At 37.5% G+C, this 67,849-nt stretch overlaps 4 protein-coding genes across 6 annotated transcripts; all 4 read left to right on the forward strand.

The window, feature by feature from the left end:
* The first annotated feature begins 964 nt into the window (after positions 1-964).
* On the forward strand, positions 965-3,900 carry LOC132633543 (ethylene-responsive transcription factor RAP2-12-like). 2 transcript variants are annotated; one of them, XM_060350031.1, is made up of 3 exons: positions 965-1,335; positions 2,698-3,625; positions 3,715-3,900. In XM_060350031.1, the coding sequence occupies exons 1-2, from the start codon at positions 1,089-1,091 to the stop codon at positions 3,579-3,581; spliced, it is 1,131 nt and encodes a 376-aa protein (XP_060206014.1). In that variant the 5' UTR covers positions 965-1,088; the 3' UTR covers positions 3,582-3,625; positions 3,715-3,900. The 2 variants fall into 2 exon arrangements, with proteins under 2 accessions (XP_060206014.1, XP_060206012.1); XM_060350029.1 differs by having other exon boundaries at positions 2,698-3,900.
* Positions 3,901-33,631: 29,731 nt separating this feature from the next.
* Positions 33,632-34,814, forward strand: LOC132634392 (uncharacterized). The gene is made up of 3 exons (XM_060350650.1): positions 33,632-34,208; positions 34,379-34,471; positions 34,616-34,814. Exons 1-3 carry the CDS (start codon positions 33,678-33,680, stop codon positions 34,679-34,681), a joined length of 690 nt encoding a protein of 229 aa, XP_060206633.1. The 5' UTR covers positions 33,632-33,677; the 3' UTR covers positions 34,682-34,814.
* Positions 34,815-35,747: 933 nt separating this feature from the next.
* LOC132633544 (GDSL esterase/lipase 5-like) lies at positions 35,748-40,969 on the forward strand. 2 transcript variants are annotated; one of them, XM_060350033.1, is made up of 5 exons: positions 35,748-36,331; positions 36,780-36,907; positions 38,578-38,793; positions 39,387-39,642; positions 40,224-40,969. In XM_060350033.1, exons 1-5 carry the CDS (start codon positions 36,046-36,048, stop codon positions 40,457-40,459), a joined length of 1,122 nt encoding a protein of 373 aa, XP_060206016.1. In that variant the 5' UTR covers positions 35,748-36,045; the 3' UTR covers positions 40,460-40,969. The 2 variants fall into 2 exon arrangements, with proteins under 2 accessions (XP_060206016.1, XP_060206015.1); XM_060350032.1 differs by having other exon boundaries at positions 35,753-36,331; positions 38,563-38,793; positions 40,224-40,966.
* Positions 40,970-48,963: 7,994 nt separating this feature from the next.
* LOC132633545 (phosphoinositide phosphatase SAC2-like) lies at positions 48,964-57,956 on the forward strand. Its single transcript, XM_060350034.1, has 16 exons — positions 48,964-49,600; positions 50,254-50,458; positions 50,550-50,715; positions 51,278-51,500; positions 51,749-51,825; positions 52,117-52,304; positions 52,378-52,475; positions 52,573-52,706; positions 52,812-52,940; positions 53,289-53,610; positions 53,930-54,051; positions 54,154-54,267; positions 54,854-55,030; positions 55,584-55,760; positions 56,665-56,773; positions 57,470-57,956. The coding sequence occupies exons 1-16, from the start codon at positions 49,505-49,507 to the stop codon at positions 57,587-57,589; spliced, it is 2,457 nt and encodes an 818-aa protein (XP_060206017.1). The 5' UTR covers positions 48,964-49,504; the 3' UTR covers positions 57,590-57,956.
* The last annotated feature ends 9,893 nt before the right edge of the window (positions 57,957-67,849 follow it).

The raw sequence follows: 67,849 nt of genomic DNA on the forward strand, positions 1-67,849 counted from the left end.
CATTTTATTTTCCCAGTGAACCTGCCCAATGCAAATTCAAATTATTTTTTAAATCATTTTGTAGTGTTTGATTAAAATTAAAATTACTTTCTAAAATAATACTAGTCAACAATGACAACATATCCAGTGTGATCTCGCACAAGTGAGGCCTGAAAAGAATGAGGTATTCGCAGACCTTATGCCTACTTTTGTGGGGTATAGAGAGACTGTTTCTGAACAACTCTCAGCTTAAGAAAAAATATATTTCGAAATCAGTTTAGAAAGAAAAATATGCGAATAAAAATTATGATAAAAATGTCGACAAAAAGAGATGTATAAAAATTAAATATATATAGATAACCAAGGTAAACGAAGCATTAGTAGTGATAATATGAAGAATATGACACTGCTATAATAATAATAATATTGGAACCATGCACAATTAGAATTAGTGGCGGAGCCAGGATTTTCGTCGAGGGGGTTCAAAATATAAAAAAGTAAACATACGAAGAAGCCTAAGGGGGTTCAACCTCTACTATATATACATAAAAAATAATTTTAATCTTATAAAAACAGTGATTTTTTTTTCCGCCGAGGGGGTTCGGATGAACACCCTCGGCATAGTGTGGCTCCGCCACTGATTAGAACTATGCTAAACAAAGGCCATGCTCTTCCTTGGAAAAAGAGAAATCGCTCGACTGTCTAGTGACCGTCTATCTTAATTCTAGAAAATATTTATTTTTCTTTAAACACAAGATAAATATTTTATAATAAGAATTTAGTTTCAAATATATTTCCCATACGGGGAAAAAAAATAACACACACCTTAAAAAGAATAATAAGAGGCGTATTTTGTAATGACATTATTAACCCTCAGCATAAAAGGGCAATTTCGGTAAGTACCGCCCGTCCAAGGGGCATCAACGTAAAAACATTGCCGTCTTTCCGCATCCTTCTCGGGCCTTTATAAAATGGAGTTAGCATCTCTTGGAAACGCAGCCAAATATATCTTACAACTATACATTTCCCCTCAAATCATCAAAACCAAGAAAACGAATCTTTGCAAAATCTTTTTCCTACTTTCTACTGAGAGAAGATAAACATAAATCATGTGTGGTGGTGCTATAATTTCCGATTACATAGCCCCGAACCGGACTTGTCGGCGGCTCACTGCTGAGTTGTTATGGGGTCGAGCCGATCTGAGTAAGAAGAAGAAAAATCCGAGTAATTATCACTCCAAACACTGCCGATCTGAAGGAGTTGATGACTTCGAGGCTGATTTTCAGGACTTTAAGGAATTGTCCGATGATGACGATGTCAAGCCCTTTGCCTTCTCTGCGTCCAAACACTCTACTGGTAATCTTTTTTCTCTTTCCTCTGTGATTTTTTATTTTCCTTTGTTTTATCTTTTGTGAGTTTTGCGCTAAGAGAATACGCCATGTATATTTAATTACTCCATCCGTCACCGAGTTTAAGAAAAAAAAGACACTTTTTGAATCCTATGAGAAATCATTTCATTTGACTCTAAAATTGGAATTTTAGGGTTAAATTGCTGCTAAATATAGAGAAGTGTCATTTGGTTACCTATTAAAAAAAATTAATAGAAAAGTGTCATACATTTTTGGGACGGAAAAAGGAATGTGTGTCGTATAAATTGGGACCTCCTATTGGGATGGAGGAGGTACTTGATTTATATCGACTATTCTCGCTATAACTGGCCTGGATTGAGATTTTGTTTCTGCTAGTGAAGTTATTGTTATAGTACCGTTTGAATTTATTCAAGTGGACAAAAGGAGGTAACTTTTTGGTTATAAGGAAAATGTGCGAGGAGGCATAAAAGTTGCTATTTTTTTTCTTGATTAGCTAAAAAAAAGATGTGTGGCATGTAATTAAAAAGAGGAAGGATCCAAGATGGTATTTTAGCTAAAAGAATGATTAGTGCAAAAAAAAAAAAAATTGGTATCTGTATAGGCATTCATGTTTTGAGAAGCCTTGATTATACCTCTTAGTTTAGGGCTTGTTGACACCAGAACAGGAAATCAATCTTGATTGCCCTTTTAGCCTCACCTTTATTATTCAAGTCTTGTCACCTAGATGTATCGAATTAGACATAGTTGCATTGAGTTGGGAAACTTCGTGAATGGAATACTTTTTAAGCTAAATAGGAGGAGGTTATAAAAAAATCAAGCACAATTGTTGTTCTGTTGTCGGTTTGGATCAATATTTCCCATCTTGATCCAATTTGCTTGCTAAATGGTACAGAAAAATCTAAACGAAGATCACCTTTATGATGATTTTAGCTATAACTCGTAGATCTAGGGTTCTCAGTACCGTAGTTTTTAATCTGGGGAGGAGGAAAGCTTTAACATATGGGTCCAAACCCGGTAGTTATAGCCTAAACCCTGTGTATGTGTTAATAAATTCACTAAGTGTGTATAAAAATTAATTTAGAATCTAGCTACTAACACTTGATATAGCTGTCCTAAAATCCAGAACCTATAAAGTTCAAATCTTTGGATCCACCTTTGTTTGTAATCATGATACCAAGAGAGATTTTGGAAAGGCTTGATTTTGTGTAAGATCTAGCACCAGTGTTATCAGAGGCTTCTTACTTTTTATGATTATCTATATAGCTTACTATTTGATGGATTTATCGTTATTACTTTATGATGGAATTATGAATGACTGAAATATTTAAATTCATTTTGTTATCTGAAGGCTCCAAATCTGTGAAAACTGTTGATTCAGACAAGGATGCTGATATATCCTCTAAGAGAAAGAGGAAGAATCAGTATAGGGGGATCAGACAGAGACCTTGGGGTAAGTGGGCAGCTGAAATACGTGACCCAAGGAAAGGGGTTCGTGTCTGGTTGGGAACCTTCAATACTGCAGAAGAAGCTGCCAGAGCTTATGATATTGAGGCTAGGAGGATCAGAGGCAAGAAAGCTAAAGTGAACTTTCCTGATGAAGCTCCAGCGCCTGCATCAAGACACACTGTTAAGGTGAATCCTCAGAAGGTCCTTCCTAAGGAGAGCCTGGACTCTGTTCAGCCCGACACAACTATCATGAACAACGTTGAGGATGGTGGCTATTATGATTCTTTTGCATTTTTTGAAGAGAAACCCTCGACAAAGCAGTATGGATACGAGGATATGAGCAGTGGAGATTCAGGATTCGGCTCATTTGCCCCCTCAGCTGGTGCTGATATCTACTTCAGCTCTGATGTAGGAAGTAACTCTTTTGAGTGCTCTGATTTTGGTTGGGGAGAGCCATGCTCCAGGACCCCGGAGATATCATCTGTTCGGTCAGCTGCTGTTGAAACTAATGAAGCTCAATTTGTTGAAGATGCCAATCCCCAGAAAAAACTGAAATCTTCCACCAACAATCCTGTTGCTGATGATGGAAACACCGTGAACAACCTATCTGAAGAGCTTTCAGCGTTTGAATCCCAGATGAAATTCCTTCAACTCCCATATATGGAGGGAAACTGGGATGCATCAGTTGATACTTTCCTGAACACAAGTGCAACTCAGGATGCTGAAAATGCTATGGACTTATGGTCCTTTGATGATGTTCCTTCTTTAATGGGAGGCGTCTTTTAAGTAAACATGCCTTCCTTGCCTAGTTTTTGTAAATAAGGCTTCATGTGAGTGAACTTTGCTATTTTATTGCCTCCCAAGAAAGGCCCTTTATTGATATGTTAATTAAATCTCTGTTGTAACTTGGTTCTTTTAGGTGTGTGGTGGTGGATGAACGATGATCCACAGACAACGATGATTAAGCCATGGATTGTACGCTCAATATGTATTTGGTGATAGAGCGGTACATAGGTAATTAGGTTTTAATTAACTACTCAAGATGTTAAATCGAAGTTTTAAATTTGGAATTTTGGACTTGTATGAATGATGACAATTGATGAGACCTCGATGATTGCTATTACTTACTTTTGTTGGTGTTTACAAGTTGCTTCTTCACATGGACTATTCTTTCAATTCACTCATTTGCATATGCACTAAAAATAATACTGCAACGTGGCAGACCTGTTGGGGGACTTATGTGAGTGCATTGGTGAATCAGCCTTGGCATTTTCTATGGCCTTGTTGTTCGTGTAGAGGCGTCATAAGCGTCTGTTGGGACTCACTTTTCGACATATTACTAACTGTTTTGCGACCTATCATTTTTGTTCGAATAAATTGTATTTCCTTTCGCAAGGAAATGCATGGCGTCCGGCGTGTAGATCTTGTTCTGTTTAAGATTAATCCGTTATATTTTTTTTTTTTTTAAAAAAGAAGTTTTGCAGTTTGGGGAAAATGGATCCGGAGTACGTTAAGATCACATTTCGATTTGTAGAGTGTTCTAGTTCAGTTGAATGTACATGCTGGAATCTATGTGAATATCGCTATGACAGTCCCATCTCTAGTTCTTTTACCATTGTGTAAAAATTATGTCTTACTTTGGTGGCATTAGAAGAAAATTTTATTGAGAAATGAAGTGAGTTGCGTATATCATTTTTGTATAATACAAAATGTAGTCTGAAGGGGATGAACGCAAGTTAGGATCGAATAGAATAAAGGAGTAAATTCAGTCGGCAAGTAAATCAAAGTCTTCTTTAGCTTTTATTTTTGTGGTCCGAGCAGTCCTTGATCATGTTGTATAAGGTAAAAATCAGATATATGCTAAACCGGTGAGACCGAGGGAAGAAAGGAACAAGCACGAGCACGAAGGCTTTCTTTCGGGACTGGAGGAGTGCTTGAACCGAAGAAAGCGAAGAAAATCGATTGGTCCGGTTTCTCCATAGCCGATGTGTTCGCAGCCGTTGGGCCGGTTGATCGTGGCCGTTGGTCCGGGTTGTCGTGGCCGTTGGTCCGGGTGATCCGTTACACAAATGTCACGCGTCAAGACCGTTCTGCCACCTTGTACTGTCAATCGTACAGATGTCAGACCGTACGATCAACCTTATCCATTTTAGGGTTTTTCTTTATTCAAAAGGGCTTTATGTTGTATGAAGCCCATGAGGTAAAACTATAAATAGGGGTCATTATCCAATTTTTAGGGGTGGACTTCTTAAGTTCTAGAATATTTGTAACAGCAAAGAATATTTCTCTCCCTCTTAATATCTAATTTTGGTCCGAATTTATTGTGTTCTTCTTTGGATTTGCTCAATCAAACAATACTCATATATTACTAGATATATATATATCTATAGTAAATCATCGATTATTATTAGCTTCTTCATAGCATACCCTTATATATCTTTTTTCTACCAAATAAACTAAAGCTTAACCACATATCCTATACCTCATTTACAAATTCAATTGATTATCCAAATTCGGGGTAAACAAATGTATCTTCTGGAACATGCCCCTCCATTCTCATTGCGTAAAAATATTGAACGCTTCATCAATTGGTTACTACGCCAGCAAGGCAGAACATGCCACAAATATTGGTATAATTTCATAACAATCCAAGAATTATTCATTTTATTATTATAATTTTGTTTGCAAACCAAATGTCAATGGGTGCATTATTAAAGAACAGAAAGAAAAAGCCAAGTTGGCTATTCTCTCAGGAGGTTATGAAAACAAGGTAGGTTAGGTAGAGACATGACTGGTGTGGAGGAGAGCTATTGGTGGGTAGGTGACTGACGCGTTATTGAGGTGAAATCATAGGTAGCGTGGGTGAGGCTTAAATAAATCAATTTCCATTTCTTTACAATTATTTGGTATCAAAATTTACTGACTCAGATTAATGTGAATTCATATATCGCGTATGACTTATAAAAAAATAGAATATTTCCTACAAAGAAAATCTTCATTTTTTAAATTCAAACTCAAAATCCGATTAAAATAAAAGTGGAGAAAACCTATCTTCTTCGTGGTCATTGTTTTATGATTGTGAACGTGAAAGAGTTGTGTGATAGTGTCTACTGGTAGAAGTGGGGTCTAGTCTGCTCTGGATGTCACCAGATACTTTTGGAGATATGTGATTGCCCGTGATATATTACAGTACTATTAGGAGAAACATCTAAGCACGAGGGCCAGGATAGAGTTTGTTTTACGTTGTACCAACTTAAAGTTGGGAGTCGTACTAGTAAAATTAATTAAACCCAACCCCTACCCCCTCCATCTCTCAAAATAGTTAAAAAGGTAGGCAAAGGCACGTGTACTTGGCACAACAAGAACTGATCGTTAAGCTTGCTTTGTCGTGTCACCTCTGTACAAGGTAATGGAATCAAAATGATCGATCTTACTTCATCATAAGGCAAAAGAAAGAAAGAAAGTACTACATATTTAACCAACTTAAAATACCCTCTATTGTTTTTGTTGACATTTATTTGGAGCATATAAGCTAAATGACAACAAACTTGAGAATCCCAAACCTATGACATTTTACGAATTACATGTAGATTTGACCTTAATAAAACGTGTGATTTAAATGATGACAGGAATCAGGGTCAAGGGGACGTGCTATCTTGGTATATGCCTATTTAAGGCAGTGCCATATATTATTTGGGATAAGTCAATCTTATGGAGTCGCATATGTCTTTAAGAAGATAAAACGTGCTCCTTAGGTCCTTGTAACTAATGACACTGGCCGAAAATGCTTCAAAAAGTGAGAAAACGTTTCATCACCGTTAAAATTTTAAATTACAGTAATTTTTTAAGTTCGACAGGTGAAACTTCATTGAAATAACAATTTTTCAATTACACTGGCTGAAAAATTGATATTTTGTACACCTTATACCAAATTAAGCCCCCCACTAAACTAACGGGAAAAAATAATTAAATGGTGACCTCAAAGAAGACCATTTGTGCAAACGCCAACACTTTGCACATGAGAGCCCACCTAAGCCCAACTCAAGTGTTTCTGATCCTAGCCGAAGTGCCCAACCCGTACCTTAGCTATGAGCAAACGTGGCGGAGAAAGAACTAGTCATATGTAAAGTTTCACTTTGAGGAGAAAGTCCAGAATAAAGCAATCAGAGAAACAGAGAAGAAGAAAGCTGTCACGACCCGACTAGGGGGCCACGACGAGCACCCGGTGCTACCCCACCCGGGCACCCCCTTATCATGCATATCATAACATCTAGGTGAACCATAATTCATTTCATGCATTTTAAATCATTAATCAAGCTAGTCCCATTGGACGACCATCATCAATTAACATATCATGGGCATCTATGCCATGTCAAATATACAAGGCCGACGAGGCCAACAAAAGATATACAAAACATAGGCCGACATGGCCAAACATCTCTACCCACATACACATGACTACGAGCCTCTAAGAGTATGACATATCATGAGCGGGACAGGACCCCGCTATGCCCATAGTTATATACACAAAAGAATGAGTACCCAAAAGATATGGCTCCGAAGGAAATGGAGCTCTCTATGAAATCTTCAAATAGGCAGCTATGGGTCAAGTCTGTCTCCCTGTGCACCTGCGGGCATGACGCAGCGTCCACAAACAAAAGGACGTCAGTACGAAGAATGTACTGAGTATGTAAAGCATGATTAACATTGATATACAACATAATGAACAATATATGGAATAGCATAGGAGGGGAGACAATAATATCATCATCATCATGTCGCTTACTTACTCACATCGTCATCCGTGCCCCACAATAAAACTCGTACCATGCTTGTGCTCATATTAGTGTACATATCCTCATTCGTATTCTTATACATAGTCTCATCACATTCTTTTACATAATATATATACATACATAACCATTTCGTATACATGGCATTTACACAGCGTACCCGACCTCATTGGATCAGTATTTCATATACATACTTGGCCAACCAAGGCTCAATGTTACTCATACCTGGCCCTACCAAGGCTTCAGGGTTATCCGTACCATCTGCAGATGTGTGCGCGCGTTTCGTAATCGTATACATATTCTATACATATTCATACACATATATTCTACCCGGCGTTATAAGCTCGGGGTTTCATTATAGCCCTTCATAGGCACGTATGAGTATAACAGCCCATAGGCACCTTTAGCATCATTATTATCACCATCATCATTACTATCATTATCGTTATTGTTACTTCTATATCGTAGTCTTACTCGTCACCTGAGGTGCGTAGCGCATTCGTAGTACCAATCAAGGATAGTGAGCTTATGAGCTCGGAATGTGAAACATTTGTAGTCAACATACTCATATAGAGGGATTAGGAGTTTGGCCAAAGAACCATGCCTTATGAAAGAAGGGTTAGCCTTACATACCTCTTTGTCGAATTATTCTACACTTGCACGTACTCCTTCGATGCTCACGTTTCTACCTTCATTAAGGCCATACTATCATTAGTATCGATAACTAGTGCACATGGCTAGAACTAGAGAAAATTGGACAGCATCTCCTTTATCTATACAACATTTGTCCATATCATAATTCAACCCCAAACGTCAACAACACATTTATAATATCATTTCCATGGCCATTAATCATCTACATTATCCACATTCTCAATTCACTTCCATTTGTCCCTATTTATGGTCACAACACCCAACTTCGTTCATCCATATACAATGTTTATTTCATGATCTTAACGTCATTTATAACACACTCATATCACAATACAACAACAATCATGATTCAATTCAAACTATGTCTCAAAAACGTCACTATTCATCATTCATGTCCTAGTGGACCATGTTTTCTACAATCCATGCATTTTAATTCTCCAATACCGTAAACATCATATAAAAAAATCATGAATCTTACCTTAGAAGTTGTAGGGACAAGCTTTTGTTGATAATACTCCACTTTGAGTAAAACCCTAGTTTTTCTCCATTTGGGTTTCTTGACTTTAGATGATCCTTGATGGGTTTCTACCTTGGATTTACTTGTTTAATGTGGTTGATGGATTAATACCCTTGAAAACTTGTACAAAAGTTGTAGAGAGATGTTTTAGAGAGAGAGAGGAAATGTGGAAATGACTTTCATGAACTTGGTCTTTATTTATTAAATCATCACCGAACTGTCGGGTTCCATTATACGGTCCATTATACGGTCCGTATAATGGTTATACGGTCCGTATAATAGACCGTGAAATGGGTCTGCCCAGCACCCCTTCACTGTGACTACTTGACGGTCCGTTATACGGTCCGTAAAACAGTTTTACGGTCCGTATAACTGACCGTAAAACGTTACCAGTGAGCAACCTTTCACTGTGACCATTCGACGGTTCGTTATACGGTCCGTATAAATTTTATACGGTCCGTATAACTGACCGTAAAATTCCACCAGCAACCAACCTTCACTGTGATGGTTTTACGGTCCACTATACGGTCCGTATAACATTATACGGTCCGTATAATGAGCCGTAGAACTCATCAGTCACTGAACTTAGTTTCGCCACTTCGTTTGATCTCCGATCCTCATGGAACCTTCTTAACACTTGTTTAACACTTCAATACTAATCTAAGGGACGTTATAACTCTTTCCCAAAATGCCCTTAAGTCATCATTAACCCGATACTCGTATTTCGCTAGTTCATTCACTTGCGTACCAATGGAAGATTTTTTCGAGGTGTAACATTCTCCCCCCTTAAGAACATTCGTCCTCGAATGTCGAGAACACCCGGGATTTATAAAAATTTCGCCAGAGTTTCCCCTATAACATGGCACTAACAACCTGTCACAACAACCCATAATATCGATGCCACACAGGGCCACATCATAACGACATGAAAATTTTGGCCACATACGACCCAGAAGCATAAAAGGAAAACATCCATACCTTATGATTTTGACGTCTCATCTTGGACTTCTCCCAAGGGCTGAAATAAATGCGGGTACTTGGATTGCATATTTTCTTCCGCTTCCCATGTCATTTCCTCTCGATTATTATTTTTCCACAAAACTTTAACTGAGGCCACTTCTTTGTTTCTAAGCCTCCGTACTTGCCTATCTAATATGGCAATGGGTATTTCATCATAAGTTAACTTTTCTGTCACTTGAATATCATTCACTGGGACGACCCTCGTAGGATCTCCAACACACTTCCGAAGCATCGAGACATGGAAAACCGGGTGAACTGACTCCAAGTCTGGAGGTAAGTCTAATTCATAGGCCACTTTGCCTATCTTTCGCACAATTTCATAAGGCCCTATATACCGGGGACTAAGCTTCCCCTTTTTGCCAAATCTCATAACGCCCTTCATCGGCGACACTTTCAAAAACACCCAATCCTTAACTTGAAACTCTAAGTCCCTTCGACGGTTATCCGCATAAGACTTTTGGCGACTTTGAGCCGCCAACAACCGATCTTGTATGAGCTTGACTTTCTCTATGGCTTGTTGGACCAATTCGGGCCCCATTAACTTGGCCTCTCCCGTTTCAAACCACCCAATCGGGGATCTACACTTTCGCCCATATAAAGCTTCATATGGTGCCATTAGGATGCTGGAGTGATAACTATTATTGTAAGCAAACTCAATGAGTGGCAAATGGTCATCCCAATTTCCCCCAAAATCTATCATGCATGCCCGTAACATATCTTCAAGAGTCTAGATAGTGCGTTCAGCTTGCCCATCGGTCTGTGGGTGAAATGCCGTGCTAAGGCGCACTTGGGTCCCTAGACCCTCTTGAAAGGACTCCCAAAATTTGGCCGTAAACTGAGTTCATCTATCGGAGATAATAGACCTGGGACACCATGGAGTCTCACTATTTCTTTAACATAAAGCCTTGTATAATCTTCTGCCACATAGGTCGTCCTGACCGGTAAGAAATGAGCTGATTTAGTGAGTCTATCCACAATCACCCATATGGAATCATACTTGCGTCGAGAACGAGGTAGCCCTGTAATGAAATCCATATTAATCACTTCCCACTTCCAAGTTGGGATTTCTATAGCTTGCAATAAGCCACCCGGCTTTTGGTGTTCTATTTTTACTTGTTGGCAATTGGAACATTGGGCTACAAACTCCGCTACATCTTTCTTCATCCCATTCCACCAATATATAGACTTAAGATCATGATACATCTTCGTCGTTCCAGGGTGAACGGAGTAACGGGAATAATGAGCCTCTCTCAAAATCTGGTGGCGTAAGTCTGCCACATTGGGGACACATAGCTTGCCTCGGCATCGGAGGGCTCCGTCTCCCGAAATATCAAATGGTGACCCCTCTTTCTGAGCGAGCGTATCTCTGTACTGCATTAGCCTGGAATCCTCACCTTGCCGCTCTTTTACTTCCGCTACTAGCGACGGAACTGCCGAATTCTGAATAGTAGCTCTGCTGCTACCTGAGTCTACTACTCGGACCCCTAGGCTGGCTAGCTGCTGAAGCTCACGGGTCATTTCTCCCTTTTCTTGTCGCACATCGCATAAGCTTCCCATAGACCTGCGGCTAAGAGCATCGGCCACAACATTTGCCTTTCCGGGGTGGTACAGGATTTTGACGTCATAGTCTTTTAGCAACTCTAGCCATCGTCGTTGCCGCAAATTTAACTCTTTCTGCTTGAAGATGTACTGGAGACTCTTATGATCTGTATAAATATCCACGTGGACACCATATAAGTAATGTCTCCATATCTTTAAAGCATGGACCACCGCGGCCAATTCTAAGTCATGGGTAGGATAATTCTGTTCATGTTTCCGTAATTGTCTAGAAGCATACGCGATCACCTTACCATTTTGCATCAATACACAGCCTAGCCCGACACCTGAAGCATCACAATAAACAACATATCCTTCCACTCCCTCTGGAAGTGTCAAGACTGGGGCAGAAGTCAATCTGTCTTTCAACTTTTGGAAACTACGTTCACAAGCATCTGTCCATTGAAACTTAGCTGACTTCTGAGTCAACTTTGTGAGCGGTGCAGAAATAGAAGAGAAACCCTCAACAAATCTTCTGTAATACCCGGCTAAGCCCAAAAAGCTACGAACCTCTGTAGGGGTTGTGGGCCTTGGCCAAGTTTTCACTGCCTCGATCTTTTGACTATCCACTCGGATACCATCAGCTGCAACAATATGGCCCAGGAATGATACCGAGTTCAACCAAAACTCACATTTGGAGAATTTTGCAAACAACTCTCGAGCTCGAAGAACTCCAAGGACGGTTCGCAAATGCTCCGCATGCTCAGCCTCGGATCTAGAGTACACTAGGATATCGTCGATGAATACAATCACGAATAGATCCAGAAAAGGCCTGAATACATTGTTCATTAAGTCCATAAACACTGCCGGTGCATTAGTTAGCCCAAACGACATTACTCGGAACTCGAAATGGCCATATCTTGTTCGGAAAGCTGTCTTAGGGATATCTTTCTCCCTAACTCTTACTTGGTGATACCCGGACCTCAAATCAATCTTTGAAAACCATTTGGCACCATGCAATTGATCAAATAAATCATCAATCCTCGGGAGGGGATACTTGTTCTTAATTGTCACTTTATTCAATTGCCGATAATCAATGCACATTCTCAAGGAGCCATCCTTCTTCCGGACGAACAATACGGGTGCTCCCCACGGGGATGAACTAGGCCGAATGAAGCCTTTTTCAAGCAAGTCTTTCAATTGCTCCTTCAACTCTTTCAACTCTGCGGGTGCCATCCTATAGGGAGGAATAGATATGGGATTAGTGTCTGGCAACACATCAATCGCGAAATCTATCTCTCGCTCGGGAGGAAGGCCTGGAAGCTCTTCCGGGAACACATCCGGAAATTCATTCACTACCGGAACTGATTGAAGAGTCGGCGACTCAACTTCTACATCTCGAACTCGCACTAGGTGATAAATACACCCTTTAGTGATCATCTTCCTCGCTTTTAGATAGGAAATAAACCTACCCTTTGGTGACGCCGTATTCCCTTTCCATTCTAAGACTGGTTCGCCCGGGAACTGGAAACGAACCATCTTCGTTCTACAATCAACATTGGCGTAGCAAGAAGCCAACCAATCCATGCCCATAATAACATCAAAATCTACCATTTTTAGTTCATGCAAATCAGCTACTGTACGGCGGTCACATATCACCACTACGCAATCTCTATACACTCGGCTAGCTATCACCGATTCGCCAACGGGCGTAGACACCTCAAAAGGCTTAATAGACTCCGGCTCAATTATAAATCGACCCGCAATATATGGAGTAACATAAGACAATGTGGAGCCCGGATCAATCAAAGCATATACATCATGAGAGAATACCGATAATATACCTGTGACCACATCAGGAGAAGACTCAAGATCTTGGCGTCCAGCCAAAGCATAAATACGGTGCTGAGGACCGCTGGAACTGGGAGCTCTGCCTCTACCTCTACCATGGCCAACCTGCGCATGTGAACCTGGCCCCATAGGGCGTGCAGATGCTGAAGACCCGGCTATCGACCCTGATGGCTGGGCCCTACCTCTACCCTGTACTGAGGGGCAATCACGCATAATGTGGCCTGGTCGACCACAAGAATAGCAAGCATCTGAACCTGATCGGCACTGACCCCAATGCAACTTCCCACACTGGGAACATCGTTGCACGGGTGGTCTAGACTGGCCTGAATCATCTCTATACTGAGGCCCTGAATAACTCGGGCTCGGCCCTGAATGAGCAGATCTATCCAATCTCTGGCCTGAAAACCGTGGGAGCGCACTGGTCATAGAGTAGCCTGCATGCCTAGGGGGCTGCTGCCGGTGCCCACCTCTGGACTCACTCATCGGCCCCGAAGATCTAGCCCTCTTGCTATGTCCCCTATCCTGTTCACGTTCATTCCTCCGCTGCTGTAGGTGTTCCTCCAATTCCTGAGCATGCGCCTGAATACGCGCAATATCCATGCCATCCTGAAGAGATGCAGTCAAGCATTTATCCATCAAATGTGGCCCTAGGCCCTTCACAAACCGGTGCACCCGATCGCCCATATCCGCTACCATGGCCGAAGCATACCTAGCCAAGGAATTGAAGCGGAGACTATACTCTGTAGCACTCATGCTACCTTGCCTCAGATTCAAGAATTTATCGGCCCTAGCTCGCCGAACTTCTGGAGGCATGTAGTGACGGAGAAAAGCATCGACAAACTCTTGCCATACCGGCGGAGGTGCATTGGCTCCCCGCGAAGCCATCCAAACCGTGTACCACTGGATTGAGACATCCCTCAATCTGTATGACGCTAGCTCCACCGATTCGGTGTCTGAAGCATGTATCAATCGGAGCGTCCTTAGCATACCATCAACAAAATCCTGGGGATCCTCCTCCAGTTTCGACCCAAAGAATTCCGGGGGTTTCAAAGCAATGAAGTCACGGGCCCTTGCGCTAACAGTCCTGTCACCTTGCCCCGCGCTTGGCCTCTGAGTCTGGGCCGCAACCAACTGAGTCAACAAATTAATGGCCTCTCTTACGTCTTGGCCTGAAGCATTCGGCGGAGGAGCTGGAGCTGGGGCTGAGGCTCCCACGTGTTCCTCAGTAATAGGCACTGTCTGGGAGGACTGAGATTGAGCCGCACTCTGGGACTCATCTTCCTCTACTACTGGTGGCGGTGCTCTTTCAGCCCGCTTTTCTGCCACCGTCTTGCCCCTTTGGGCTGCTGTAACCTTTTTCTTTTTAGGCATCTCTGAAATACACAACACACGATTTAAGAACAAGAATTTCTTACATCATAGCTTTATCGCACGATTCTTATGAAGAAAGAAGGTCATATATTCCTAAGATGTCCGCAGCTTCTCGTTTATAAGTGTGGCGCGCAACACACCCATAACCAAGACTCTACTAGACACGACTCGTAGACACATCCTAGGACTCAACTGCTCTGATACCACTTTTGTCACGACCCGACTAGGGGGCCACGACGAGCACCCGATGCTACCCCACCCGGGCACCCCCTTATCATGCATATCATAACATCTAGGTGAACCATAATTCATTTCATGCATTTTAAATCATTAATCAAGCTAGTCCCATTGGACGACCATCATCAATTAACATATCATGGGCATCTATGCCATGTCAAATATACAAGGCCGACGAGGCCAACAAAAGATATACAAAACATAGGCCGACATGGCCAAACATCTCTACCCACATACACATGACTACGAGCCTCTAAGAGTATGGCATATCATGAGCGGGACAGGACCCCGCTATGCCCATAGTTATATACACAAAAGAATGAGTACCCAAAAGATATGGCTCCGAAGGAAATGGAGCTCTCTATGAAATCTTCAAATAGGCAGCTATGGGTCAAGTCTGTCTCCCTGTGCACCTGCGGGCATGACGCAGCGTCCACAAACAAAAGGACGTCAGTACGAAGAATGTACTGAGTATGTAAAGCATGATTAACATTGATATACAACATAATGAACAATATATGGAATAGCATAGGAGGGGAGACAATAATATCATCATCATCATGTCGCTTACTTACTCACATCGTCATCCGTGCCCCACAATAAAACTCGTACCATGCTTGTGCTCATATTAGTGTACATATCCTCATTCGTATTCTTATACATAGTCTCATCACATTCTTTTACATAATATATATACATACATAACCATTTCGTATACATGGCATTTACACAGCGTACCCGACCTCATTGGATCAGTATTTCATATACATACTTGGCCAACCAAGGCTCAATGTTACTCATACCTGGCCCTACCAAGGCTTCAGGGTTATCCGTACCATCTGCAGATGTGTGCGCGCGTTTCGTAATCGTATACATATTCTATACATATTCATACACATATATTCTACCCGGCGTTATAAGCTCGGGGTTTCATTATAGCCCTTCATAGGCACGTATGAGTATAACAGCCCATAGGCACCTTTAGCATCATTATTATCACCATCATCATTACTATCATTATCGTTATTGTTACTTCTATATCGTAGTCTTACTCGTCACCTGAGGTGCGTAGCGCATTCGTAGTACCAATCAAGGATAGTGAGCTTATGAGCTCGGAATGTGAAACATTTGTAGTCAACATACTCATATAGAGGGATTAGGAGTTTGGCCAAAGAACCATGCCTTATGAAAGAAGGGTTAGCCTTACATACCTCTTTGTCGAATTATTCTACACTTGCACGTACTCCTTCGATGCTCACGTTTCTACCTTCATTAAGGCCATACTATCATTAGTATCGATAACTAGTGCACATGGCTAGAACTAGAGAAAATTGGACAGCATCTCCTTTATCTATACAACATTTGTCCATATCATAATTCAACCCCAAACGTCAACAACACATTTATAATATCATTTCCATGGCCATTAATCATCTACATTATCCACATTCTCAATTCACTTCCATTTGTCCCTATTTATGGTCACAACACCCAACTTCGTTCATCCATATACAATGTTTATTTCATGATCTTAACGTCATTTATAACACACTCATATCACAATACAACAACAATCATGATTCAATTCAAACTATGTCTCAAAAACGTCACTATTCATCATTCATGTCCTAGTGGACCATGTTTTCTACAATCCATGCATTTTAATTCTCCAATACCGTAAACATCATATAAAAAAATCATGAATCTTACCTTAGAAGTTGTAGGGACAAGCTTTTGTTGATAATACTCCACTTTGAGTAAAACCCTAGTTTTTCTCCATTTGGGTTTCTTGACTTTAGATGATCCTTGATGGGTTTCTACCTTGGATTTACTTGTTTAATGTGGTTGATGGATTAATACCCTTGAAAACTTGTACAAAAGTTGTAGAGAGATGTTTTAGAGAGAGAGAGGAAATGTGGAAATGACTTTCATGAACTTGGTCTTTATTTATTAAATCATCACCGAACTGTCGGGTTCCATTATACGGTCCATTATACGGTCCGTATAATGGTTATACGGTCCGTATAATAGACCGTGAAATGGGTCTGCCCAGCACCCCTTCACTGTGACTACTTGACGGTCCGTTATACGGTCCGTAAAACAGTTTTACGGTCCGTATAACTGACCGTAAAACGTTACCAGTGAGCAACCTTTCACTGTGACCATTCGACGGTTCGTTATACGGTCCGTATAAATTTTATACGGTCCGTATAACTGACCGTAAAATTCCACCAGCAACCAACCTTCACTGTGATGGTTTTACGGTCCACTATACGGTCCGTATAACATTATACGGTCCGTATAATGAGCCGTAGAACTCATCAGTCACTGAACTTAGTTTCGCCACTTCGTTTGATCTCCGATCCTCATGGAACCTTCTTAACACTTGTTTAACACTTCAATACTAATCTAAGGGACGTTATAACTCTTTCCCAAAATGCCCTTAAGTCATCATTAACCCGATACTCGTATTTCGCTAGTTCATTCACTTGCGTACCAACGGAAGATTTTTCCGAGGTGTAACAAAAGCAAGTGCATAATTCTTTTTAAGTTCAAGAAAGGAATATAGGATCAGAAAGACACTGTTAGAAAGAAAAACATCACATTCCTCCTTCCAATTGAAGGCTTCACTAATATTATAAACTCAAATTACATAACCCCATTTAAGAGCTAGCAAACTAATTAAGCCATACCAAAGTTCCAAAAATGATTTGCTTCATTTCATGTCATGGATATTTCATATTACTTTCACTCATTTTCCTTCAAAAAATGTCTCTTCTTTCTTTTTAATAGAGGATACCTAGGGGTATTTATGTAATATGTAAATATTATTCCTATATATATATATATGAGGTCATGGCACCCATAGGGTGTGCGTAGTATTATTATTTCACATGGTATCAAGAGCCACGTTATTCTAGGGTTAAATTTTCTTTTCTTTTCTTCTTATTTCCGCAGCCCTAGCCACCTGCTTCCGCCCAATTTCATGGCTTCTTCTGGACCTTCTTCTTCCACGGTCTCCACCACTGCTGAGTCTGTCTTGTCCACGCCTCTTTCTTCACCTTTGTCGTCGGTGACGCTGCCTGCTCATGGCGCCACCATGTCGCTGCCCTTTACGATTGGCAGCCCTCGTGTCTCTTCGTTTCCTCTGCGACCAGGTAACAGAGAGCAATCCTCAACAAATTTTTCGTGGACTCCAACACGGTCTGTGGCTCCTTCTCCTCTCTTCCAGACCAGCCAGTTTGAGCGTGGTAATTCTTATGGGGGTTCGACGTTTGCTGCTCATCCAGGTTTCGTCTCCCAGCCACCCCCGTCTTCTTGCCTTGCCTCTCTCGCTGCTAGTCTCGAGCCATCTAAATTTAATGTCAAGAATTTTGTTACTACTATTCTCACTGTTGTTGAGGATTATTTACCATGGCGTACACAATTTGAATCGTTTCTTATTGCTCATGGTCTGCTTGGCATGATTGATGGTTCCATTCCGAAGCCTCCTATTTATATATTGGACGTTCATCATCGTGAGATTGGCAATACTGATTATCATCATTGGATACGCATTGATCAAATTGTTCGTGTGTATCTTTTTGCTACGTTGTCTAAAGAGACGTTAGTGGATGTACATGATCTTAAACATTCGCTAATGATTTGGGAGAGATTACAGTCTCGGTTTATGAATGCAAGTATGGCTCGGTCTATGGAGTTGAAACGTATGTTGTCTCATGTCAAGAAAGGAGAGACTCAGTCTATGGAGGCGTATCTTCGTCAGATTAAACTAATAGCTGATTCTCTTGCTGCTATCAATTCTCCTGTGTCGAATAAAGATTTGATTGAATACACCGTATTGGGTCTTGGTGAGGATTATGAATCCTTCATTACTGGAGTTACTCATTTTTCCGGGGCGACGTCTTTTGATGAGCTACGCTCAATGCTACTAGTTCAAGAACAACGAGTGAATTTCAAGAAGAACAGGGAACATGGGCTGGTGACTCATCAAGCGTTTTCTGCAAGTACTTTGTCTGCTCCTTCCAACACCACCTTCTCTACTTCTAACAACCATCAGCAACAAAAACAATACAATAAAACTAATGGTAAAGGACGAGGGGGTTGGCGTGGAGGCTGTGGAGGCCGCGGGCGTGGTCGCGGTCACAGTGGCCAGCAACACGGGCAGCAGCAAGGGGGTGTCTCGGGGTCACAGCAAAATGCACCAACTCAGAATACTCAAGGAGGTATGGCAGTTTATAATTCAGATTTAGCATCTAAGAGTATTTTGGCCCTTACTTCCTGTGGTACTAACCATATTTTTGCAGGTAATTCTAATGTTGAGGGGGTGTTTGGGACTAATACTCCTCATGTAGTTTGTCAAATATGTTATCATCCAGGTCACTCAGCAATTTCTTGTCCATCCCGTTATATGCTCAGACATCATCTACGTCAGCTTTTGCTGCACTTCCTACGGGCGAGAATGAGACCACTACTTGGTTTCCTGATTCCGGAGCATCTTCCCACATGACCCATGATCAAGGTATTTTAACGAATAAATCTCTTTACTCTGGCCAAGTTCAAATTCAGGTTGCAAATGGTACTAAAGTCCCTATTAAATATATTGGTGATGCCTCTTTAAACTTCAACAATAAATCTTTGAAGTTAAACTCTGTTTATCATGTTCCCCAACTTAAATTTAATTTAATGTCGGTTCAAAAATTGTGCAAAGATAATAATTGTACTGTGAGTTTTAACGAGCATTATGTTTTTGTTAAGGACAACCACTCGGGGGAGGTGCTACTCAAGGCTACTAGTCAGGGGAGTGTATACCCGATCACCATCACCAATCGTTCTACTCCGCAAATAGCTCTTTTGACAACCTCCATTCCTGGTCCAACCTGGCATCGTCGACTTGGTCACTGTGGAGATAGAGTTCTAGACACACTTAGGAAAAATAAGGCTATTGTTTGTGCAACTAGTTTTATTCATGACTGTGTTCCATGTCGGTTAGGAAAATCTCATCGTCTTCCGTTTAAAGATGTCATTCATTCGTGTGATAAACCTTTGCAAATTGTTCATTCTGATTTATGGCAATCTACTATTGCATCACATCTTGGATACAAATATTATGTTTGTTTTGTGGATGATTATTCTCGCTACTCTTGGATTTATCCTTTAAAACGAAAGTCCGATGTTTATCAAAATTTTGTTTTCTTTCAAAAGTTAGTTGAGAATTTATTTGATACAAAAATAAAACATTTTCAAAGTGATGGAGGGCGTGAGTTTGATAATGGTCTTTTAATTAACCATTTTTTACATAATGGTATTTCTTTTCAAAAATCATGCCCGGACACCCAGGCACAAAATGGAGTAGCCGAACGAAAGCATCGACATATCATTGAGTTGGCCCGAACAATGCTCATTGCAGCCTCACTACCTGCTCAATTATGGGTCGATGCTGCTTATACGGCCACTTATATAATAAATTGATTGCCCACTCCAGTTTTGCATGGTGTATCACCTTATGAGACATTATTTAAACGGGTTCCAGATTATAATTTCCTACGCGTCTTTGGCAGTCAGTGTTTTCCTAATTTTCCTGCTAAACCATCAAACAAGTTAGCTCCTCGGTCATTGTCATGTGTTTTCATTGGCTATGCTCCCGGTTATAAGGGTTATAGGTGTTTGGATCCAATTACGTGTCGGGTATATGTGAGCCGGGATGTTGGATTTCATGAGTCCGTCTATCCATATCGCACCTTAGTGTCGAGTCAACCATCCAGAGTCATTGGGACTAGTGATTCGGACCCTTCCCTTTTATCTTTCTCCCAATCCTCGACCAATGTGGCTCCCACCATTTCCTTCGGTGACCACTCTGTTTCAGATCACACCCGTCCGTCTAACCCATCCCCTAGTTCACCATCGTCGTCCAGCTCATCTTGTGGTCATCTTAGTCCACCACCAATTTCTACTCCACTGCAGCAGCCACCTCCTCAGTCTCCTCAGGCGTTGTCACATCCTAGTCCACCTGTGCAGCCCAGTCCACAAGTCCCACCTAGCCAATACCTTGCTGGGTCGTCTTCCCCGTTTGTGTCTTCTTCCGAGCCCCAAGTTCAGTAGCCCATTTCGGTTCCTTCTGATACCGTCGACCAACAGCCTGTCACCTCTCCTTTGGGTGGCATCTTTGTTCCACCATCTTCTACCAATGTTCATGTAATGCGGACCCGAGCTAAAGATGGAATTTTCAAACCAAATACTCTATTTAATCTTAACACTATTGAGTATGAAAAAGAACCGACTTGTTTCTCCCAAGCTAATAAGGTGCCAAAGTGGCGCCAAGCCATGGCCGAGGAGTTTAATGCAATGCTCACTAATCATACTTAGGACTTAGTACCATTTAATTCTAATAAAAACTTGGTTAGTACAAAATGGGTTTATACGCTAAAATGCGATGAGCATGGTAATGTGGTTCGGCCTAAGGCTCGTCTGGTTGCTCGTGGAATGCATCAACAACCTGGTGTAGATTACACTGAGACTTTGAGCCCTGCTGTGAAATCAACTACTGTTCGGTTGGTTTTAACTCTTGCTATTTCTTTTGGTTGGATTATTCGGCAATTGGATGTTAAGAATGCCTTCTTACATGGGACACTGTTAGAGGAAGTGTATATGGAACAACCTAAGGGGTTTGTTCACCCTGATTTTCCTGATCATGTTTGTCGTCTCCGAAAGTCTATCTATGGTCTTAAACAAGCTCCAAGAGCTTGGTATCACGGTTTAGTAGTTTCTTGTTGCAGCAGGGGTTCTTTTGTGCACAATCCGATAATTCTCTCTTCATTTTTCGTAAGGGCAAATTCATTGTTTATCTTCTTTTATATGTTGATGATATCATTCTTACGGGCAATTCTACTCCTTTAATTACCAAGTTCATTTCCGTTTTGGCCAAGGAGTTTGCTATGAAAGATTTGGGGAATTTGCATTTTTTTTTCTTGGGGTGCAAGCCGTGCGTAAGTCTCATGGCTTATTTTTATGTCAACACAAGTATGTTAAGGATCTTCTTCGTAAATTCAACCTTCATACGGCTAAGCCAGTACACACTCCTCTTCCTAGTCGTACTACTTTGTCTCTCACCGATGGTGAGTTATTGTCTGATCCTAGTGAGTACTGTAGTATGGTAGGGGCCTTGCAATACTTGACCATGACTAGACCTAATATTACATATGCTGTGCACTTGGTTTCTCAGTTTATGCATGCTCCTCGTACATCTCACTTGTTGGCTGTTAAGCGTGTCTACAGGTACTTGGTTGGTACAGCAGATTTTGGTTTGTGGTTACGTCCTTGCACGCAATCTTCAATTATGGTAGCTCACTCAGATACCGATTGGGCTGGCTGTCCCGATAGTTGCAGGTCTACCACGGGTTATGCTATCTTTTATGGGGACTGCCTCATTTCTTGGCCTGCAAAGAAACAACCCACGGTGTCCAAGTCGTCCACCGAGGCAGAGTACCGGGCAGTTGCCTACACGGTCCAAGACACTCTTTGGATCCGTTCTCTGTTAGCAGAGTTGGGTTTGATGATATGTTCTCCTGTTACACTTTATTGTGATAATGTTTCAGCGACGTATTTAGCAGTGAATCCAGTTCAACATGATCGTAGTAAGCATATTCGAATTGATTATCATTTTGTACGAGAGCGTGCTGCTCATGGTGATCTGGTAGTTCGCTATGTACCAACTCAGCACCAGTTGGCTGATATCTTCACGAAGAACTTATCCAGTCAACGCTTTGAATATTTACGGTCCAACCTGCGCGTGGTTTCCCCCGCACAGTTTGAGGGGGTGTAATAGAGGATACATAGGGGTATTTATGTAATATGTAAATATTATTCCTATATATATATATATGAGGTCATGGCACCCATAGGGTGTGCGTAGTATTATTATTTCACACTTTTCACCCTCATTTTCTTGATAGCCCTTGTGGTAGTGGCGATTCCTTCTATGCTCTTCTTAATCTTGAAGCCCCAAAAGCCTGTTTTCTCTCTTCAAATATTAAAGGTACAATCTTACAAGTTGAACCTCTCGAATTCGGGCTCTGACCCACTATTTTCATCTGTCGTCTGTCTGACATTGATTGCGCAAAATCCTAACAAGGTTGGCATAAGATATAGACCGACGCGGTTTCATGTATTTAATGGAGGAGTAGTGATCGGACTGATTCAAGTTCCTGCATTTTATCAACCTCCACATAGCAATAACTTAACCTTGGAGGCTCGTGCAATTTTTTACTGCGTGAATGTCACACAAATTTTGTCTAATATGTCATTGCAACAAAAAAGTTCCACGAAAAGTGTTATATTGGCAAGCATGTTGGGTGATGTTGCAGCTCAAGTAAAACTTCTCAATGTCAACTTGCCCAAGGTTAAGGTCTGTACTTTTTCCAGTACTATCATTTTATTTGTGGTACACATAGTTATCTTTTAGACGATTTGATAAAGTAAAAAAAACTAAAAAATTATGCTATAAGTTATGTACAGATTTTCTAGTTAGTATGTATAATTGTATTTCTTCTTTCGATTTTTTGAAGCTCGCGGTGGAGTGGGACATAAACATTGACCAAAACCATATTAAACTCAGTAACCAATTAGTCTACAGCTTGAAAGCAGCAAAATATAATACGGTATGGACGATTATCCTGAATATCATTTACCTGTTCATGATTCGAACTATTACAATATGTAATACTTTATATTGAAACGCACGTACTGTTTATAACGTTAATAACAAGTTTTTTTTTTCTATTTTATTCGTTCTGCCTCTGCAGATATCTCTTCCAATGAACATCAAGGGAACTTTCTCCAACAAGTGCTCTGCCTCTATTTACATCTAGAGCACAGAAGATATATATATATATACACACACTCTGAATGACATTGAACTGTAAATTCTACTTACATATTCACTCATGAATTCATTAATTATTTTGTAATACCTTAGTTCTGTGTAAATTAAATACAGTTTTGGATGAATAGTGTAATCTTATGTGTTACCAAGTAATAGATCTATTATCTATGCATAGACAGGTAGAATAGAATGTACAGGTTTGACAAAATTCAGTAGCTTTGGACCAAATTTTATATTTATCTTAAAAATTCATTTAATATGTGCAAATTAATAATTTTGAACCCAATAACTCAAGAGGGATAAAATCCAGAATCCATAAACTTCAAATCGTGGATACGCTTATGTATATCTACGACATAGTGGTATTGTTGGATTTGCTACTTGAAGAATTTTGAGCAATATAAGTATGATCATTGTACGTACCACATACTCCTATTTGCTATTTGGTGGTGATTGAGGAATTAGGAAAACGTGCCGTTTCTAACATGTGAGAGATGTTTGAATAAGTCTGAATTAGACAGTCAAAATGCTACAACTGCAAATGATTTTGTTTAAGTTCCATGTCGGAGCTTTTTATAGCCTTTTGAAACCAAACCAAAAAGCATAAAAAGTATTTACACATGAACTGCTTTTCTGTGTCGTCAACAAAAATGTCTACTGTCGACGTTAATTAGTCCTCATACTGGTCAATCTACGGGGCATCGACGACTGTTTCATGTTGTTAGAATTTAAACATTCTTAACCACTTTAATCTCTCAAAGGACAAGCAATTAGTAGTTGGATTTTACAACTTTTTTCACATCGTTGAAGTCCGAAAATAAAGTCAACAAGGCATGGATGATGAAGCAAGTGGTGTTTAAACAATTATCAACGTGAATGAATTAATCATCCTAAACAATGAAGGATCGGACCACCGACCCATATGCAACGTTATAACCATGCAATTGTTTCATTATTTTTTATTTAAATTTATGAATGACTAACCATTCTGTGTTATCGTCGGATGGATGAAGTCTCTTTATCCTTAATTAGATGTTTTGGGTTCGTGTCCTTATAAAGTATTAAACAAAAAAGAACTGTAGTCACTCCCCCTCCCCCCCTCTTCTTAAATGGGCCTCCTATATATGCCTTCTTCTTCTTTTTTTGTGTGTGTACAAAACTTAAATGTCAACACCAAATTGGAAACTTGGCTGCTGGTTTTAGTCAAACAGTGGCATGCGTAGGTAATCATACAAACTCAGAAAAATGCATGCAGTTCTTTATCCTTCTAGCTAACTAGTACCTAGCATAAATTAATAAAGAGGTCCTACTTGTTTCATGATCAAGGGTTTATTCTTCTGTCTCCATAAAACAAGTCAGGAGAAATTAAATTTGCTAAAAACAATATGGCAAATAATCCCATGGGTGCCATAAGCAGCTATTTCACCACAGTCATGGTGGTTCTATATCTGAGAATTGGCGCAGCCTACAGCCTCCATATCAGTGAATGCAAAAAGCCAGAAAAGGGAGCTGCTCTCTTCATCTTTGGTGACTCCTATTTTGATGTGGGAAACAACAATTACATCAACACATCCACCCTTGACCAAGCCAATTTCTGGCCCTATGGACAATCTTACTTCAGGTCCCCTACTGGAAGATTTTCTGACGGCCGTTTGATTTCAGATTTTATTGGTAATTTTTTATCCTAATTAGCCTGTTAAGTGTCTCAAATTGGTTAGAGAATGAATTAATTGTTGTCTTCTTATATGATCAAATTTTAAGGCTTGAGCTTTCTAGATGCACTTACCAATGCCAATGCCAACTTTTCCAGGTGGGGATAACGGGTCTCTGCATCCCCTAAAGTTCTACTCACATTATATATAGGGAATCGCGTACCTGATTCTTCTCGGACCAAAACACCACTTACCGCTACCTCGGAGACGGCAAGGTAGAGAAAAAGTTGCTCGTCCGCTTTCGGTGTGTGCAGTAGCGGCGGGCTGGACAAGTACCTTTTTCAATTCTTGCAAAGCTCTTTGACACTCCGGTGTCCAAACGAAGTCATTCTTCTTTCTTAGTAAGGAGAAAAAGCGGTGACTCTTATCCGAGGACCTCGATATGAAATGACTCAGCGTCGCTATTCTTCCGGTGAGCCTCTGCACTCCTTTGACGTTATTTACCACCTCAATATCCTCGATGGCTTTGATCTTATCCGGGTTGATTTCAATCCCCTGGTTTGACACTATGAAACCCAAAAATTTACTAGACCGGACACCGAAGGCACATTTTTCCGGGTTAAGCTTCATGTTGTACTTGCGGAGTACATCGAAGGTTTCCTGCAAATGCTTTAAATGGTCCTCTGTTTCCAGGAACTTGACCACCCTATCGTCAATATAAACTTCTATTATTTTCCCTATTTGTTCTTCAAACATTCCATTAACTAGGCGTTGGTAAGTTGCACCGGCATTTTTTAATCCGAAAGGCATGACATTGTAACCATAAGTCCCATACCGGGTAATAAAGGATGTTTTCTCTTGATCCTCCGGGTGCATCCGGATTTGGTTATACCCGGAGTAAGCATTGCGAAAACTTAACATCTCATGCCCGACTATTGCATCGATCATTCTATCGATGTGAGGCAACGGAAATGAATCCTTCGGGCATGCTTTGTTTAGATCCTTATAATCTACGCACATTCGAAATTTATTACCATTTTTCGGCACCACTACTACGTTAGCTAGCTAGTCCGGGTACTTTACCTCCCGGATAGAGCCTATTTTCAAAGCTTCGTTACCTCATCCTTTACGAAGGCGTGTTTTGCCTCTGCCATGGGCCTTCTCTTCTGCTTCACTGGGGGGAACCTCCCGTCTAGGGTGATCTTGTGAGTTGTTACTTCCGGTGGCACAACTGTCATATCTATATGGGACCATGCGAAGCAATCGACATTAGCTCGAAGAAATTTAATTGACTTGTTCCTGAGCTCCGAGGTTAACCCCGTGCCCAGGTATACCTTTCTGTCCTGGTAGATATTCGAACAAGATGATTTGCTCGAACTCTTCTACTGTTGACTTGTGACTTGGTTGCAACCGAGTCATCCGGCAAGATGAATGATCTGGGTACACCGAAATCATCCTCTTCATACCCCGGGTCCAACCACTTCTGCTCCGTTAGTGTCCTTGCCCCCGGTTGAATCATCTTTTTTATCTAATTTTTTGGGAAGAGGTGACGCTTCCTCGACCGCGAACATCTCCCTTGCAGTGGGCTGTTCACCTCGGATGGTTTTTATCCCCTCCGGGGTCTTGAATTTCAGCAGCTGATGTAATGTTGATGGCACGGCCCTCATGCTATGTATCCAAGGTCTACCCAGCAATGCATTATGCTTCATATCTCCTTCTAATACATAGAACATCGTTTGCTGGATAGTGCCATCAATGTTGACCGACAAAGAGATCTCCCCCTTTATGGTTTCGCTCGGCATGTTGAACCCGCTGAGCACTCGGGCTACCGGTACGATATGATCGAGTAGCCTTAGTTGTTTAACCACTCTCCACCGGATAATGTTGGCCGAACTACATGGGTCAATGATACCTTCTGCATCTTCGTTGTTGAAAGAGATGGAACCCTCGAGTAAGTAATCCCGGCTGCGCTTCTTACGCACAATAGAAACCTTCGTCCGTTTCATCACCGGCCCTCGAGGGGTATCGGTACCCCCGATTATCATGTTGATTATATGCTGAGGTTCTACTGGTTCGGCCCGTTTATGAGATTACCTTTCCTTGTAGTGACCTTTAGCTCGTTCACTTAGCAATTCTCGGAGGTGGCCATTTTTCAGTAACCGAGCCATTTCCTCTCTTAGCTGGCGACAGTCCTCAGTTCTGTGTCCATGGGTTCCATGATATTCACACATCACGCTCGGGTCCCGTTGGCCTGGGTCTGACCTTAGTGGTCTCGGCCATCTTGCTTCTGTGATACGACTTGTTGTACCCTATTTTAACCGGAGTCAAAATAGTTTACAACATCCTGGTAATTCCGGGGTTATTTAAAGTTAGGGAGTCGCCACCTAATTATTTATGGTGAATTAGGACACTTAAAGTTGATTAAAGTAATTTTCTAAAGTTAACTCCGTTTAAGGTCTACTAACTTAAGATTCTAGGTAAGGGTTCAATTAGTCTAAAGGGAAGGTATTAGGCATCCTTTAAGACCCATTAACAATGGTTAACCGACTGGACTTCTGTTAATTAATTAAAATATTAGTCATAACTAGGAGAGTAGTGATAAAATAGATATTTAATGGAGCAAGCGTATGATAGTTATGGGAAATAGTATAAAGGGATTCAAGGTTCTGGACTAAAGGGGGGATGGTTCTTATCTGTATTCAAATCGAAAAGAGGAGCTAAATATGTTTCCGAACCGACGACGAGCTAGACCCAAAATCATTTATAAGTGAGACTTGTATTTGTCTAACATTCATTGAGCTCAACTAAATATATCCTTTAACCGAAAATTTATCAAGGATTACGGTGATTTGGGAATTTTAAAACTTTGAAATCAAACCCTTTTGAAGAAATATTTCTGGAAAAAGATTATACCTTAACTCAAAAGTAAACTCCAGGGCTTATTGCTATCGTTCGTAGCTAAACTTGAAAATTCTGGCAAGATTCTAATTGATTTTTAAATCTTTTCTTGCTATCGAGAATATAAACTGTTATTGCTAACTCTCTAGGAAAAGGCCCTAAGCCATAATAATTCTCGGGTCAACAATAAACATATGATGAAAACAAATTGCTAGTCACACAATAGGTAATCAAAACGTATACACAAAGCGTGGAAAACAATTTGGATCCATATCCAGACCCCGAAGAAGATTTTATCTTCAGAGTTTGTGATATGGGCGATATAAGGAAGATGGACCAGAATACGTGGGCGTCGTTCAATGATGGTGTAGTCGAGTCTCAAAAATGAGACTCTTAGGCTCCAGAGTACATGCGAAAGAAAAGAAAAGAAAAGTAGGAATTAGCAAAGGGAAATTTAATTATCAACAAACTATGGAAAGTAAAACACACAACATTATGTGCTTGCAATAAACAATACATAGGAGACACGGAAGACTAGTGATGAATCTAAAAAGAATTATTGGTAACCACAAACTTGCACAAAAAGACGTTTAAAAGGATAAAACCAACCAAGCCATTACACCAGGTCCCCCACTCAGATAAGTATTACCATGCACACTTTGACAGCTTATAATTTCTTTCGAAGTAAAACTTGTACCCTCCACGTAGGTAAGTATTAGCAATTTTCAAGTTTCTTTACCATCTAAACTTAGTTCTATCACTACACTTAGCAAAATACACACACTTTATCCATTGTTTTACTTCTGTTCACTCTTCATAGGACAATGTTATTTTGAACATGTAAATGATTAGAAATAATCCAACAAACAGGATTCCACTTAGCAAGGTCAGCTAATCAAACACCTCTTTCCATCTCTATTTCGACTTTCAAATTGGAAGTCACTCTCATTATTGATAAGGACGACATTCACAGAATATTTTGCAATCTCGACAGTGCAAGAGGTTGTGCATATTTCTGAATGCCCAGTTAAATACAACAACAACATATGTAGGAAAGAAGGACAATACCAAACAGTTTAGGACAGGGGCGATATACCAAGCAAGTTCAGTTAATTGTACTAATAGAAAAGGCCAAAAGTAAACTCAACAGCAACATCTATTACCCTATCATATAAATCCTTACAGCTGATTAATAAATGTCGTTACAAAAGAAATCAAACTCAAGTGATCAAGTAAACTGGATTTTGATCCTTTTACAAATGATAATACAAGTCTTTGAAACAAGTATAGCCAACATGAATCCTATCAACTTAAACAAATTCTAAGAGAATGTAGAAAATACAAGTCTTTGAAACAAGTGTTGCAGCAATGACATGGTAAATTAACCCAAGTCTCAAACTAGCCATTTCGACATTAATCCTATCAACTTAAACAAACAGCCATGACCTTATAGACCGACATAAATCTTAAACTAATCAGCCAGCATCATATATCAATTCAAACAAGCAGCTTATGACTTTGTCAACTAAAAGAGACTTCAATTAACCAAACATCAACTATAATAACACCAACTACTAACACCTTGGTAGGGTTAAGCAGGAATTAAAACATGCATAAACAGGCCTAAACTAATAATTAAACAACTAATCTGACCGCATAGGAAGAGCAATTAATTCAAACATGCATACACCCGTAATTCGGCACACACAACCATCGAGTAGGAAAAACACCAAAATAAGCTAAAAGGAAAGAAAGTCACCTCTTTCGGGTGCAGTGAACGAGGGTATGAGTCTCGGATCTACGTTTGAACACGACGAACTCAAACTCGAAAATTCTTTCAAATCGAAAGACTCGATATCAACAGGAACAGTATACTGTTGTTCGAAAAAGAGAAATTCTGTTTGTCTCAAGAATTTCAAATGTAAGTAAGGGTTCAGACCAAATTTAAAGAAAAAGATGCTTTGTCACAAAATGCTCGTGTATTCCAATCCCCTTTTTTTTATGAATCGAACCAGATACTTAAAAAAAAAACAGAGAGTAGGGATTCGTTTTTTCTCCCTTTTTTTTCGACTGAGGACTTAAACCATATTTATAGTTGATAAAGGCTAGGGTTTTCTATTTGGGCGGGATTTGAAGTTGAAATCCTTTCAAATCCGAGCGTTAGAGCTTGTACAAGATTGTTTGTTTGTGATCCTTTTTTGTGACCTTCTGAAAAGCAAAAGATTTCATGGAAATGGAAAGGCACGGTCTGAGTTGGAGAGAAAAGCTTGGTTTTTCGCTTAAAATAGACGAAGAGAGCAGCGTTGCACGAGAATGGAGTGGTAAGGTCTGTTCATGGTGAAAGAGGGACTGACCTTTGCTAAAAATGGAGGAGAGAGGAGGAGGGAAGAGAGAAAGAAGGAGGGGGCGGCGTGAAGGTTGAAGGGGATAAACTAATACGTATACTTTAGGTTTTGGGTGAGTGTTGAAGATAAGCGGACCGGGTCGGGTGGAAGGCGGGTGTGGGCCGGGTAACGGACTAGTGGGTTGGAAAATATGGGCTGGTCATGTAGTTGGGCTGACAGGGTCCGAATTTGGCTGAAATGTTAGCCTTTTCTCCTTCATTTTAATTATTCTTGGGCTTTTAACTTAATATCTAGTACAATATATATTATGTGAAGACAAATAGTAATTAGTATGTGGAAAGTAAAGGATTTAATAAAGTAAAATTAATTTAACGAGTACAAATCCTAAAATGAAACGATGACGAACCATTTAAAATTTGCGATAAGGTAATACTAGTAATGTTGATAGTAAAATAGTGAAAATGAAAGTAATGATATTAATAGTAGTAGCAAATAAAAATAATAGTGAAAATAAAGTGTTTCACTCGTCAATAAATCAGAAGCTCCAGGAAATAAATTGAAATAAAGGAGGGACAAAATTGGGTGTCAACACGGCCAATAGCCGAGACGAGGTCCGAAGTGTTGACGTTGAAGTTGTACTCCGATATCCTCGGCAAGTCTTTGTTGCTGGCCAAGCTTCCGGCATCGCTCCTAAATGAGAGACCTTTCGACGGGCGCTCGGCCCGTTTATCACCCCGACCGGAGAATTGACTCGGGCCAACCCTTGATTTTTCCAACTTGAAGCTTGGCCTTTCCGAATGAGAGTATGGCCGATACCTTTTCCTCGATGGTATGGACTCCGGCTCGTAATGTTTTCGCGATCTCTCCGAGCTTTTATTGATATTCACGGGCCCCGGGGGAAGCTCGAGTTGGTCATCCTCTACCCAAATCTTTGATTCGTATATGTTATGGACATCCGCCCAGGTCACAGCCTCGTATTCCAGCAAGTTTTCCTTAAGTTTGAACGAGGCCGTCGAGCTCCGAGGATTGATCCCTTTGGTGAAAGCTTGTGCAGCCTATTCCTCCAGAACCGGAGGGAGCTACATTTATTCCCTTTGGAATCGGTTGACAAATTCACGCAATAACTCGTCATCCCTTTGGGCTATACGGAAAATATCCGCCTTACGGGCCTGCACCTTTTTGGCACCGGCATGAGCTTTTATGAACGCATCGGCGAGCATTTCGAAAGAAGTGATTGAATGGTCGGGCAGATGGTCGTACAAATTCAATGCTCCCTTCGACAGAGTTTCTCCAAACTTTTTCAACAACACAGATTCAATTTCATCCTCTTCAACATCATTGCCTTTTATGGCACAGGTGTATGAAGTCACGTGTTCCTGAGGGTCCGTTGTGCCATCATATTTCTGGATATCCGGCATTTTAAACCTCTTTGGGACCAATTTCGGAGCCGCACTCAGAGGAAAAGGCCTCTGAATGTACCTCTTCGAATCCGGTCCTTTCAGAATAGGCGGAGCCCCTGGGATCTGGTCGACCCGAGATTTAAAGGATCGGTGGCCGGCGGGGCGGCTTTCTCCTGATTCACGGTGTTTTGTTGGTTGAGGCCCTCCCTCGAATTAACGGGGTTTGGGTCGACGGGATTTGTTGGTATTCCCCGTGGTCCACCATTTTCATTTTCGACCACAATCTCGTTATTGTTGACGTGACCAGATTGTCCACTGTTTGCCGTTTGGTCCGTTTTCACAGAGACGAACAAAAGATTTTTTAGATCCTAACGGGTAAGAGATAGAAACCAAGATCACAGATCACTATTATCCTAGCCCCACGGTGGGCGCCAAACTGTTTACCCCAAATTTAGGTAATCAATTGAATTTGTAAGTGAGGTATAGGATATGTGGGTGAACTTTAATCTATTTGGTTGGTAAGAAATGTATAGAGATTCGTTGCAATTGATATGTGTCTATATGTGTGATTGCTGTGAGCAAATGGATCGATATTGACGATTTATATTGAATATATATGTATTAAGTAGTATATAAATATTGGATGAGTAAATAAAGCTAAAGAAGAACACACAAATCCGGACCAATATCAGAGAGAGAGAGAGAGAGAGAGAGAGAGAGATTTTATATATTTTGCTGTTACAATGTTCTTGATATTGAAAGGCTAACCTTTGAAAGTAGGGAAATGCCTCATATTTATAGTTTTGCCTTATGGGCCTTCTATACAACATAAAGCCCTTTTGAATAAAGAAAACCCTAAAAGGATATGGTTGGGCCGTACGGTCTGACATCCGTACGATTAGCAGTACAATGTGGCAGAACGGTTTTGACGCGTGGCATATTGTGTAACTGATCACCCAGACTAACGGCCACGATCAACCGGACTAACGGCCACAATCAACTCGGACTAACGACCACGATCAACTCGGACTAACAGTCACGATCAACTCGGCTATGGAGAAACCGGACCAAACGATTTCCTTCGCTTTCTTCTGATCCACTTCTAGTGCGATACCTTCGGTCCGGGAGAAAGTCTTCATGCTCGTGCTTGTTTCTTTCTTCCCTCAATTCCCAGTCTCACCGGTCTAACATAAATCCGATTTTTACCGTATACAAACAATTTTTCAATTACACTGGCTGAAAAGTCGATATTTTGTACATCTTATCCCAAATTAAGTCCCCCACTAAACTAACGGGAAAAAATAATTAAATAGTGACCTCAAAGAAGACCATTTGTGCAAACGCCAATACTTTGCACATGAGAGCCCACCTAAGCCCAACTCAAGCGTTTCTGATCCTAGCCCAAGTGCCCAACCCGTACCTTAGCTATGAGTAAAGGTGGCGGAGAAAGAACTAGTCATATGTGAAGTTTCACTTTGAGGAGAAAGTCCAGAATAAAGCAATCAGAGAAACAAAGAGAAGAAGAAAGCAAGTGCATAATTCTTTTTAAGTTCAAGAAAGGAATATAGGATCAGAAAGACACTGTTAGAAAGAAAAACATCACATTCCTCCTTCCAATTGAAGGCTTCACTAATATTATAAACTCAAATTACATAACCCCATTTAAGAGCTAGCAAACTAATTAAGCCATACCAAAGTTCCAAAAATGATTTGCTTCATTTCATGTCATGGATATTTCATATTATTTTCACTCATTTTCCTTCAAAAAATGTCTCTTCTTTCTTTTCACCCTCATTTTCTTGATAGCCCTTGTGGTAGTGGCGATTCCTTCTATGCTCTTCTTAATCTTGAAGCCCCAAAAGCCTGTTTTCTCTCTTCAAACATTAAAGGTACAATCTTACAAGTTGAACCTTTCGAATTCGGGCTCTGACCCACTATTTTCATCTGTCGTTTGTCTGACCCTGATTGCGCAAAATCCTAACAAGGTTGGCATAAGGTATAGACCGACGCGGTTTCACGTATTTAATGGAGGAGTAGTGATCGGAATGATTCAAGTTCCTGCATTTTATCAACCTCCACATAGCAATAACTTAACCTTGGAGGCTCGAGCAATTTTTTACTGCGTGAATGTTACACAAATTTTGTCTAATATATCATTGCAACAAAAAGGTTCCACGAAAAGTATTATATTGGCAAGCATGTTGGGTGATGTTGCAGCTCAAGTAAAACTTCTCAATGTCAACTTGCCCAAGGTTAAGGTCTGTACTTTTTCCAGTACTATCATTTTATTTGTGGACGTACGGTTACACGTAGTTATCTTTTAGACGATTTGATAAAGTAAAAAAAATAAAAAAAATTATGCTATAAGTTATGTATAGATTTTCTAGTTAGTATGTATAATTGTATTTCTTCTTTCGATTTTTTGAAGCTCGCGGTGGAGTGCGACATAAACATTGACCAAAACCATATTGAACTCAGTAACCAATTCGTCTACAGCTTGAAAGCAGCAAAATATAATACGGTATGGACGATTATCCTGAATATCATTTACCTGTTCATGATTCTAACTATTACAATATGTAATACTTTATATTGAAACGCACATACTGTTTATAACGTTAATAACAAGTTTTTTTCTTCTACTTTATTCGTTCTGCCTCTGCAGATATCTCTTCCAATGAACATCAAGGGAACTTTCTCCAACAAGTGCTCTGCCTCTATTTACATCTAGAGCACTGAAGATATATATACACACACTCTGAATGACATTGAACTGTAAATTCTACTTACATATTCACTCATGAATTCATTAATTATTTTGTAATACCTTAGTTCTGTGTAAATTAAATACAGTTTTGGATGAATAGTGTAATCTTATGTGTTACCAAGTAATAGATCTATTATCTATGCATAGACAGGTAGAATAGAATGTACAGGTTTGACAAAATTCAGTAGCTTTGGACCAAATTTTATATTTATCTTAAAAATTCATTTATAACTCAAGAGGGATAAAATCCAGAATTCATAAACTTTAAATTGTGGATACGCTTATGTATATCTACGACATAGTGGTATTGTTGGATTTGCTACTTGAAGAATTTTGAGCAATATAAGTATGATCATTGTACGTACCACATACTCCTATTTGCTATTTGGTGGTGATTGAGGAATTAGGAAAACGTGCCGTTTCTAACATGTGAGAGATGTTTGAATAAGTCTGAATTAGACAGTCAAAATGCTACAACTGCAAATGATTTTGTTTAAGTTCCATGTCGGAGCTTTTTATAGCCTTTTGAAACCAAACCAAAAAGCATAAAAAGTATTTACACATGAACTGCTTTTCTGTGTCGTCAACAAAAATGTCTACTGTCGACGTTAATTAGTCCTCATACTGGTCAATCTACGCGGCATCGACGACTGTTTCATGTTGTTAGAATTTAAACATTCTTAACCACTTTAATCTCTCAAAGGACAAGCAATTAGTAGTTGGATTTTACAACTTTTTTCACATCGTTGAAGTCCGAAAATAAAGTCAACAAGGCTTGGATGATGAAGCAAGTGGTGTTTAAACAATTATCAACGTGAATGAATTAATCATCCTAAACAATGAAGGATCGGACCACCGACCCATATGTAACGTTATAACCATGCAATTGTTTCATTATTTTTTATTTAAATTTATGAATGACTGACTAACCACTGTGTTATCATCGGATGGATTTTATCATCGGAGGGATGAAGTCTCTTTACCCTTAATTAGATATTTTGGGTTTGTGTCCATTGTACTCACTCCCCCCTCCCCCCCCCCCCCCCTTCTTAAATGGGCCCCCTATATATGCCTTCTTCTTCTTCTTTTGTGTGTGTACAAAACTTAAATGTCAACACCAAATTGGAAACTTGGCTGCTGGCTTTAGTCAAACAGTGGCATGCGTAGGTAATCATACAAACTCAGAAAAATGTATGCAGTTCTTTATCCTTCTAGCTAACTAGTACCTAGCATAAATTAATCAAGAGGTCCTACTTGTTTCATGATCAAGGGTTTATCTTCTGTCTCCATAAAACAAGTCAGGAGAAATCAAATTTGCTAAAAACAATATGGCAAATAATCCCATGGGTGCCATAAGCAGCTATTTCACCACAGTCATGGTGGTTCTATATCTGAGAATTGGTGCAGCCTACAGCCTCCATATCAGTGAATGCAAAAAGCCAGAAAAGGGAGCTGCTCTCTTCATCTTTGGTGACTCCTATTTTGATGTGGGAAACAACAATTACATCAACACATCCACTCTTGACCAAGCCCATTTCTGGCCCTATGGACAATCTTACTTCAAGTCCCCTACTGGAAGATTTTCTGACGGCCGTTTGATTTCAGATTTTATTGGTAATTTTTTATCCTAATTAGTCTGTTAAGTGTCTCAAATTGGTTAGAGAATGAATTAGTTGTTGTCTTCTTATATGATCAAATTTTCACCTTTTTATTTTAGTTAGTCCCAAGGTCTACTTTTCTGAATATATTGTTGAGATAATTACGGTCTAATGCCTTTTGGTGATCTAATTTATTTATTACTACAAAATAGCCAAGAAATTATAACTTTTGTATGTTTATAAGTATCAAATATACATATAATATACATCAAATGTTGAATCATAAACGTATGTGTTAACTGTCCACATTGAGTGGGGATATATATCTGTTATGTGCTTATATAATTTGAGGTTGGTTAAACTCAAAAGTCCATTTTGTAGTTCTTTTTTGGTTACTTTGTTTTATTGATCTAATTGAATTGACAAATATGACTGCGTGTGTTCTTGGTTCCATTCATTGACAGCTGAATATGCAAACGTTCCAGTGCCACCACCGTTTCTACAGCCAGGGAATGAAGAGGACAACTACGTAGGTGGAGCAAACTTTGCATCAGCTGGAGCTGGTTCTCTTGTCCAGACTTTCGAGGGTGCAGTACGTTTTTTTCACTTCTTGGGTCTCTACTAAAATTATTCTAAGTACATTGATAGTGTAATATCTTTATATTACTCTGTTACAGCAGGTTAGGTAGTTAGGACCATGTAAAATAAATGTCGTCTAATAGCGATAGATATCAAACAAGAACTCACAAGATTGTACTTTTTCTAACCATTAAAGTAAAAGACCTTTCAACTTTGGAGAAAATAGTTAACTTGCCGCTAATTGCGTTGATATTCTATTTGCTTGTAGTTAGTCTCGCCGCATATGATTCTAGAAACTTCATGTTATTGAATTATCACTCATCATCTGCCTTATTCAATAAGCAACTGTCAATAATGAATAAAAAACTAGTCCCACTCTTCATATATTGCATGTAATTTGAGGTTACCACTTCACCTGATTAAAAGTCTTCTGTAATAAATAGTTAGCATAAATGATAAATTTCCTAGCTTAGTGCAAATTCAATTACTGCAGTGATCGTATTCTTCTATTTGTCCCTTCCGTTCTAGTGTTTGCTTTGCTTAATATAAACTCTAGTCTAATGTTTGCTTATATGTTTCTAAAATATTAGAGAAAAAATAATAGGTAGTAGTCTAACATTTGTATAACTTACAAAATTTTAGATCGAAGTCTAATATTTTCTCATACGATTTTCAGTTTGTTCAAAGAAATCTTTAGACGGTGGTCTAAAAGATCTATAAATCTTTTAAAAAAAAATCATTTACTAAGCAACTGTACAAAAAAGAACAACCGATCAAAATTTCTCGGTCTACTGTCTAAAGTGCTTAAAAGCTATTTTGACTTAAAAAACACCTAAAATAAGTCAATCCAAACAGGCTACTAGTCTATCAATCAGGCCACAGGCCATTTGAATGCAAATGTCCATTTTTGTGCTTTTATTTAAATTGTGTACCTCAATCCACAAAGTTAAATTTATCTGGAAAAAAAAAATTACTTTTAAAGGTGAAAGTTAATTCGGGTCATTCGTAGAAATGCCCCTATTTCGGGGTGATCCTTAACTTTTGCCCTTTAGTATTTTTCGTGCAGCATAAGTTCAGATTTCGTTTGGCATATGTATCATAATATCCCACAAGTTATGCCGTACGCAGCAAAACTTTCAACATTCAATATAATCTGAAAAAGCTACACAACTTATGCCGCATAACTTAATTCCTACAGAACTTGTGTCAAGCGAGGCAAAAGTTCAGTTTCTGAAGATAAATATTATGTAGAACTTATGCCGAGCGAAGCCCGTCTAAATATTTTTATTAACTGAGCAGCAGGGACAAAAATTAAAGACAACATATATGAGGGAGGGAGAAAGAATGAAGGCCAGTGCCTTTGACGGGCACTCTGAGCAAAAACTTCATATATAATTCATTGGACTAATATGGACTAAATTTTAGTGACCTAATAAAAGCTCGCAAAGTGCAAATAAATCCTTGGGCCACGGACCAGGCCCAAAAACGAAAACCCTGCTATCTTGGACTTTCGACACGTCCACACTGATGTTGGACCAAACAAAAATTTATGGGCTCCCACCCACCTAGAATGCTTACAAGTAAAATTTTGTTTTTTAGTGTGTCAGCCTTTTTCATAAGAACGTGTATTATGCAGAACTTCTTTGTTTTTACTCTCAAGTTCTTCAGGTGATTGATTTGAAGACACAGGTGAACAACTACAAGAAGGTGAAAATTTTGCTGAGAAACAAGTTGGGCTCTTCAAAATCGGACAAGATATTCAGAAGTGGTGTTTACTTGATTAGCATTGGGACCAATGACTACTTAAGTCCATTTTTGACCAATTCAACAGTCCTAACTTCCTATTCTCGTACCCAATACGTACAAATGGTCATTGGCAACTTGACCACTGTTATTGAAGTAAGTAAAATTCAAGAGTTCGTCTCTTGAATTATATCCAAAAAGCTATTTTTCCTTTATTTTGTATGAGAATGACCACTCTATTTTTGTCATTTCAAAAAAAAGACTCATTACACTCGGGTGGTATATTCGACCACTTAACTGACATGACAATATTTTACCATTACCAAAATACAAAACATTAAGCAACAAACATTATAACCAGGATAAAGATATTCAATCCCCTGACCCTATCCAATTACCGCTCAAACGAGTCAAGTCAGTGGTAATTGGATCGGGTCAGCGGATCGGATATCCTCGTTATATAGGTTATGATGGATATTCTTTAATGTTATATGAATTTGGCAACAGTAAACAGTATTGTCACGTAAGTAAGTAGCCGAAAATATCACTTAATTGCAATAAGTGACTTTGTGTATGTAATTACAAAAATAAAGTGACTTTTCTATATGTATATGTATTTCTTACAAAACGAAGAAACGGGACTTCCTTCTACAATTTTGTTACTTGAATGACATTATGAGTAATCAACTCAAAATCTATTGTTATTTCTGAATACAATTAACTCAAAAAAAAAAATGAAATTTACGCAGGAGATATACAAGAATGGAGGCAGGAAGTTTGGGTTTCTCAATTTGGGTGACTTGGGATGTTTACCAGGCCTAAGAATGCTTAACCCTCCTACCAAAAATGGGTGTTTGGAAGAAGCTTCAAAATTGGCAAAATTACATAATCTTGAGCTTCACATTCTTCTCCTAAGACTGCAAAAAAAGTTCAAAGGGTTCACGTACTCACTTTATGACTACAACCGTAGTTTGAGACAAAGGATGAACCATCCCTCTAGACATGGTATGCACTAATTTAGCTTATAAGATATGCTTTTTTTTTGGCTTATCCTTATATTTCGATAAATATTAAAAGTACTTATGAGTTAAAATTTGTCAAAATTATAATTTGGTTACCCTAAATTTAAGATTTTCGGCTTATAATTATTTTTGGTTTAGCGAAAACTTTTAATATTTGATCCTTAATATTTTTTGTCATCACTGAAATACTCTTCTTTAAATAAAACTCCTAAGTCATTCGCCTTTTTTTTTTTATGGAATGATACTTCCAAAGTTTATATTTGTTAAACAGATCGAGGAAAATTGCAGTCATTTAACTTAAAAAGCTATGTTGCTCAGACCCTCTAAAATGATGTTGCACTTGTATTTGATTCTCCAAAAATGTATAGCTTTTGGAGGATCGAATACACGCCAGACAGTATATTTTAAAGAGTCCGAGCAACATAACTAAAAGGTGCTTATCAAACACATGACTATCTATTACTCCTACAATATTCAATAATTTTATCCAGAATTGTTCTGCAATATGAGCTCTTAAACAATTAAATGAGCTGTTTCAATTGAGAACCAAACATGTTCTTGTAGGTTTAAAGGAAGGGAAAAGAGCCTGTTGTGGAACAGGAAGATTTAGAGGAATATGCAGTTGTGGAGGAAAGAGGCCAGTGAAGCAATTTGAGGTTTGTAAAAGCCCAAATAAGCATGTCTTTTGGGACTCCTATCACCTAACTCAAACTATTTACCAACAAATGGCAGCTGAAATGTGGAATGGTCCCTTGATAGGAGGGCCATCTACTCTCAAGACTCTCTTTCAATGCCTCTAACATCATTGTTATGTACAGAAGCATAGAGTACAGAATACAGATATTCATTAACTTCTATGAGCATAGCACTGCGTCACAATAGTAACTTCCTGAATTCTTCTATTCTAGGAAATGATCCATAATTTGAGTTGAAAGACAATTGCTCCCACAGTTCCATTTTATATGATAGTATTATTTTTTAGTTTGTTTAAAAAAAAAAAACATGACACTTATATGTATTTAGAAATTCTTTAACTTTAAGGGCTCGTTTGGTACAAGGTATAAGGGATAAATAGTCTCAGAATCAAATTTGAGATGAGTTTATCTCACATTTGGTTGGGATAAAATCGCGGTATAACTAATCACAGGATTAGTTATCTCGGGATTGTAGTGTTATTTATATCCATGTGAGAGGGTGCAATAACTAATCCCGGAATACGTAATCATGAGATAACTTGTTTCCCAACCAAACGAGATAAGTGTTTGTTTGGATAGAGATTAGGGGGTTATCCCAATATATAATTTGTAATTAGATTTGTTCAGTGTTTGATTGTGGTATTAGCTAAAATCATGAAATTATCTCTCCAATATAGAAGGTGGGATTATCTGTCAATAGTTATAATCCTAACATTAATTTGAACCAAAAGCATGGATTATTAAGGGCAAAAAGAGAATTTTAAAAATTAAAGAATTGCATTTATAGAAATATCGTGACAAATGTTTAAGATCACAAGTTTTAAGGGTAATACAAAGACGTGCACAAAGTCTACTTTGGCCAAATATATTGCTTATGGATATGACAAGGGAAATCAAACGATAATTTTTTTATATCATCAGATCACTTAAGAGACAATTTCATTTTGCCATCCATAATATGTGAGTAATATGAAAAATAAGATAAGGAAGTTGTTACTATGCAACTTCATCCAAAAAAGAATTTTTAAAAACAAAAGGTAAGAGCTCTAAGTAGGTGTTTGGACATGTGATTTGAAATAATGAGATGAAATCAGCGTTTGGACATGTATTTCATCTCATGGTTTGAAATCTCAAATCATCCAAAAAGGCATGATTTGGGTTTCAAAAATTTTAAATATAAAACGTGACCCATAGGTTTATATTTTGTAAAAAAAAAACTCATAAGTTGGTAGATATTTTTAACAATTACTCCCACCAACCTTTATTTATGTCTACCATGTGGGAGGATTATATTAAAGAGTAGTTATATTACTATTCATGTTAAATTTTATTATTTATTGAACAAAAGTTTGATCAATTGATATTGTATTTTTTAGAAAGGTTTTCTAGTAGCGTATTAATTTTGTTATGAGCTATGACTTGCTCATTTGGTAAGATTGTATAAGAATTGAGAATATTTTAATAGTTTCACAACTTGTGAGGTTTTTATGTCTATAAGAAAAAATACAACTTAAAAAATTCAAATTGCATGTCCAAACATGATTTCAAATCATGATTTCATTCATGGTTTCAAACCATGTCGAAACGCCGACTAAGACAAATCATTAATTGGGTTTTGCTGGAAATTGCTTTGGACCTTATATTTCAGTAAAGATGGAATGGGAACATGGAGACTTCATTCCTTGCTCTTATCCAAAACACTTCATTTCTTACTCTTATCCAAAACAAGGACAGAATTTTCATTGCAAGAATCAATGTAACAAGCATGATGGGGGCCAGTTCTTGAAAATAGACCCGACAAGAAGAGGATGCTGACAACCTTAACCCAGAAAATTGAGTCTAAAATTAGCATGTTATGACTGTTGCTAAGCTCCAACAAGTTGCAGTCTTGATGCTAACATTTGCATTCTCATTTTTTATGTGCTCTATTATTTATTATTCACAATCCCACCTGTCTGTTACAACTTACAATGAATAAATCAGACAACGTGTTATTCCGCAGTTTTTGCTAACAATTTATTCACAATTGTCGAAGATAAAAGAAGAAAGAAGAAATATACACATATCTACATTCTTAATTTATTGTTTCTGTATTATCTGATAGGAACTGATAGGAGTACCAAGCTAGCGTTTGGTCATACATTCTCAAAAAAAAAAATGAAAAACATGATTTGGGTAAAGTTTCTTTAAGTTTTGAAAATGTGTTTGGCCATAATTTTTCAAAACATATTTCACTTTATGTTTTAGAAAACATGAAACATTGCCAAGAGAGGTTATGTGGAGATGCTTGGAGGCTAAAGGTATATCTGTGGCGTACATTAGAGCGATCAAAGACATGTATTATGGAGCCAAGACCATGGTAAGAACTATAGGACGAGACTCGGAGCACTTTCCTGTTCTAATGGGTTTGCATCAGGGATCAGCTCTTAGCCCATTTTTATTTGTCTTGGTAATGGATGGATTGACGCGACAAATTCAAGGTGAGGTGCCATGGTGTATGTTATTCGCAGATGACATAGTCTTGATTGACGAGATCGTAGCAAACTTAACTCTAAGCTAGAGGATTGGAGACAGACGTTAGAGTCTAAATGATTCAAGTTGAGTAATACCAAGACAGAGTACTTGGAGTGTAGGTTCAACGGCATACCTCAGGAGGCTGACGTAGAAGTGAAGCTTGGTACCCAGGTCATTCAAAAGAAAGGAAGTTTCAAGTATCTTGGGTCTATTTTACAAGGAAATGGGGATATTGACGATGATGTCACATATCGTATTGGTGCAGGATGGTTGAAATGGAGGCTCGCTTCTGGAGTGTTGTGTGACAAGAAAGTGCCACCAAAACTTAAGGGCAAGTTCTACAAAGTGGTGGTTAGACCGACTCTGTTGTATGGGGTAGAGTGTTGGCCAGTCAAAAATTCTCACGTCCAGAAGATGAAAGTCGTGGAAATGAGAATGCTGCGGTGGATGTGTGGGCACACTAGGAGAGATAGGATCAGGAATGAGGGCATCCGGGATAAGGTGGAAGTGGCATCGGTGGAGGACAAGATGCGAGAAGCGAGGTTAAAATGGTTTGGGCATGTGAAGAGGAGAGACATAGATTCCCCAGTGCGGAGGTATGCGAGATTGGCTATGGACGGTTTTAGGAGAGCTAGAGGAAGGCCAAAATAATATTGGGGAGAGGTGATTAGGCAGGACATGACGCAGTTTCAGATTACTGAGGATATGACCTTAGATAGGAGGTTGTGGAGGGCTCATATTTGGATAGAAGGCTAGTAGGTAGTCTCGCTTTTCCGTCGCACTAGTAGGCGTAGTTTTGCTCTACTTTTTATTGCCCTTTGATTCCTGCTTTTATGTGTTGGGTCTTGTCTTTCCATGCTATTTTATCATGACTTTTTTGCTCTTGTTATTTCTCATTTTCGCATTGCTTTGATTTGCTTGTCGGTACTTGACTTTCTTCCCTTATTTTCTTTTGAGCCGAGGGTCTTTCGGAAACAGCCTCCCTACCTTCCAAGGTGGGGGTAAGGTCTGCGTACACTTAACCCTCCCCAGACTCCACATTGTGGGATTCAACTGGGTATGTTGTTGTTGTTGTTGTCGAAACATTACTTATACCCATGAGTTGTAAACACTATCAAGAATACCCAATCATACAACATACATACTTGCAAACCCAAATTATGCAGAACATGATATTTTGATAATAACGGCTAATAACACACTTACTAGTTACTGTAATTCAAATTACAATACAAAGATCCACTAACGGATTTTCACAGTTGGCAGAGCAATTTTTCCTAGGATTTCTTCTTGTAATGTTTGGGCACAGCTTCGCTCGTTCACTTTATAGAAGAGGCCGGTTTAATTGTGAAACATGGTATATACGAATTTAATGGAGTAACATGGTAAATAGAATTAGTTGGGTCATAAATAGATGGACCTTTTTTATAAATACAAAAGTTAGGGGTAGTCTTTTAGTAAAAAATTTGAAAATGCCAAAACATAGATCTTAGTCCAAAAACAGGTTTGAATCAGAATTTGGGATTTGAAGATTTATTTTCAAAACTTATCAAAATTTTATGACCAAACAAAAACAATATATGCTCTCAAAATCAATGGCCAAACAGGAGCTAAATTATTGTTCAAGTGGTTAGGATTCAGTATTATACTAGTGAGTTTTGAAATGCGTATAGTTCGAAGAATTTATAAACATATCACTGCTTCTTGCCAAGAAGAAACAAGAAAAACGGAACAAACTAAAACATGAAAGCTTGTTTTTTTTTTCTGTTTCTATTAATTCTCCAATTTACAGAAAGAAACTCACTTTCTTCCACTTTCCCTTTTTCTATTTCCGTTTTCCTTTCCCTTCATCGAATTTGTTCTCTCTCATTTCACATGGCGTCTTAATGAGAAATGTCGTTCTCTACAACTTCCCCAAATCTTTTAATGAGTTCAACTATTTTACAAATGGTAAACAAAATATCAGAGAGAGTTATTTTGTAAACTTTTACAAAAGATAATTTAATTATATGTTTATTTTTTACGATTCTACTTGTGAGATTACATTGAGTATGTTGTTATTGCTGTTGTTTATTTTTCACACGAGATCAGTGAAAAATAATACATCAAATTTACAAGAATACTAAAATAAATAGCATCATTTTCTTCTTATCAAATTATAAGTAGACATAAATATGGTAAAAACTTACCACACGGACGTTTACACCAAATCAATGGATGTATAACATGTATTTGAATATATGTAACATCACTTAACCATAATTATAAAATAACTTAACCATGATAAATTGTGTTGATTTAATTTTTTTTTTTTTTTTAAATGGTTAGAGGCAACGCCACGACAAGGTCCAGTTCGGCCAGTGGCAAAATTACAATGTTAGATGCGGATTCAATCTAGCACACTAACTATTGCTTAAATTTTGCATCATTAAATATAAATATTTATTTAATTAAATTAAAAATCAAAATAAGTTATGACGTCAATTATAAGTTCAAAACTCATAAATTTCATATCCCAACTTCGTTTCTTACCATTGGGCGGACCCGGCGAAACCCGCCGCTACCACTTTGTGGCATTTTCTTTGTCAATAATTGCTTGTGTCGACGAACCACTTGTTTCAAGGCACGTGCTTATCCTTTGTCGGCTCAAACTAATATTCCCAATCACACATTTTCCACGTCACTATTGCCACCTTATTAGCATCTCTTGCACCCTCTTTTTTCTTGCTTGTAATTTGTTGTAAAAATGGCGTGGACGAAAGAGCTTTGTAACTGGTTAAATTAGAAAAAAGAGTTATGTCCTTTCCACTATATTCTACTTTTGTGGAAAAAAGAAGAAATTTACTTCTCATTTTCTTTTTGAGTCGATTATATAATTAGGTTTTTTATCGAATTGTGAGCATTTGAAATTGGGTAATGACTTAACTTTAGTAAACTTTTAATATTTCTTTATTAATATTACTCATATAAGATAAACATAAAATAAAAATATAATCAATTAATGATGATTCATATAATTGATTCTAACTTATAATTGAAGCTAGAATAAAATACACTTAAATCAGGCCTACCCACTAAAAACCATCACATAGCTAAATGGAAAAATAAACAAATAAACGAAATATCCATAGCACAAGCAACTGTTACGTTTAAAAGTTGGAATCTTTAGTTTTTGTTTTGATACTTCTCCCAAGGAAAGGCAATAATATTAACAATAATAATAATAATACCAAACAGTAAATAAGATTTATATGTCTACAAGAAAATAATATGTTATAAACTTACTGATATGACTTTTTTCCATCGGACGAAATAGTACTATGAAATCAAACAAAAAATAGCATGCAATAAAGGAGTTTGAAATTGAATCTTCGCCAAAATTAGGCGAATAAATCCGTGGTGAGGCTTAATTTGTTGTCGAAAATGAAGAGACATTAAAGGAGTGTGACAGGGGTTTCAATTGTTCAAAATGAGTGAATGTAAGTATAAATTTAGCAAACGCATTGCTTAAATCGCATTACGTGACTTATAAATCTACCTTATCAATTAAGAAGAAAGGTTTTCAGCCTGATGATTGAGGTCGATAGCTAAATTTAGTCTTCGAAATCTCATAACATAAAAAAGTCATTGATCACACAAGCAGATGCGGATCTAGAATTTGATGGTGGCGGGTGTCACTATTTTCTTCAATGTACATCTTATTAGAAACGTATATTTGGGTCGGGTTCATCTCTTTTTAATTTATTCGGGTCAAATTAAAATTACAAATATGAAAATTACATCTCAAAAATCAAGAAACGAACATAGTTAGCATCTTAAACAAGGAATCACACTCATTAACACCCATTAACAACAAAATTAAAATCAACATTTTCACCAGGGACTTGCATCTCTTATGTATATTAAAAAAAATGAATTTGCACAAGTAAAATAACATCTTCAATAAGAGAATTACACCAATCAAAATAAGAAAAATAATAGAAAAACTCTTCAATAGGTAAATACACCCCATAAGTAAATGTAGAATTAGATAAACTATAAGTTCTCAAAAATAAATCATAAATTTCATGTGTTTTCTAAGCAGTGATTACGAAATTTCCATCACAATTTAAGTAGTAAAAGTGATTTAAATTGAAATTATACGTACTCTAATTCATTTCTCATGTTATTTATTGCTTATTAAGAGTGTCCCAAGTCAAATCTAGACAAGTAAATATGAACGGAGGGAGTAATAAACAAAAGAAATTATAAAAAAAAAAGTATTTTAATCTCAATCCAAAATTCTCATTGAGACCCAAGTTTTTCGATTTAAATACTCACATATTTGAGATTAAGAGAAATACTTAATTTAAGGAATTTTGAAGTTTCTATTTGTGTGTTCTCGCTAGAGATCACAGATAAAATAATACTCCCTCCGTTTCAATTTATATGAACCCATTTGACTGGGCACGACATTTAAGAAAGAGGGAAGACTTTTGAAACTTGTGATTCAAAATAAGCCTTGAAAATTTGTGTGGCTGTAAATCATTCATAAAGTGAATTTATTTCCAAATTAGGAAAGAAGTCATTCATTTTGGCACGGACTAAAAAGGAAATAGGTTCAAACAAATTGAAATAGAGGGAATAGAAAAGAGGAAAGACAATATAAATAATAAGATAAATAGAAAATTAGGAGGGCTGAAAAGGGAATTACTGGTACAAAGGAAGTAAAAAGCGCAAAGAAAAATAGGAGTCGAAAAATGTTTAAGATAGATTCAAACTTGTGTCAGCCAGCCGTGACACCTTTGTCTAATTTACGATTGGGGGTGGCAGGATCAAATATTTAACCTAATTTAAGTAAATTATAACATAAGTATATAAAAATTTTATTAATCAGGAGGGTGGCATGCCACCGGATCCGCCTCTGCACACAAATCTCTTTAGAGAAAGGGCAACTTTTTTAGGCATGCCGCTTTTTGAAATAATCTATGTACACAAGTGCACGACTCCCCTATGCTTGGATGAAGTAGGAGAGAGATTCTTGGGCCAGAGATTGTATAGGAAACCTTTTCCTTCGATCCAGTTAGTACACACTTCTATTGTTTATATTGCGCGGATCTATTTTATGTGAAAAAATCCTAAATTTCTCAGAGTTGACTAGCGAAAAAAAGGGAAAACCCAAATCCTGATGTTTGGCGGCTAAACAGTGAATAAGATCAATAATTGGATGGCATATGTATAGGTATATTCTCATTGACAATTTGGCATTATTTTCCGACTTCTGGAGGGACCATATTTTATGCATACCATTTCCAAGTTGTTATATATATATATATTCCAAAGACTTTCTCCACACAGTAGAATCAATGCTAATTAAAGGAATCAGTCCCATTTTCAAATGTCTTACGATCATGTTGTCCACAATCATTTTGTGAGCATGCCTACGTTACTTGTCTCCTCGGCTCTGTTTACCACAGTTAGTTATACCAACCTTAGTATTTTTTAGCAAATTATAAAAGTTGTTGTTACATACAGCATTGAAAGTTACATTTCCGATTAAATATATATGCTTGATATGAATTTAACCTTGCAAGTTGCAATATAACTATTGCCAACTCCCAAGTGCGGTGTTTAGATTTTAAAAAAGCTCCATTTTCTCTTAAATTATGATATAATTCTTATAATATTGACTTAATTTGAAGAAAATGTAACTTGAAAACTTACATTTAAGTGGAAAAAATCGATTTTCATACAAGCAAAATAGTTATAAAAATAAAGCATATAGTCCGCATGTTCAGTTTATATAATAATTTTTGTATTTTTAGTAACTTGAAAACTTACATGGAAGTGGAAAAATTCGATTTTCATACAAGCAAAATAATTATAAAAATATAGCATTTAGTCTGCATGTTCAGTTTATATAATACTTTTTGTCTTTTTAGTATATTCCTAAATTAATGACATATTATTTCTATTTATACTTTTTTAGCATTAATTTTTTTACACCTTTAATGTTATGTCACATTTAGACAAAATCATTAGAATAATTTTAACACATGCTATTTTTTTTTTTCTAATTTCGTGTCCTCACAGACCACCATATATATTACTCAAATTGCTGACCAAGTAAAGTAAAAAGAAAACAGGGAAGACAACTAAGGAATTAAAGACAATGTGATGGAAGGCTTTTATACACTACGATTTTTTTTTTGAAATTTCGTTATACCTTAGCTGTACAAATCAAATAAATTGAAAAAATATACATAAGTAATATTTGCGTTTTTTTTTTTTTTTTTTGTGGACGTAGACGCCGGAGCTCTAGTCTTTGCTTACCTCTTCCGATCTGAAATATCCCAAATTATTTTGCATCTTTTTTTTCTCTATCTCTTTAGAGTCTCTCTTTGTGTTGACTTCTCTTTTGCTCCATTTTTTCCCTTTTTTTTCTGCTTTACTTGTTGTTCACATCTGATTCCTTTTTCATTTTCACTACACAGTTTAGTTTTTCCAAGTATTTCACTTGTGATTTTAGAATATTATTAGTGTCTTTGTGTTATATTTGGAGAAGTAACTTAGCAGGTAAAATTTGTGCAAGTGAGTTGACCTGTTTTATGCTCAACTGAGACAAATTTGCCGATCCTGAGGCTCGGGATCGGAAAAATGGGTTGGGAAAACAATCAACAGGCTGAAAACAATGAGCAACACGATTCCAGACCTTTATTTCTACAGAAGTTTCGGCTCTATGAGACTAGCTCGGTATATATTTGACTATTTGATTTACTTCCTCTATTTTGTTTTTGTTACCAAATATGAGGATTCTGCTCTATGTTTCATTTCCAGTTTTAGATTGAAGGAATTTTTTTAGCTTTAAATCATGTAGTTAGTAATTTCTAGCATATGAAGATGTTAATTTCACTGGTCTGGAATTGGTCATCTGTTATGTTGTACCTACAAATTTGTTGTCCAACTTGTTGGTTGGGCAAGATTTATGTACTTGGTTTAAGATTTCGATTCAAATTGGCTTTTCCAATTTAGAACAATATCTCCAAAGCAAATGATTAAAAACAAAAGGAGAGCATATGTACATTTGCTCAAGTAAGCATCTTGAACTAAAATTGCTCTCTGCCCTCACTCAAGTCGTGCGTGTTGTAATCTTATTCCATTTTTATTTTGTGCATTCGATCTATGAGATTCCTAGACAACAAATTAAGTACGTGCGTGCATGTACCTGTGTAGTCGCATATTCTTAGTTATTCCTTTTTTCCTTCTACCGCGATACTTGATATTGAATATGAATGATGATTATGAAGTTATTATAGCAAGTTTAAGTAAGAGAGTTAACTTGCTTATATAGAGAGTTAACTTGCTTATATATGCTTGTCAAAAGAGTTAACCTACACATGTCGCAGAACTTCTATATGGTTGGAAGGGATAAGAGTAGAACTTCTTGGAAAGTTCTGAAGATCGACAGATTAGAGCCTTCAGAGCTAATCATGTATGAAGATTCTGCCACATACTCAGAACTTGAATGTAGTGACCTTCTTAAAAGAATACATGAAGGGAACATATCAAGTGGAGGGCTTAAATTCGTTTCAACATGTTACGGAATTGTTGGTATGTTATACCACTAAAAGTTCCATTCTCTTTCGAGATTGATTTTTTATTTTGATATGTAATGCAACTAATATTTCTTTTTTGATTTTAGGTTTTGTAAAGTTTTTGGGACCTTATCACATGTTGCTTATTACGAAAAGAAGGAAGATTGGAATGATATGTGGTCATGCAGTTTATGCTATTACAAAGAGCGAGATGTTTCCAATTCCCAATTCTACTGTGCTATCCAATATGCCTTATTCTAAGAATGAGAACAGGTCTTTTGTCAATTCTGCATGTAAATGTAAAATGTCCATAGTACTTTTGAGAAGACGTTATAATGGAAATAGAAATGCTTCTGGCTTCCTTGTATCTTTATGAGCATTATACTAGATGTGGTTGTTTTATTTTAATTTTATTTTCTTCTATTTGGACGGCTCTGAATTTTGTAATCTTTAAACTTGTCTCACTTTTGAGGTACCCTCTATACTATCTTGTCAATACCCCTGCAGTGTTGTAGCTGTGTGGACACTCTAGACTATAGTGAGAACGTTATAGATGAACATTTTGTGGCTTTAATATTGTAGAGCCCGTTGCAGTTTATTTCCTACTACTTTACAGGAAAACTACAGTGGTGTGTTGATGTTATTTTTACATGTTGAGTGAGACGAGGTATCATCAGGATTTCAGTGGCACGTGTTTGCTTTTTTTGTTCATTCATATTTTTCCTATGTTAGCATTTCTTTATTTTCTTATTTTCCTCTTTTAGGTACTAAATTTGATTTAGTAACTCATTTTTGGAGTTTTATTCTTTTTCTTTCTCCCATTATTTTGGAATAGATATAAGAAGCTCCTGCGCACAGTGGATCTCACAAGGGACTTCTTTTTTAGCTACTCCTATCACATTATGCTTAGTCTTCAAAAGAACCTGAGCAACTGTGAGACTGGACTCACGCTTTACGACACAATGTTTGTATGGAATGAGTTCTTGACACGAGAAATTCGTCATCAGCTCAAAAATACTCTTTGGACTGTCGCTCTAGTATATGGATTCTTTAAACAGGTATTTTCAATTTTAAATTGTTCAGGTATATTGAAACCAAAGAAAATCTAAATTTGACCTCACCGTAGTGGGGAAAATGCTACTTTTGGATATGATACCAAGTTATTTGTTGTATAAGTTGATGATTTATTCAGACTTTAGTATTATGATGTTTCATGATGGCTTTACCAACTAAATGATCTGGATATTTAGCCATTGCTAGGATAATACTTTTAAACATGTTATGATAGAGCTGTTGTTTTTTGTAGGTTACGCTTTCTCTTTCTGGTAGGAGTTTCATGTTGACCCTAATTGCTAGACGATCTCGTCATTATGCTGGTACCAGGTTTGTCTAATTGACTTAAATATTGTATCCATTTTTATTTGATGGTGACTTATCTCATCGAGTTCTAGTAGATGAAGTAACTCTGGCAATAGTGTGCCATTTGAGTAATCTTGGCATTAACTATAATTAACTTGAATGGATAGATGAAGAAAATTCAAAAGAGTGTTATCAGTTACTTTCATCTGAATGGTCTTTGTATGATCATATAAGTAGCTTTAAATTGAATATTTCAGTTACTGATCCTGGTTCATCTCCTGGTTGTTGAGTTATTTTTCCTTTTATGTTATGTAGATATTTAAAAAGAGGTGTAAATGAGAAGGGTCGTGTAGCAAATGATGTCGAAACGGAACAGATTGTGCTTGATAATGTGGCTGATGGGTGCCCAGTACAAATAAGTGCTGTTGTGCAGAACCGGGGTTCAATACCTCTTTTCTGGTCGCAAGAAACTTCACGTTTGAATATTAAGCCTGCCATCATACGTATGAACTAAATACCTATTTTATTTTTGAGTCATCCAATTTACTCAATTTTCATGACCGTTTCTTTTTATAGTCTCTAGGAATGACTTGAAATTTGAAGCCACTAAACGTCACTTTGAGAATCTTGTGAAGAGATATGGAAATCCAATTATAATATTGAATTTGATTAAGGTAAACTTTATCAGAGATTTTGTATCCAATTTATGTCACCCTTCTATTTTTTGTTGTCTAGCCTTCTCTTGCTCATCTTTCCCCTTCTGCTAAACAGACTCGTGAGAAGAGGCCTAGAGAAACAATTCTTCGTGCAGCATTTGCCAATGCTATTGAGTTTATAAATAAAGATCTGTCTGAGGAGAACCACTTGAGATTTCTTCACTGGGACCTAAATAAACACTCTAAAAGGTTTGCCTGTTGCGTCTTTTTGCTTGCAAATGGTTGTACTTGCTATTTTTTCCTTTTCTTGTATGTCAGTCTGATGAGATGCTGACAATTTGACCTCTTTTCCAGCAAAGCTACAAATGTCTTGACACTCCTGGGCAAGGTGGCTGCTAATGCGTTGGAGTTAACAGGCTTCCTTCACTGTCAACTTATCCCTGCCTCAAAGACTGGGAAATTGCTAAAATTCTCGTCCATTGAGTAAGTTTGGCAATCAAAGTCCTCCCTGAGAGATTTGATTTTCTCAGTTCATGAGAGTTGATAGTTCTCAAATTAGCTTTATTAATCCGCAGAGTACCTCCAACACTTAACTTTGGCTTAAAAGCTCAAATGTTCTATTGTGGTTTGTTGACGTTTTCTCCTTTGAAATGTGTTTGTAACTTGAGCTTTAAGCAATTTGAACCTCAGGCAGCTGGACATACTAATTCTTTTGTGTTTGGTTGAAATTTTATTTTTTATTTGATGCCTAAACAATTGAATTCTCCTATGTGAGATAACCACATCTGAATTCTTCTTCTTTTTCGCATTGATTTGTTCGTCTCTCCGTAGCAATACTGAGGATCAAGCTGGACAAGACATTTGTGAAGTGAGAGCTGAAGCAAACTCCACTAGTGACAATTACCATGTCAACCTTTCAACACTACAGAGAGGGGTGTTACGAACTAATTGCATAGACTGTTTGGATCGCACAAATGTTGCACAATTTGCCTATGGGCTGGTTGCCCTAGGCCATCAGCTGCATGCCTTAGGCTTTATAGACGTGGAGAACATTGATTTAGATTCCCCTTTAGCAGATAATCTAATGAAACTTTACGAAGAAATGGGCGATACACTTGCACTACAATATGGAGGGTCTGCTGCACATAACAAGGTAATGTTATCTTGCTTGTTCACTTAAAATTCTGCAATTTATTTTTGTAGTGTGCTGATGGATATTCTAGTAAAAGGTTGGTGGTGTGCAAAGATCTTTAAGTTACTTCAAATCTGTGATTAGTTTGCCGGTGAAATAAATCCTTTTCTTTTCTAAAGTAGGAAATATTGGCTTCATTCATTTTCACTATGATTGAAATATTTATCTATGAAAGCCTTGTTGAAATCAGCATATTACTTTCTACCAGTTAGCGTACGTGTTGAAAAGTACAAAAAGTCTAGCGGTTCCATATACTATACTGATGGATATGATCTAACAGATATTTTCAGAGAGACGAGGCCAGTGGAGAGCAGCAACTCAGTCTCAAGAGCTCTTTAGAACGATTCAGCGCTATTACAGTAATGCCTACATGGACGCCGAGAAACAAGATGCCATTAATGTGTACGTGAATTAATTTCTTCGTAATAAGTTTCTTGTATCTGTTCTTTCAACAAACGAAGGCAAATTTTGAAATAAATAAAAGTAATGTGGTCCTAATTCCAGATTCTTGGGACATTTCCGGCCTCAAGAAGGTAAGCCAGCTCTCTGGGAATTGGATTCAGACCAACACTATAATGTTGGGGGGCATGCATCAAGTTTAGCCATGGAGAGTTCTAGGTATAGCTGATCTTTAATTAACACATCCCTTGTCTACTCCTTAGTGTCAATACTTGTATTAGTACACATTTTTTGAATATCGAGTATTTTGTTATTGAAGTGTTAAAATTCCAAGAAACACTGATTTGATTAATATTGTAGCCACAACATCATTTCTGATGGTTGTAATTTGAAATTTGCAATCCAAATCAAATGGAATACTATATTATGTTGAGAGCATTTAAGTCTTAAGACAGTTGAGTACTTGAGTTGTGATGTTGTAAAAGTGAGCATCAAGTGACCTCACAGCTTCTATATATGTGATACATTCTGAAGGCTAAAAATCTGTACTATACTGCAACCATTGTGTATGTATCTCTCACCTAATCCATAATCAAGTTACCTTAAAATTTGGCCTTTTTATCTCTGCTACTAAGATGGATATTAAAGTCAATAAGTGACGTACACAGAGAATTTACTTATGAAAAGCTGATTATGGTTTTTCAACTTCTAGTCACAACCCAAAAGAGAAAAATACTTTAATTAAGCCAGACCAGTGTATCAAAATCCTCCAAAGCTATTACTGAGGCCGTTTTTTCATGTGCAGGTCGTTTATTAAAAGGTCCCTATCAGAAGGGAATTTATCTACTGTCAAAGAGACTGACACAGAGCAGACCGATGACTCTGACCAACCTTTGCCTGAGAGTGCAAAAGGTGGTAGTAAGGGTCTTTCCGAGTCCACCCCAGAAATCTCAACTTGTGAAACTGATATTTCGTTTGCCAGGTAGCTTACTTCAAATTTTCTTTGCTGCATAGATTTACTTTGGAGCAGCAGAATCCATAAGTTGATTCAAAATTCCTTTGATTGAGTGGATACTAAGTGCTAACCATTGTGAGAGTTGTATGTCTTTCTGGTTCCTTCATACTTCCATCGACAAAAACATTGCAACTTTTGAATGTTATATGTATCTTTTCAATGAAAACAGTGTAACAATTTCTTAGTAGAAACAAGCTAATAACAGGTTTGTGGCTATTATATTCATGTCTAAAATACACGTACTAAACAATTCTTCGCTCTTAAGGACTGTCTTATTATCTAGTGTCACATCTAATGCTTTTGAAAAATAAAGTTAATAGCAGGTTAGTGGCTATAATAGTCACAAACAAATGTGTGCTACCCAAATGCTGTCACTTTTAAGATTCTAATTGGCTCTTTTCAATTTTTCTGTTGGTTCCTCTCTTTGTTTTTCCTATTGGTGGGGATGTATACTATTTCATTCTCGCCTTGTTTCTTGTTTTGTCTCTTAGTAAATTGGTGCTTGTCTCACTTTTTATAGGTACACACCCTCAATGTCTGGTAGACAGCTTTTCCTGGATATGCAATTAGGACAGTGTCTCAGCAGTGAAAATGTTAGATTGCGTGACCGTGTTGATTCAATTGATTTTTCAAATTTCCTAGATATTGAGTGCCTCTCTTCATCTGGAAATTCATGTGAAGAAGAAACATTCGAGAGGTATCTTCTTTCATTATTATCAATGCTTTGATAGAAGTTGAATCCACATACTTGGTTTACCACTAATATCTGCTTGATTGATTCTCTCACCAATATTACCACAAAACTTTGGCTAGGACCAAAATTTAAGATTTATGAACTTATTGCATTGAAATATCCCACATTAAAATAATTTTGAGGATACTCTATAAAGAATTAGCTAGAGTTCAGCCTTGACTTTCGAATTATCTGGCTAAGTTAGTGAGATGATGATGCAAAATGAAGTAGGAAGCTGGTGGTTGTGTTGAACCCAGGATAGACTTCTTGCAGTAGTTTAATTGTTCAGATACTACTTGGGAAAAACCGTCAACTCTTGGTGAAATAGAAAATGTAAAGTGTGCATTTGGATACTCTTTTACTCGGGCTTATTAATACCTAGTACAGGCAAAAGGGAAAATTAAACAAACTATTTATAAAAGGAATGAAAAATTCGTTTCTCTGAAGTCTGAACGTCTATCTTCACAGGACGATTAGAAAAGAGAAGAGTATTTAATTCCTTTACAGCATTCTTTTCATTATTCTGATCAAATAAGTTGCTCTTATGAATGGCCAAGTCAAACTGAGATTAAAATCTGATGCTTCCTTGGCCATATGACTTGTTCCATGGGTTTTTTTCTTATTTTTCTGTTATTTATTACTCTCTTTATTTCATTCACCGATTTCTGTATTTCATTTTTCTTGGCCGTCATCATTTAGTTGAACTTATACTGCCTTTTTGCCATTTTTTAGTTGGTCGGAAGTATGACTGGCGTTTTAGTAATTCTATCCTTGTAGATTAGTTATTTGATTCTTATGGAAACATCCTAGAAGGCCAGCATTTTCTGCCTCGGGTCTTTGAATTTGACACTTAGCTCTATTCATGCAGGTCTACAATCATATGTTCACCATGTGGTCCCTTCTCTTCAGATGGTTTAACAGTTGAATCTAAAGCTGAAACAAGCTCTTCAGCAATTGAATCTGCATCAAGCTTGAAGGTCAGTCCACACAAAGCCGATAGTTTACTACTCCCTCCGTCCCAATTTATGTGAAGATATTTGTTTGGGCATGGAGTTTAAGAATGAAAGGAAGGCTTTTGAAACTTGTGGTCTAAAATAAGTTATAGATACTTGTGAGGCTATAAATCATCTCATTAAGGATAAAAATTGGAAGTTTGAAGTTAAATTGCTACCCCCCCCCCCCCCCCCCCCCCGCCCGGTTCCCAATTCGTGAGAGGTATTTGACTAGGCATGGAGTTTAAGAAAGGAAGGAAGACTTTTGAAATTTGTGGTCTATAATAAGCCATAGATATTTGTGTAGATAAAACATCTCATTAAGGGTAAATGGGAAGTTTGAAGTTAAATTATTATTAAATATAGAAAGGTATCATTCTTTTTTGGACTGACTGAAAAGGAAAAAGTGTCACATAAATTGGGATGGGATGGAGGGAGCACTAAATATAAAACGGTGTCATTCTTTTTGGGACCGACTTAAGAGGAAAGATTGACACATAATTGGGACAAAGAAATCTTGCTTTTAGCTGGAAGCTCTAGTTAGTTAAGAATAGGAAGAATCTGGAATATACCTTTTTATTTTCTGCCTCTTACTTCTTATTAGCTTCTTTCTGCATCTCTAATAAGAAATACTGATGCACATGAGTAATTCCTTTTACCTTTTCAATCTTGTTATTTTAGCGCGAGGATCATACTAGTGGAGATTTCAGTTTCGATGCCAAAGGAAGTAGTAAAGAAACTGTTGAATTCTCTGAGAAGTTTGTGCATTGGGTTATCAACGGAGATATGCTTTTCCCTTGAGATCATTTCCGGTCTCTTCGAAGCTGTATTCTTTCAGGCAATTACTTTCAATGATTCAATCAAACCATCCGAAGGATGTGGATTACTTACGGAATAAATGACAGGTGATGAAGATTAGGTAAGAGGGGAAGAATGATTTTTGTTATAGACTAAACAAAGCTGTTGAGATTGAAAATTGAAGCACGTTAGAAAACGATATAGAAAGTACAGAGTAAATAGAAGCAGATGATTCTTTCAGTTGTTTTTCACTTCTTCATTTTCTACCTAACTGTTTTTGTAGGTTCAAGTTCTGTAAATATCTGTTACATTTTTATACGTTGGAGCTCCATTATTCTTTTCTTCTGTATACAAGCTGATCTTTATCGTATCACATGGTTTGAATTGTTATAGTTGTTGAATGTAGCTGAGAAGAAACTTAGATTCCTATATACGATGAGGTTTCAATTGCAATAGGGATTGATGTAAGGTAGAATATGAGATTAAGTACTATAGCAAATTCATCATCCTTGTTATGCCAAAGGTTGCGTTCAGTAAAATTGATATAGTCGGGACTCAGTTTGTGGTCAATCGTTCAACAGATTCGTGGATCTACCAGATTGTTCCCCGAGCCTAAGGTACCTGAGTAATGCTACATATTCTATTCATTTCTGCTCTGTTTTTTCAGCTCCTCGTTTTTGTTGGATCAGTTCTTTAACACCAACGGCCTGAAGAAAGTGACTGAAGGTGAAGTAATATTTTAGCATCTTTTTCTGGTGCATTGGAGTTCATTGTTACAGTTCTGTTAGTTCCCTTCTTCTCTGTGCCATGATGATGAAGATGATATGTGTGTGACAAAGTACAATATTTTTTGTCAAACATTCTTCTACTCTCCAATCGGCAGTTCATTTTAACTGCAAGTCTGCTTAATAAGTCGCAGGCAAGGTGATTTGAGGTGCGGGTTGTATGAAAGGCTAGAGTCAAGAGTCTGGGCCATTTTACTGTGTTTTCTAATCTCCCTTTGCATAATTCATGTTGAAGTACTCAATTCATTTTTTTACCCCTCAAGTGCTCCCCTTTTTGCTCCCTCGGTAATTCGAACCTACAACCTTCGGGTTGGCGGTAGAGGGTGCTTACGACCCCTCATTCATTAGTCAAAGAAGATTACTGAGTCTCATATAAATTCACCATCAAGTCTTAGTCCAATAGTGTTCGTCGTATTAGCTGTAAACAAATAAAACATGCATTCTGTAAGTAATTGCTGACCAAGGGCAATGTTAATGATACGTTAAAACCTCCTTTGTTTTAGTTGGATGGATCCTTCACAATATTATCGGTTGCCACCCCCAGCTATCATCATAAACAATTATCAGCAATCACTACGCCAGACATCATTACCATTTCCCACTAGTTAGTATACACAACCATCGCCATCAGCCAAAACAATCCCTAATCAGCACGCACGGCAATCACCGTTGATATAGTATAGATTTATTTAAATATTTTATTTAAATTTTATATTTATAAAATTTTAAATAAAGATAAGTTTATATATTCAAATGTTCAAAAATAAATAGTCTTAATTATTTATTTATTTATTACTTAGATACTAAAGCATCTTAAAGCCCCGTTTGGCCATAGATACCAAAAAAAAAATCACTTTTTTTTATTTTGGAATTTGGGAGTTAGAGTTGTGTTTGGCCATAGTTGTTGAAATTGTAGTTTTTGGTGAAATGTAGTTGTAAAAAAGCGAAAAAAGTAATTTTTTTTTTTTGAAAAACAAGTTTTTTGAGTTTTTGGTATTCGGAATTTTCATGGCCAAACGCTGATTTCGGAAAAAAGTGAAAAAAAAATCCGGAATAAAGTGAATAATTCTTATGGCCAAACGGGGGCTTAGTGTTTAGATTCATATATCGAAATTTGAATGCACTTCTTAATGTTCAAATTCATGCATCTTAATCTTAATAAAGAAGGACAAAGACTTGCAAGGTCGCGATCGCGAAAGTTATGCTGTGGGTTTCATTTGTTTGCTTTTAAATTTTAAATCTTAATCATTAAGATTCCGCTCATTGCGCTTGATTTTTAAATCTGAATCTGAAATCTCTATCATTAAGTGTTTTTTGTTTGTTCAACCACTTAATGAGTTCGAATAAATCTGAATGATTAAAATTATAATAAAGTCTTAATATTATATTATAGCGGTACTTAGTATAATTAACCCTAAATAAATTTGCTATATATTTTACAAATTAAAGGTCGGTCAAAGTACAGTTGTTCAAAAATGTAATCTGACCAATGATCCAAACGTTAACTAGATTTATTGGTTTACTGGTATTGGATTATCAGATTAACAATAAGGAAACAATTTGGAATTTTGTAGTTAACGGTTTATCGGCACGGGGTGCTCAATTTTCTTATTGGTTTAACCATTAGTCCATTGAGAATTATTGGATTTACATTTCCACCCTTATTAATATAAATATTTTTATTTATTTATTTTTGAACAAGGGAAAGATTTATATTGATTAAAAAGATAATGATGCTAGAATATTAGCCAATAAGGCCGTAGGTCTTAGCTTTTCTTCTTCGGAAAAGGTTCATAAATGCCCGCGTACTATGCGAAATTATACGGATTTGCCCGTCGTTTAAAGGTCAGTCCGCTCATGCCCCTAACGTTACAATATGGGCTATACATGCCCTTACACTAACAGAACCCCCTAAAAGTCCGACCCCTCTTTTTTTCCACCCAAACCCGTGACCCGCCCCAAAAGAACCCGACCCCTCCCCCCCCCCCCCCCCCCCACCAAATATAATCCATCCGCCTCTTTCTTTTCCCCCTCATTTCCTTCTCTCTCTTCTTCACCTCTTACATTTATCTTCAATGGTGATTTTCCTATTCTAGAATTAGAGTTGTAAATTCCCCTTAGATTGAGTGACATTTTAAGTAGATTAGGTCTGTTGTTTGATTTTGCTCTATTACTGCTAATGAAATGTCGCAAAATTCGAGCTCTTCAAATAGCCATGGTAGGGTTTGTGGATGTGGAGTTGCTGCACTCCATTTAACTTCGTGGACTCCAAATAATCCCGGTAGACGTTTTTTCAGGTGTAATAAGCCCGATGTAAGTTATTTCTTCTCTTTTTCATCATGTAATTTTTTTTGTGATAGATTTCTTTTTGTCTTTATTTTTATGTTTGGTTGCATCCATTATCTTTTGGGTATTGGTTCTGGGAAGATCAAAAAATTTCAGCAAGAGCTATCCAAGTGATCAACAAATTAAAATCTAAAAAGGATGCTCTCATTAGTGAAAACAATATTTTGGGGAGGCAAAATGATGCTCTTATTAATGAAAACAAGCTTTTGAAAGATAAAGTTGACTCTCTTCAACTTGAAGTTTTGAAGGAAATTGTTGATGAACTTGAGGCCAACTCTTCAACAATTCATAATGAGTATTTTAAGGAAATTGTAGATGAACTTAAGGCTAACTCTTCAACTATCGATAATGAGACTTTTAAGGACGTAATGGATGAGCTTGAGGCTTCCTCTACTATTCCTAATGAAGATTTTAAAGAAGTGGTGGATGTGGTTGATGCTTCTTCTAGTGATGGAAGTGTTTGGAATTTGTGGGAAAAAATTATCTTGTATTATTGGGTTGCTTTGTTTGGTTTGTGTTTTGTTACGTGTTGTGAGGGAAGATTTGAAAAATTGATGTAATGTAAGGTAAGGTAAGGTAATGTAATGGTTGGAACATTTGGTTTGTGGCTTTTGTAGTTATGTTATTTAGATGCAATGTAATGTAATGGTTTAGTTGCAAATGTTTTGATGTTTGGAATGGAATGAAAGTTTGATCCTTAATGTTTTTGAGCCTTCATATTCTTGTTCCATTATGCCATATTGTAATGTAATGGTTTAGTTGCAAATGTTTTGATGTTCTTGTTTTTGTGTCTTAAGTTTGATCCTTTTGTAGTTTTGTTTTTTGGTGTCGTATTGTTACTTAACTTCTGAAACAATGCCTTCAAGACCAATGCCCAAAAAACAGAGAAACATGATCTGCAGCCCAAAAAATTTGCAGTCGATTTTGTTTTTACGGAATCAGCTATGCCCTTACACTATGCGTGTCTGAACAAATCTGCCCTTAACTATGTGAAACTTCACAACAGCAGCAGCCCAAACATAAAAATCCACACATCTACTAAAACAGAGCACTAGAGTTTATACAAATTCACATCAGATTTCATAATCAAAATATTCACACAAAAACTTGCAAAGACTGATTTTTATACACATACTAAACCAAGGAGATCATAGTGATAAAGGAGATCTAGTCTATCACTATGATCTCCTCCAAAGAAGGCTATGTACTTGTCAGCGTCATAAGCGTGAAAACACAATACAGTTCCTTTTCTAAGTCCATTAGCATCGATAAATTCCTCCAACCTTGACAGAGTCTCTTATACGCACCAACTTTATATGTCATATGGTATGCAAGCCCTTCATAAAGAACAACTACTCCACGGTCATCATTTGGAATGAATTCGGAAATATTACTAGGAAATATGAAATCATCTTTGTCGACATATGATTTTGTCAATTTCTTCTCAAAACTCACTAGAAGGCTGCCCATGCTTGTTTGAGTGGCTGCCTAGAAATGGAAAGTAGTAGATTCTGAGTGTTGTGTGTTAGTGAACTGCCCATCCCTATTTATAATGACTTGTGAGTCAAAGTCATTTAGTGACCACCATAAATAAGTAGCTAATACCCCCAACTACCTCATAAATATTTGACCACATAAATTTTCTAAACTATCCGGTCAAATGCTTGACCACAATTCAATACAATTCAACATATTCACACTTATAGAAACTGTCATTCAACAAACATTAGTTAACTGCCAAAACTGGACAGAAACATCAACTACCAAGAAACTCTGAAGAATAAACCATTGCATTCAAAGGATGATACCAATAGTTTTGTACAAAAGGTGATGCTTAACAATGCAACACTTCCACCTAAAATTCATATTCACATTCACATGTCAACAGTCGACATGTCAAATGTGACAGTGAATTCACAAAAAAGCAATTGTTTTCCATATCCATCATCCACAAATACTAAGTTAAACTAAGTTAAACTAAGATAAACTAAGTTGTCCATCAACCATCATTACACATTTGTCCAAAAATCTACCTAATTCTTATAGTTTGGTACACAACATCCATCACAAAAAGTAGCAACACATCTTGTTAGACATCAGATTCTGGTATAGCGGCTTCTTTCCCTTTTGATCCAATCTTCTTCCTCTTTCTTCTTGCTTGAGCTTCAAGCTGCTTGGGTGTAAGTGCTGCATTGCCTCCCCAAGTTGTTTAAGTTGGTGAATAAGGCAAGTCTCTAGGCATTGACACTCCATCTGCACCTTCAGTAAATTGAATTCTTCTTGTACCAGTTGGTGGCCTCACTTGTAGCTTTCTTGCCTTCAATCTTGTCTGTGACTCAGAGACAATTGAGGGTCCGAGCACTGGATGTTCCTCATGACCAATATGTGGACCATAGGCTTGTGATTTTTGTGTGGAGGCTTGAGAGGAGGCTTGTGTCATTGGTTCAGTTGCAGCATCATGGTTAAAGAATTCTTCCAACCAGGCATCAAAGTCTTGTGGTGGTTATGTGAAGGATGATGCAATGTTTGAGGCACCCTTTTGCTTTCCTTTACTTGAACCCTCTTCACCAACTTTCTGTTATTATCAAAGGATAAATAGGTAAGAATTTGTCAAGAATAAATTCTGAATAGAGAAATTAAAAGACTGTTTTACCTTGAAACAACCTCTAGCATTGTGGTTCACATCACCACAGTTGTTGCATGTCATAACAATACCTCTCCTTGATAGACTCCACTCCCCCTTCCTTTTCCTTGCTTCATCATCTACTCTATCTCTTTTGACTTTAAGCCTGCCCACATTCTTGGCAATGTCAGGTGGATCGATGGTTTGAGCTTCAGTAATTTTCCAGAATTGTTGTCCTCTAACATGTTGCAACTTGTTCTTGTAAGTCAAGGAATATGCCTCCTTGCTATAGAACCAATGTATATCATCATCAGCTTCACCCTTCAAAACCAATAAATACCACTAATTAGTTAACTTAATACAACTTCAAAACCAAAAAACTATACACCTTGAAATAGACTAATTTGATACCTTGTCATACAATATAGATTTGATAGCATAGGGGCAAGGGATTCTTGATAGTTGCCAAACTCTACATGTGCATCTTTTCTGAGAAAGATCAACAATATGCCTATCATCACGTTCATATATTTCATAGCCAAAGTCACCACTAAACTCAACCTTGCAATAATGAGCAATTGCCCTATAGTCATTATACAACTTTACAGCTTGTGGACTAAAGTCATCCCTCCATTTCCTGTTAAAAACAGTCAAATAATAGATTAAGGTAAACAGAAAATCAAACAGAAATGAAGTTTTAACTGAACAGTGAAGAATTCACCTGAATTCATCTTCATTTTTAACTAACAAATTCATAACCTTTATCCTAATTTCCTCCAGCATCTTGATGATTGGCATGATTCTAACTTGAAGAATCTATGAATTAAACGAATCAGTGAAATTATTGTCAACCATCATATTTTTACACCGAGTGTCTAAATATGCTCTACACCAAGCTTGAGGAGGAAAGTGTAAGAGATCCTTGGCAGCAAAATGATTATCCTCTTTAGATAATTCACCCAACTTTCTTAGTTGGTCTTTGAACTCTTCTTCATAAGTGCCTCCAAGTACACCACCACATCAACTTCTTCATTTGTCCACTTCTTCACTTTTTCTGCCAATTGGCCTCTATGTGTCTCACACAAAACCTATGGTTAGTTTCAGGAAATGTATTCTTCACAGCATCAATCAATCCCTATCACAACATAAATACGTTAATACCAATCAAAAAATTAAAAACTGCACAGTAAAGAAAATATTGAAACTATTACCTTTTGCATATATGAGATGAAAGTCACCCCTAGTCCATATTTTAGTTCCAAAGAAAGCTTCAAACACTGAAAAAAACTAATTTCAAGTCATGCAAGTTTCTTTGTCTACCACGGCCTAAGCAAGTGGATAAAATTGGTTCATGGAGTCTTAAGCAAGGGCCACTAACATCTGACCCTTATATCTACCCTTTAGAAATGTATCATCAACACCAATCAATGGTCTCAGCCCACTTTTCCAACCCAACTTTAATGCATTGAAGCATATGTACATCCTTAGAAATTTTCTTTTACCTTTTTCAAGAGCACCTCTTGATATATTAATCACAATATCAGCGCCAGGGTTAGAGTGTCTAAGTTCTTGCCCATAAGCCAAGTTTATTTAATCATAGAAAAAAACTGCCCTCTAACTTCAATGGACCAACCCCTTGGCCTTTTTGAGCTTAGCCTGTGTGTGACACATTTAATTCAAAAAGATTCTCCAACTCCCCTTTCATGTCTTTCACCTTGAACTTAGGATTGTATTGAACCTTTTTTTTAAGCAATTGAGCCAAAAAATTCTGATCAACCCTAGGATTCTTGAAAGATGGTTGACATGTGTGTTCATCAATAAACGTCTTGATTTTCAAGGAACTGCTGTTATGTTTGTTATCTGTTGGGATATACAATCTAAAGGGGCAACCATCTTGACAGTGGTAACTAACCCTAGTTCTATTTGTTTTTTTTTAATCTCAACCCTCTCTTATTGACCATTGCATAAAAGCTCACTATAGTTCTAGCTTCATCCACATCCTTGAAAGTCATACCTAGCTTTAATTCCTTAAATTGTTCCAACTTATCAGTTACAACCCTCTTTCTTTCTTTCCAAATCCCTTCAAGTTCTGCAGAATCAGATTCAAAATCATCTGATTTTTCTTGATCACTACCCCCAAGACTATGCTCACACCCAGAGGCTACATCAAGGTCTATGGAAAATGTTTCTGTGTGACGAGTAATATTTTAGGCAAAGACCTTTAGTTCAGATGCATCAACAGCAAAGAAGTTAATAGCCTTGAATTCTTTAGAGAATAAACATTGTAGAGTCCTTATACCATCATCATCCCTTTAGTTCAGATGCATCAACAGCAAAAAAGTTAATAGCCTTGAATTCTTTAGAGAATAAGCATTGTAGAGTCTTTATACTATCATCATCAACAACCAAGTAATATCTCCCCGAGGGGCCAGTCACTAGAAGTTGTTTTACAACACTAAACTCACAATGTTTTGTAAATTCTTCACACACAGATTTATAAGTAATCATACAAGCTTCACAACCAGACAAAGTGTGAATCAACTTTTTATTATAGACTATGCAATGTGAACAAACCCAATTACCCCTATAGTGGAAGACCAAGTCCACTTTCTCAATAATATTCACGGACAACACATGAAAATAATAGAAAAAGACACAAATGTGGGACCACATCAGTAAATACAGTCGTAAACAAATATCTATCCCAACTACCGAAACATCATCAACTTTAAAGGACCACAACAACAAAAAAAACTCACCTTTACTGACCAAATATGTGCTCTTTAGTATATAAAGGTACATAAACAACTATAAAGAAGAATACTTTACATGATTCTAGCATAGAATATACATCATCAACTTTAAAGGACCACAACAACTAAAAAAACTCACCTTTACTGACCAAATATGTGTTCTTTAGTATATAAAGGTACGTAAACAACTATAAAGAAGAATCCTTTACTTGATTCTAGCATAGAATATAAACCCTAACCTAACCCACACACAAACAGTTCAAAAAGAAACCTTAACTAGCATACAAAAGAGAGATAGATATATAAAAACTCATACGTTAACTAATACCACCGGAAAGAACAACAAAACCCGTTCTTCAATTAGAAAAATCTGAAACGGCGACAAAACCCTAGTAAGAGGTGAAGAAGAGAGAGAGGGAAATAAGGGGGAAAAGAAAGAGGAGGATGGGTTATATTTGGTGGGGGGGTCGGGTTTTTTTGGGGCGGGTCACGGGTTTAGGTGGAAAAAAAGAGGGATCCGACTTTTAGTGGGTTCTGTTAGTGTTAAGGGCATGTATAGCCCATATTGTAACGTTAGGGGCATGGGCGGACTGACCTTTAAACGACGGGCAAATCCGTGTAATTTCGCATAGTATGCGGGCACATATAGACCTTTTCTGTTTCTTCTTCGGTATGGGTTCCGATCTTGGATTAAAAATTTAGAATATACCACTATTTAATTTAAACCCAAAATGTGATTTGGAATAATATCCGGTCCAAAATAAACAACCAAAGGAGAAAAGGATGTTGAAAATTGAATGTAGTTTACTATTTAAGAAGGTGCCGCGACAATTGAAGATTATTTTAATTGGGTAAGATATAGATTTATATACTTTGTTCATTTAACAGATAATCATTAAGCTGATGAACAATCAATTTTTTTTTGCCAGGGCATTTAGAATTTAGTACATCTAAAATTCGGTAACTGATGAGCTGAATCATTAAGCACATCTCCGACTGAATTGCCTCGTAACCACCCCTAGATCCAAGTCCACTTTCCGCAGGCGGACGAAACCTAAACCCTAAACCCAAACTTTGATCATTTTCTCTCTTAAAATCGTCTCAAACCCTCGCATATGTTCATCGTCTTTTTTTCGTAATTTCTGTAATGTCAAATGTTACTTTGTCTTTCTGGAAAACAGTTTAGTAGTATTGAAGAAGTTAAATGGGTAGCTACAACAAGGTTTTAATTGAAATCTAAAGATTTTGATCTCCTATATGACACCAAAATAAAAAAAATTCCCATTACACATGTAGATTACCGATATCCTAACAGTTATATTGTCCTCATTATTGATTATCGCTTCCCGATCAACGTCATCGATTACCGTTTCCTCATATGCAATATAGTCGAAGTTGATAAGCGATGACGAAGGTTCTTCTCCGTCATCGTCCCACATTATTTCAACTGGATTATCATCGGAAAATACGTTGCTAGATACAATTGTAGTTTGAACTTGAGTTTCCAGTTGTGGAAGCTCATATTGAGACTCGCCGACGCCATAGCTAGACTCAAGTTTACCCGTTGCAGCACCAGTAAATGCGTTAATCTACTCATATAGAGAGTTGTGGGAACCAGAGTTAAATTCAACTACTTTGCTGGTCGACGACGTGAATTCATCAGAATTGTTATTGGATGAATCACTGCCATTGGAGATGACACTAACAAGTGTGCCCTCAATTAATGTTTCTCTCCCCACAGACTTACCCTCAGTTA

Source organism: Lycium barbarum, chromosome 3, assembly GCF_019175385.1.
Source record: "Lycium barbarum isolate Lr01 chromosome 3, ASM1917538v2, whole genome shotgun sequence".
Classification (NCBI taxonomy): domain Eukaryota; kingdom Viridiplantae; phylum Streptophyta; class Magnoliopsida; order Solanales; family Solanaceae; genus Lycium; species Lycium barbarum.

Coding starts and splice junctions, on each gene's coding strand:
- LOC132633543 (XM_060350029.1), top strand. CDS start 1,089: ATGTGTGGTGGTGCTATAATTTCCGATTACATAGCCCCGAACCGGACT. Junction 1,336..2,697: donor TGCGTCCAAACACTCTACTG/GTAATCTTTTTT, acceptor TGTTATCTGAAG/GCTCCAAATCTGTGAAAACT.
- LOC132634392 (XM_060350650.1), top strand. CDS start 33,678: ATGGATATTTCATATTATTTTCACTCATTTTCCTTCAAAAAATGTCTC. Junction 34,209..34,378: donor TCAACTTGCCCAAGGTTAAG/GTCTGTACTTTT, acceptor GATTTTTTGAAG/CTCGCGGTGGAGTGCGACAT. Junction 34,472..34,615: donor AAGCAGCAAAATATAATACG/GTATGGACGATT, acceptor CTGCCTCTGCAG/ATATCTCTTCCAATGAACAT.
- LOC132633544 (XM_060350032.1), top strand. CDS start 36,046: ATGGCAAATAATCCCATGGGTGCCATAAGCAGCTATTTCACCACAGTC. Junction 36,332..36,779: donor TTTGATTTCAGATTTTATTG/GTAATTTTTTAT, acceptor ATTCATTGACAG/CTGAATATGCAAACGTTCCA. Junction 36,908..38,562: donor TCCAGACTTTCGAGGGTGCA/GTACGTTTTTTT, acceptor CAAGTTCTTCAG/GTGATTGATTTGAAGACACA.
- LOC132633545 (XM_060350034.1), top strand. CDS start 49,505: ATGGGTTGGGAAAACAATCAACAGGCTGAAAACAATGAGCAACACGAT. Junction 50,716..51,277: donor TATTCTAAGAATGAGAACAG/GTCTTTTGTCAA, acceptor ATTTTGGAATAG/ATATAAGAAGCTCCTGCGCA. Junction 55,761..56,664: donor GAAGAAGAAACATTCGAGAG/GTATCTTCTTTC, acceptor CTATTCATGCAG/GTCTACAATCATATGTTCAC.